This window comes from Rhodamnia argentea, chromosome 4 (assembly GCF_020921035.1).
Source record: "Rhodamnia argentea isolate NSW1041297 chromosome 4, ASM2092103v1, whole genome shotgun sequence".
NCBI classification, from domain to species: Eukaryota; Viridiplantae; Streptophyta; class Magnoliopsida; order Myrtales; family Myrtaceae; genus Rhodamnia; species Rhodamnia argentea.
The window spans coordinates 10526191-10595082 of NC_063153.1; the positions used below are offsets into that span (position 1 = coordinate 10526191).

Genomic DNA, 68892 nt, shown 5'->3' on the forward strand with positions numbered 1-68892 from the left:
GTTGATGCGAGATTTGGTGATCGATCGTCGACTATGCTTTGATGCTATTACGGACCCATCTTTGTGGAATGAGCAAGTCTCTACAGGCTATACCAAGTTGATTTATCTTTCAGATTTATGTATTTTGTTTCATTTGTATCTTTAACATACTTGAAATTATGTACCTCTATTTCAAGTTAAATGAAAATTTTCCTTCCCATAAAAAAAATTAAGGACTGAATTGACATAACTGAAAGGTTTATGACTAAATTGATAAGTCATCAAAAGGTTTAGAAATAATTTGGCACAATTGAAAGGTTTATGATTGAATTGACTATCATATAATAGATTTAGAACTTTTTGAACAATTATCTCAAGGGTTAAGAGTAGAAACGAGATGTGGCTAGAATTAATCGATTAGGAGAAATAAATAACCCCTAATTGTCCAAGTTTGGTAAATAGAGGAGCATGAATATATATTTTTTTGGTCAGAGGCATGAATATTTTTCAATATTTATAATTTGTACTTTTAACAATCTATGTTTTACCGGTTTAGGCCATGAGGTTTTCTCTTCTTCTTTTTTTCCTTTTCTTGGGCGATGATTTCTATGGAAGGGACGATTTTATTGTTCTGTTTCAGGAAAACCTAGTCCTCTGTTGGTAAATTTCTGAAAGAGTTGATAAGCATAAACAAATTGTTAGTGAAAGAAAAGCTACATGATTTTCAACCAAATTTGGGTCACCAACTCTAATTTGAGTTGCTTGCCAACATTTTTTTTACTTCCGAGCTTTTTATTAAGTTGCTTTGTTTTTTTTGCTTTCAAGCGCCTTTGAACGATCAATTACCATATGACTTTGCATTATCATCTATTATTTGAGTAAGTTATCAATGTTTGTCTGTCTTCTTTTATATAACCAACTTCTTTTTATCTCTAATATAAAAAAAAAATTCTTATAATTTACGGATTTTGTTATACTTTCTTTCCGAACACCTTGAAGTACCATCTACTATATAAAATTGTCAACTTTTATTTGGTGACCGCCGATTAAGTAACCCAATAGAAAATTTTGGTAATTAAAAAGAATAAATAAATTTCGATAACTAACTTAAATGAGAGTTAGTAATCCATAATTAGCTAATAACTTGTTTGGAGAAAAGTTGATAAATCACTTATAATTAAAGCAAGTAATACGGTATAAAAATTAGTAAAATTAAGGCGTAATCAAGAAATTTGAATAAGTTGGTAAAAAAAAAAAAGTTTGCCAGTAAAGAAAAATGAACTTGGTAAGTAACTCAAATGATTGTTGGTAACCTAAAACTAGTACATCAATTAATAAAAAAATTACCCACAAAGTGCTAAACATGTTGTATGATTGTCAGTTCAATCCTAAACTTTTCATTCTAGTCAATTTAATCCTAAACATTTTAACAATTTACCAATGTAGTCATTCTAATCAATTTTGATTTAAAATCGCTATCGTGGTGATTTAGTCAACGTTCATTACTTACATAGCACGACCAAGACTGAAATAGACGATTTACATAAATTTTTATAAGTTTTTTTAATATTTTCTTCTTTTTTTTTTTTTATCATTTTCCGATCCTTTTCTCCCCGTGGCTGATCTTGATGATGGCTAGGGCGTTGCAGCCATCACCGAGACTGGCCATAGAAGAAAAGGAAAAGGGAAAAACTAGAAAGTTTAAACAAAAAAGTTGCAAAAATTTTGGGTATTTCTTCCTAAATGCTAGTAAGATAAAAAAAAAAGAATTATTTAATATCAATAAGTAACTCACATAAAATTTGGTAACCCAAAATTAATTGATAATTTAGTTCAATAAAGATCGATAAATCACTCTAAGTATAGTTGGTAATTCCATTAAGGAGATATTGATTTGAAGCGAGTGTTGTCGGCGCTCGCCGGACTTTGAAGAAAAAGAAAAGAAAAGAAAAGATAACATAATATTTTTTTAGATTATAAAAATTTTCCATGATGTTTTAGCAATATAAAATTTTAAAAAACTTATAAGAAATAAGTTTTCCTTGTTTGGATTAAATATGATAGTATTTTAGCAATATAAGTCGGATCGCATATAGATCGAGAAATTTGCATTACAATAAATAGGTCATGAACAGATTATATAAGTCAATTTAGATTAACTCATTTATGATCCGACCTACCCGTTCGACATGTCTACTATGGATACAGTGGTGGGAGCCCTCCTGCATTCCCGTGGGGTAGCTTACCCACCGCAACCGGCCCCATTGAGGACGGTGCGAGTTGCTGCTCAGTTACATTGATGAAAGAGTGAGTTGTTCAGAGTTTGGAACCCTAGTTAGAAGCTTCTCAATAGTAGGCATCCAAACGAGGAAGCCAAGATTATCACCATGAAATGTACACGAGCGGCCCGCTCGAAGCACTGCTTCTTCGGATACCCTATCTTTTGTCGTCACTTCCTAGCTGGCAGCTGGAGAGCTAGCAGCATTTGGGGTGGACAAAGAAACGACATCAAATTACACATCAAATGACCTTAGTCTGTTCTCTAAGGAAAGATTTAATGAGGAAATCAGTTGGGTTAGCAACGAAAAGTCTGCCGCCTCCTCCTTGTGTTTTATCAACACAATATGTGAAGCACACGTGTTATGCTTTCTGGTCTCTGCAATCCCTGTCAATTTTCTTGCTACTAATCCTAGCGCACGCTCAAGCCAGGCTCTGATGTTAGTTTCAAAACTTTCAATTTCAATCGCAATCATTCTTCCTCTGTTCGGGTGTCGGAGATGAAGTCGCATTTTCCATAGCTTACTAGAAAATGTTATCGTCATTGCACCAACGATCGCATAGCAACAAACGACAGCGAATGAACACCACTCACATTCTGAGAGACGAAATCTCTCCCACATGCCACATCCGCCTCGTCTAGTAACTTCGGTTCTGATCCGTATGGACGAGACATAAATTCCTCAACGCGCTTATAATCTACGGAAAGATTGATACGGCCCCACCACCACCCGAAAACGAGACCACCTATGCGTTGTCAAGTTATCAGCAAAGCTAGGTTTTCTTCGTGGGGACTCTACGTGCAGGTCCAGAACCTATGAAGCTGAAAGCAGTCGTACAGAGACAAATTCCGGCCATTACTGTCAGTCGGCCACCCGAAAATCGAGACCACCCACGTGTTGTCGAATTCTGTTTCACCAAAACAGGAAGTTTCGTAGCTCCAATCACGACGCATGGGGGGTGAATGGAAGTCAATCAATGTTGGCGCTGTTCACATTGATTATCAAAAAGAACTGACGATCGATTTATAATTGTGAATGAAAATTTTATTTTTTAAATTAACTTTTAGAATGAAAATAGCTCAAGATCGCCGAATGCTGATATCAGAATCTCATTTGAAACATGAGCTATTGTTATTGGACCACTATTTTTCATTTTCCGGATTGAGGAAACATACTAACATTGTATCTTAAGCCAGGTTCTTGCATTCAGACCGAAACCCTATTCTTGGTGTGGTCAAAGGTGAGTCGTTCACGTAAAGATTATAAGGGTAAGTTTCAGTGGTGGTCAATAACTTTAGTGAAATTTGCAATCGGGATAGCAATTTTTTATTTCGATCGACCAATGCACTTAATTTTCCTAACTTTTGCAACTGATGCACTTCAATCGGAGTTCGGGCAACCCGCATGGGAGATTGTGGCGCGTGGAATATCGGTCACATGTACGTCAATTGTTTAGAAAAAAAAAATTGGTTGGATATTAGTCAAAGGATGTCAAGTTCAAATATAAAAAATAAACTGAAAATTTAGTGCTTTTGGTGTTTGAAATTAAGGTACAATACAATGTTCGATTGCCCAATTTTACTAAAGTTCAATCACCACAAATGGCATTTTCCTAGAGAAATAGATTCATAAAAGGATTGCTTCCACTTTAGCTCTAAGGGATTATGGAAAACATATACGAGTCCTCAAAAAGTTCATAGATCACATTGCAGATCATAAATTATTTGTGTCGCTATCCCAAATTAGAAAGGTGAACATATTGCACCATATCCAGGCAAATAAATAATTATTTTTAATAGGTCCAATGCCGATGTAAGAAATGATTTACACTCACAATTAGATCAACAATCAGCTTGGAGGAAGAAGAAGAAGAAGAAAAGAAAAAGAAACAGAAAGAAAAGGAAAAGAAAATTATCAAAAATATTACTAAAAAGTGCCACGTTTACTCGGCAGCATCATGTTAGCGCCGGTCACCCAAAGTTGGTTGAATGGACTGAACCGATATAAATACAAAAAGTTTAGGGCTAAATTTTTCCCACATATCTTCTAGAGGACCTCATTGCAGGACCGGATTATCTCCGCAATTCACAAAAATTTGAAGAGCCACCGTCAATCTATCACGCTATGCTAGGCTGGGGAAAGCCCGTACTGAAATTTCCAATCTTAGATCTTTCTCTAATTTTGTTCGGTCCGACCCACCGAAGAAGAAAATAAAACAAAGCCCATAGTGATTTTCTTGTAACCTAAGGTTTATATTGGTGCAGCCTCAATATAATTGCCAAACTCGCAACTGGCCCAACGGTTATAGGGTCAATATATTAGTACTAGACGTAACCCATGCTTTGCATGGATTATTCCATAAATTAACGAAAAAACGATATATTAGGGTAAAGTCAACTCGATATTGACTTATTATTAAATCATAGCAATTATGAGATGAACTTAAGCACTTGGAGGAAGTTAAACAAATAAATTAGTAGACATAGCATCGAGAGCGAGATTTTGGCAAAAGAATGCTAGAAGTGCTAAAATTTATGTATGACGCTCACTTTAGTGTCAAATTTTTTTGCTGGCTCGCTTAAGTGCCAAATTGAAGAAATTCCGGCCAAACCGATTACATGACATTTATTTTTAAAATTTTAATTTTATGTAGCATTTTAAAAAAAAAAAATCAATCCATGTAGCACATTTTTTAGAAAATTCAAGTCTACGTGGACTTCTAAATTTAAAATTAAGCTAATTTTTTTGAAAAAATTAAATCAAATTTATAGATTAGCAAAAAAAAAATGAAAAACTATTTAAAAAATAATTAGGGCTTGCAGTGGAGCCGGCGATGGTGGGGCGGCAGCTACGAGGGCTATGCCAGCCCTCGTTTTTTTGTTTAAAAATAAAATTTAAATTTTTTAGCTTATTTTTTAATTTTTTAACTTTTTTTATTGCCGATTGGATCCCTCGACGAGCGATGTAGGCTTAATTTATTAATAAAAAAATGATATGTAGGATTTCCAGCCAATCGAATCAGAGTTGACATTTAAGTGATCATTTCTCAAAAGAGTTGGCACTTAAATGAGTAAAAAAAAAAAATACTTTGATACTAAAATGAGCGCTATACATAAATTTTGGCACTCTAATGTTCTTTTGCCCTGAGATTTTATTACAATTTGCAAACATGTTTACAGTAAAGATAACATTACTTTTATGAGCACTTTTATAGTCAGTATTATTATGGTGGGAGAGAGAAAAACTCTAATATTGATAACTAAGTAAAATGACATAAAAAGTATAGAAAAGCTGTAGAATTCCCGAACCCTCTAATTGAGAATGCGATGCTTTTTATAAGTTCATTTCTCATCCGCATGAGGTCCTTATCCACAACCTTTTACGTACCATGTCATGAATAAAACCTATCCAAAGAATCCAATATACACTAATCAACAATTGTATACAGGGAAAATCAGTTTTAATGTTATTTAACATCATTCTACAGAAAAGCATATAAGAACTAATTTATTGCCCCTCATCCTTCTCATCTCTCTTAATTATTTTACTATTTAAAATGTAACTCATTTGTATTTAAGAAATATTTTTTTATTGTATGAAATAATTTTAAATTAATCCTATATTAGGCAGTAGACAAAAGCTTTTACTTAATTTTTGTATGCATACATCAACTAGTATGATATTTATGACACATGATATTCGATATTATGTTTTGAATCTCTATTTTATACTAATTAATTCCTTGATAATTTGATAATATAGTTTTATGATTACCTTTTACAAATAATGATATGTTAAAATAATACCTTACTTATGCCAAAAAAGGCCTATGCTCCATTTTTAATTATATTTTCACGTGACAATTCACGCAATGCCCGGCTAAACTTCTAATACGGTTAGTAAAATCCAACAAAAAGGTTGGACAATTTAGAAAGTACGGTAAAGGATGCGAATTTAATAGAAACATCATCGGCGGAACAAAAAATGACCTGAAAAAGGCATTGCTAAATTAAGAGCAAATAAGACATTTAAAGAAAGGTTAAAGGTGTCCAATTGTGCATGTCTGTTCTATGCGGACATTCAATAACCTTCGTCATATCAAGACAAAACAATAGCAAACAAGGTTAATTGATCTCCAGAAAATTCAAAAATTAAAAAACAACGCTCTTAAGTGTGATAAATGACAAAAGGGGTCAATAAATTTGACTCACCTTCAATTATTTATTAAGTGATGGTTTTCATATCATAGTACGCAAAAATAATTTTAAACCCTGGCTTTTACTTATTGATAATTTGTCTATGAGACAACGACTGCCTAGTCTCAAATGTTTGGACTGCCCTTGCTTCGAGAAAATTGTCTAAGAAGTCTTGAATCTGTTGCACTTTTATCAATTTAGTCCTAAACTTTTAAATTTACAAATTAAATCTTAAACCTTTTCACAATTTGCTAATTGTAGCCGAAAATCACCGATGTGGACGCTACTCATCCTATGTGGCACAACCGACGCCGATGTGGGTAATGTTTAATAATATTTCAATATTTTTTCGATTTTCTTTTTTTTTTTTTTACTTTTTTTTTCCTTTTCTTTTTTCTTTCTACCTTTTCCCCTCCGCTGAGCATCGACAAGCCCCAACAGAGGAAAAAATGAAAAAAATAAAGAAGGAAAACAAAAAAAGAAATAAAGAAATAAAAAAATTTGAAAAATATTAACATGTTACTAAATTATTCACGTCGTTGTTGACCATATCACATAGAATGGCTAGTGTCAACGTTAGTAATTTTCCGGTCAAAATCGGTTGGATGGACTCAATTGGCAAATGTGAAAATGTTTATGACTCAATCGATAAAATTAAAAGATTTGAGACTGAATTGGCAAAATTACAATAAGTTTTAAGTCTTTTTGGACAATTTTCCCCCTACTCAGAGGCCGAATCAATGAAAAGACACCAAGCAAAGAACACAACAAAGTCTAAACACACTTCGTTTATGAAGCATCGTATCTAAATACAATATGATAAATATGTGTTCGATTTAGCTCTAAAATGTTTTGATACTTTGAATGACTTGATAAGCAACAAAATCAAAAAAGAAAACATTAAATTTCCACTATTAAGTGATGGTTATCATACCATAGAACAAAATCATCTAGAACCCTAGCTATCACTTATTTGGTTCATTTGTCTCCGAGAGTCCGACACAATGACTGCCTAATCTCAAATGTTTAGACGACTCCTACTCCAAGTAGCGGAATCAAGCAAAAAAGACACCAAGAAAAGAACGCTACGATGTATAAACACACTTCGTTTTTAAGCAATCGAATCTGAATACAATCGGTTGCATATGCCTTCGATTCAGCTTTGAAATGCTTTGATACTCTGAATGACTTGCTAAGCAACAAAACAGAAAATATTACAATTTTCAATGCATAATATGTACAATCAATACTTTGAAGATTGAATAATCGCTTATTTAGTAGAAGCACTTCAAGATACTCGTTAATATTACTGATTAATTTGTGAAACTCAAGTTATGACCCCTTAGGGTCACACATCATGACATCAACATTACGCTTGTGACTTTATTGCCCGCAGCTGTCCAAATTTTCAAAAACCTACAACATTAATTTTAGCATTTATATAGTCATTCAAACTTTTATTGTGGTGTCTATTTCCTGTTTGGGTGGCAAATATTCATAAAGCCAACACTGCATTTCTTAAAAAGTCGATCACAACTGAGAGATAAAAAGAAAGTGAAGGGATAATTGCACATAAATGGTCCTTGAACTTCGATCCAATATGCAATGTCGTCATTCAATCTTTAATTTGTTCAATATGATCCCCAAACTTTAACTCAATGTGCAAAGTGGTTCATGCACTTTTAATTATTCAATGTAGTCCATAAACTTTTGGTAAAAATTCAATCTAGTCTCCAATCAATATCAAAATGTCCAATGCCATCATTCCACTCTTTTAAGTTCACAGACAATAATGAACATGACTAAATGGAATAATTACAAAAAATTTAGGGACCACATTGAATATATTAAAAGTTTAGGGACAACATTGCATATTGGATTAAAGTCCATGAATTACACTGAATAGATTAAAAGTTCACGAACTACATTATACGTTGGGTCAAAGTTCGGAGACTATTTGTGTCAGAAAAAAGCTACATTTAAATCGAAAAAAGACATCACAAAAAAAGAGAATAGAAGAACCCTAGAAGCCCTAAAAAAAGGTTTCAAATCATTCCATACTGATTTTACTTATGTTAGAATGCTACTTAGGTGGTGAATGTTCTATGCTTGAATAATAAATCTTGTACAGAATATTTTGAATGCCCCTTGAGACGTTTTCCTGCATTCTCGATGTCTTATTATTAATGCATCTGGTGCCCTCTGGCTCTCGTACGGAGCCTATTCTGTTTTCTTCCGCCTTCTTTTTCTTTTTTCCAGGTTTCTGGGCCAAACCCTTTCTGCTAACAGCATATGTGCCACTTTAAAAAATGACAAAAGGAAGATGTTTATGTGAAGAGTTTAGTAGATGGAAGATTTATCATATATATATAATAGGAATAGAATCGAGTCCCAAAATAGCATTACCACAGCAGACGTGATTAATCACCACGCAGCAATAATGCTGCAATATATAACTCTTCTGCACGATTCATCAGCACCAAACATAACCGAATCGATCCAACAGTCTAGACAAGGGAAAGCAGCTTCAGTTTGGTTCTTTCCATCCCATTTGATCATCAGGAAGGGGACGATCCATCATCCTGTTCCATTTTACTGCAAAAAGCTACCTGGGATTAGCATCTGGTCTGAACTAGTTCAGACAAAATGCCCTGTACGAATAAGTCCAAGGATCTCAAACAATTAAGAGACAAAATGACTAGATAGACTTCATTTCAACTCCAGCAAACGCTCTCGAAACACTATGTTCAACGGGCATATTGTGTTGCAGATATTCTCCATGTAATAGGACGTGGGAGTCGACTTTGTAGCCTTTGTCCGCTTCGTGAAGGTCGAGAAAACTTACGCAATTTCCTAAGCTGAAAAATCTTTCCACGACAATTGCGTGTTGATTAGGATATCGATTGGGTGAAGTTGGCCATTCGTGGTTCTCATTTGAGACGGTTGAAAGCGATGTTTGCCTCTGGAATGTCCAATGATGATCGTTTTGACTTTCAATAACGGGACAAATGTTGCCTCGTACGTTGTTTAAGTTCACGATGGGTTCACGTTTTGTTCTTGCTTCTACTAACGACGTCGATGTTCCGCCTATTGGTGCCCGCGGGGGAAACCCTAGCTTCGTCCTCATCTCCTTTTTCTTTCTTCTTTACGAATAGGGAATGTGACTTGTGTAATTATGATGTGGTTACATTTTGGGTTGTTCTGCAAACCCAGATTCAAGCTTCAACTATATATGAATAGGGATTCAAGCTTCCTAACCAGCATGATATTTTAAAAAAAAAATGGATTCGGATTTCTTTTATATGCAATGTTAAATGCATATGAAAAGTTTTCTTTGTGTGCGTGTGTATGTTTTTTTTTTTTTTTCTCTCCGCATAATATGGAATGGAGAGGCAGTGGTTTACTCTATGGCGTGATGCTAATGATTCGAGTCCGCTTGTCTCCAACTTGTGAGCTTAGGACGGACAACATGGCCCCCATGAAGATGCGCTAATTACATCTGATAACTTTTTTTTATACAAATAATATAGGGTCACTGGTGTAGTGGGTTTGTTGCTTGGTAGCTCTGGAAACACCTTGAAAACCCCACAAATCGGATAGGATCAAGCTTTTTCCCTATGTAGGTAGTCTTGATTTGGAGCATTTTACAATTTGCGTTATTATGCATGATTCTATATTTCAATGCTTTTAGATTTTAGAATATCTCAAGTGTGCATTCAAATGGTAAACATCATTTTCTAAGCATAGTAAGATTTGAAGAGATGAAAGAAGTAAAATTGTCCAAAAAGTCCTAAACAAATATCATGGTAGTTAATTTAGTTCTAAAGTTTTCATTTGGCCAATTTAGTCATAAACATTTTAATGACTTGCCAATTTAATCCTTCTAGCTAATTTTGAGAGAAAATCATTGATGTGATGGTTTGGTCAAGCTATCCGTCCTATATGATGTGGCTAGCGTTGACATAGAAAATTTTTATAATTTTGCAAATTTTCATTTTTCCTTTCTTTTCTTTCCTTTTCCTTTTTATTTTTCCCTATTTCCCTCTTCTGGCCATTGGCAAGGCCCGCGGAGGGAAATAGGAAAAGGTAAAAAAAGGAAAGGAAAAAATAGAAAAAAATAAAAAAAAACAATTGAAAAAATACGAAAAATTATTTGGCTTCCACGTATGTGATTTCTAATTAAAATTTTCCAAGAAGACTACATTGGATAATGGTCAAAATGCTGAGGATTAAATGCCAAATTAAAATGTTTAGGATTGAATTCTTTGTTGCACAATAGTTATAGGACTTTTTTTTTATGACAATTTTGCAAAAAGTACAGGTAGGATTAGTACTACGCCATATAAGGGCCCTAGTTCCCCAGAAACTCGAAACTTCTGATACTTGTTATGGAAGGAATAGAACATGATTTCAAAGAATGAACATGGTTACCACCTCCTCCCCATTATCAATACTTTTTGTACAAGTTAGTTTTGTTTCACGTAATAAAATTCATCCCATTGAATCTAGGAATCAATCCACTCCGTTATAATGCTAATTAACTGCGAGTCACTCGCCAACTCCTCCACCCAATGACTTGAATAAAAAAAGAGCATTAGGGTCTCATCATTGAGTCAGCAAGGTTAAACATTAGCCACATAATTCAAACCCATCATCATAATCATCCGAATTTGATTAATCTCAGCTAGGGCAAAAGCTCGAAAGAGTCCAACGAGAGTTCGAGAAGTGAATAGGAAATGAGTCCTAAGAGCATCATTTAGTGGGTGGACAATTCTCCAAAAAACCATGAGCTATTTTGTATTCTTCTAGGATTTTAAGTTTTAAAGAACCCTTCTGAATTTAAAAAAAGGAAATGAAATCGAATTAATCAGTGATCTGGGTCTTGTAGGAAACATCCCCTCGAATTTCTTCGCCATCTCCATCACGTTGAAACTAAGCAAATTGCGGCATGTACGTCCCAATGACGAATTGCCCAAGTGGTAAAAGTTACACGTGAGGAGCATATCAGCGTTTCCCATCACAATCCACATTCTGAATCATGGGATCGGACAAATGATTAAACTAAGGAAAGTGTCGCCTTGTTGTGGGAAACCCTAATTTTGTCCGCCATATGCGAACCATTAGGTTTTGTATTTTGTGGGTGTTAACCAAGGCATGAAGAGACCGGAGCAACTCCGAGGGGTGTGATTTCTTTGGACAAATGTCTAGGCAGTCGTCGTCACCGACCTTGACCACTCAGAGATCAATGGGACGAATTTAATGTTTGCTTATGGACAAATTTTTCATCGTGGAAGTTGGGTTTTCATGATATCGCTTCCCTCATTTTTGAGAATCTTTGTTTAGAATAAACAACGTTGCTTGCCACTCGCACGATAATATATAGTCAATAGAATACTCCATCACGCTTCGTGCTTTCTCCTTACGGTTTTGTTTTCTTTCGACCGGGTGACATTTCTAAATTAGCTCTTGGGGATCGGATTAGTGCTAGCTCTCTACGCTCCATCCGATCAAAGGGCAGCCCATTTGATGCCGTTGGTAGAAGACTCGTGATCTAACCCTAGAAGCGTACGTGCATCGAACAAGAATCGACGTTGAGAAGCCAAGACTTCATATCTCTTTAGTCAGAATTGTCTTATAGATTATATTGACTTTCTAGGGATTTGATAATCGAATAATATTTGCTGCCCTTCTTTTTTACATTGCTTTCGTGGTTGACTGAAATTTAGAAATTTAGGGAAAATTCAATTTGTATTACTAGAAAGAGAAATGATTATGTAATTATCCTTCATTTATTGTGAGTATTTTTTTTTTTTTTGGTCTATTGTGAGATTAACCATTTATTTTAAGAATTTGTATCCCACAACATGAGGTTAGTCGCACAGTTGTTTGAAAATTGTTATGCTAGTAAAGGCTTATTAGAAAAGGCAAGGGCAAAAATCATCTGAAAAACTTGTGATTTTGAGTGGAGAAAATTGTAATAAGGCCAATAACTTTGGTTCAATATGTGGGGGCACAAATTAAATCGACAAAATCAATTTGAAAAGAAAGGTAGCGCTATATATGGCAAACAAGGTGGACCCAAAAGGGTACTATAAGTTATTTAGTGGCCCTAAAAAATCACAAATAAACAAATAAAATATTTTAAAGTGGGGAATTCAGAATCAATTAGAGGCTCCCACTTTCCCAAAGGGGTATGGGACTAAGAACTTGGGTGGACTAAATAAAGCTCATCATGAAAAGCATTCGCTCGATGGAAAACGTCATTATTGCCTTGGAATAGCCATGGACGAACCCAGGACGCTTTGTGTCTCCTCCACTTTGGACGGCTAATTTTGCCATGCCAATGTAACCTTTTTTTTTTTAATGTTCTCAGGTATGCTTTCTGACCTTTGCTTTGATCAAAATTTTTTTTTTTTTTTTTTTGTGATCTAGATTGCTTTGATCATTTTAGTCGAGGATGTATGTACATACGAAAAAAAAAAACAAAAGTGTTTTGTACTGTATTTCATGTAGAGTAGCGTTATTACCCGTCTAAGAATATGATTTGATGGAAATTCAGAACTCTTTGCAGAATGGCTAATATGAATTATCATGCAAATAACATAAGCCTAAAAGAAGATGTAGTATTGTTCGCTTGTTTTGTGACAAGGAATATCTTTCACCAAAATTCGTTCTTCGATTTTTATTAAGAAGGATCCTGTGGCTCAAATGTCAAGGAGAATTTAGGCAAAAAGTGAATGGATGAGTATCAAGTTTCTACAACTTACATTACTCCTAAGGAAAGCAATAGATTGCACGAAAGTAAACTTAGTTATTGGGGATGTAAAGGTATGGAAATGTAAAGTGTGAGGAAAGCCAAACCGCAATGAAGGTAAGTGTTCTTTTTGGTCAACCGAGCGGGGGCTTTCTCCTTCATCCTCACTGCATATTTGTAACTCTTTGTGCTTTGCAACCGCTCAGTCAGTTACTTCAAAGTTTTCAAATCTTGAATTTTGGCACTTTTAGTAACTCTCCTCTCACTCACGATCTTCAAAACTTGTCGGCCAAAATTCAAATGACTTCTTTTTGATTTGTAACTTCCACCATCAGTTCAAATTCTTCTGAATAATCTCCCATGATCTGCTTGTGCCCATTATTTGCGTTCTTGACTCGTAACTCCTTTGCTGACATGACAAATCTTAGGGTTCAGTAGCCTTGCCCTCAACTTACCGAAACCCAGGGTCTAGCAGCTCTGCAATCCTTTCAGTACATTGCTCTCAACTTACCGAACTTCGGGACAAAATAGCCATGTGACTTGTTCAGTATGTTGTCTTTTACTCACCGAACTTGGGGACGCAACGGCCTTACCTCCCACTTAGTATTTTTCTGTCCCTTTTACGGAACTTCGGTACACAGTGATTCTATCGTCTGTTCGGTATTTGTACTGGTTACTTTTGGATGTCAACAAGTACATAGTATGTAGCAATCGAGTTTCAAATCCACAAAGACATGTGTGTAGGTGTCCTTAGGCATTATTAGCATAACCATCGTTTGAAATACTTCATCAATCTTTTTTAGACTTTGAGTGATTGTATCTTGGAATATCTAGTACTTCTTAAGATAGTAAAAAGTTGATTTTGGTTTTAGGCTTCTCCTTTGGTCTATCCAAAATTTTGCTAATCTAGGATGGGACACTGCTAAGGTATTCCGGTTGTACCATGCAGTATTACGGTGTGTAGTCATAATTAAGCACAAAACCAAGCATCGCAACACATTTTGATATTATTTTACCACACAACGACGACGCACTGTTACCAATTGCAAAAGAGTTGTCAAGAATGAGGTTAATATGACACGTTAGTTTACCTTAGAAACTTGGGATAATGATACAAATAGTCCCTGAATTTTGATCCAATATGCAATGCAGTCCCTAAACTTTTAATTAGACTAATATAGTCCGTGAACTCGAACCCAATATACAATGCAGTTCATGAACTTTTAATTTGACCAATATAGTTCCTGAACTTTTGGAACATGTTCAACTTAGTTCCCGAAATATAGGAAGATGTTCAATGTAGTTCTTCCATTGATTCAAATTTAGGGACTAAGTTAAACACGTTCAAAAAATTCATGGACCATATTGGTCAAATTAAAATTTCAGGGACCATATTAGTCAAATTGAAAATTTATGGACTATATTGCACATTGGGTCAAAATTTAAGGATTATTTATGTCATTTTGCCTAGAAATTTCCATCTAGGGTTTGATTTCTGTGTGGTTTGCCTGCAAAACAGTCCATTACAAATATGGCCACCAAATTAGTTCTCGTTTTTCTAGCAACCATAGTTCAAGTAGAAACAGAAAACTTTGGAGTACTTCTAAATCAAGAGTTCACAAGGACATGCTCATATTAAGGCTTTTTTCGTTTCGTGAAAAATGATATGATTCTAGAAAAAAAAATTTCGGGAAGTCATTTTGCATAAAAATGACAATGTTTTCCGTTGTTTGACTGAAACTTGAAAAAAAATAGAAAATATTTTCTACCGTTCGGCATGAAATAACGGATTTGATTCTCCTCCGTGCACTCCTTTTAATTATTCTTTATATTTATTTTATTTTTTAAAAATATTTCTTAGAAGATTTCAAAATTTTTAATTTTTAATTTTTAATTACTCTCTTTTCTTTTTTCTTTTTCTTTTTCCCTTCTTCTTTGGCCGGTAGCCAACCATGGTGACTGACCGAAGGTGAGGCTCGTCTCACTTTCGTGTGGCATGGCCTCGCCAAATCTAATGAGGTAAGGCAAAGCCTCACTCGCTTGTAGTTGGCTGGCTATAGGCTGGCTAGCTCCAGCCTCACTTGCATATGGATGATTGTTGGCCGTCACTGTGGCCGACGACCAACAAAAGAAAAAGGGAAAAAAATAAAGAAAAATAAAAGAGAAAAGGGAAAATTAAAAAAATTAAAATAAGAAATAAGAAAAATTAAAATAAAATAATTAAAAAGTAAAGGAATGCGAAGGAGTGGAGGAAAGAAAGATGATGAAATTTTTTTTTCTCTTATCAAAAAGAAGAAACTATTTTATCGACTTTTGAAGGTATTCTTTCCATTAGTGGAGAACAACGGTTCGTTTCGCGGAAAACAACTTCCCGAAAAATGTTCTCCGAAAAATAACTTTCAAGAAAATATTTTTCGGATGTTCTGGCGCTCAGTTCATGGAAAATAAATGAGTCAAGGAAAACATATTTCATCCAAGAAAAAAACACATTCAAAAGTGGGGAAAATGATTTCCACTTTTTGAGAAGAGGAAAATATTTTCTCTCATCTTCCTTTCCTCAACTCTTTCACATTCTTTTCTTTTTCATTTTTTTATTTCATTTTCTTGTTTCTTTTTTCATTATTTTTTTTAAAAATTCAAAATTTTTATTTTTATTTTTTCTCTTTTATTTTTTTCCTTCTTCTTTGGCTGGTCGGCGGCCACTACTACGGCTGGCAATTAGTCGCATGCAAGCGAAACCAACTAGGCTCGAACTTGACGGCATGTGGCAAGGCCTGGCTGACCGAAGAAGAAGGGAAAAGGAAACAATAAAATTAAAAAAAGAAAAAGAAAAGAGAGAAATTTTAAAAAAAACTATGAATTTTTTAAAAAGATAAAAATAAAAGTAAATAAAAAATAATTAAAAGGAGTGCACGGTGGAAAAGTAAATCCGATTTTCCATACCTAACGGTAAAAAGTATTTTCCAATTCATTTTCAGATTTCAGCTGAGCACTGGAAAATATTAGTGACACTTCATTTTCGCAAAACGAATGGAGCGCATGATTCACAATGTTTACTGAGAATTCATGGGTGGATTCCCTACTAGTGAAGGCTGCTAGTATTTCACTTTTACCCCTTCGATTCAATGTGGCACTTGCTGGGATTGTTGAGAAATGCAGATGAAAGGATCATCCCAACTCAGTTAAGACACCTTTTAGGTAAAGGGTTACTACCACGAAAAATCTCAAACCGGTACACATGCTACAAATTTACTAGAGCTTCAAATAGATGGATTGGATCGAGTTGAAAACGGTCTGACCTATATTGACCTATTTAATCCATTTTAACTCATTTCCATGCTCTACAAATTTAGCAACTTGTACCTGACCCGACTCATATTGTTAAAACACTTTAATATTAAAATCCAGCTTAGAGAAAGCTGTTTCTTATATATTTTTAAAGATATATAAATTGATAAAACAAATTCTTATAGTTTTTAAAAAAAATTATGACTTACGTAGAATAGTTATCTTAGCTAACCCATTTATGACATATTTAAAATTCATTTATGACCCACTTAGCTAGTTTTAACAATCCATTTATGACCCACCACCAATAAATATGGGTTCTAGGCCCATTTTTTCATCTCTAAAATTTATCACAAAATACCTCAAATTGGTATACCAGTGACAAATTTACCCCAAACTAATTTTATAACCACCAAAAAACTTAAACTAATACACATGTGACAAATTTATCCTCCATTAGTTTCTGTTAAATTGATTAATAGCACGAGAACCCCAAATGGATGCACATGTCACATACAAAGGGTATATAAATCCCAAACTGGTACACCCGTTAAGCGCCATGTGTAATCTAACTCAATAATTTGATAGTAAAATTTAACGAAAACTAACAGAGGGTAAATTTATCACAAGTGTACCAATTTGAGGTTTTAATAGTCAAAAACTTAATTTGAGGTAAATATGTCACCGGTATACCAGTTTGAAGTTTTTTATGGTAAAAAAAAATAGTTTGGAGTAAAATTGTCACATGTGTACCAATTTGAGTTATTGGTGATATTAATCTTTAGCTAAATGACCCTTATCCTGCCTTGTCGGATGGGAATATTTAGGCCATTATTGCTGAGTTTTTACGAACTTACTCAAGCAAGCGTGTCGAAAAGATTCTTTGCATGTTCTAATCTATAGTTTTGTTGTTGTTGTTGTTGAAGATATAAGTATTATAAAGCATATGAAGTACATTAGCTTAGCGGCATCCCTTGCCTTGCAAATAGAGCTAATCATTAAAAAAAAAAAAATTGGAGGTAAGAAGTCTCCACATAGTAGCCAATACTATATTTTTTTGGGAAGGTTTAATTTTTTGGTAAAGTGAAGCTCTACCTCTTATATTTTTAATATGAATATCAGTTGACTTGTTTTGAAATTGTCTATTGTTGCGCTTCATCCAAATATAATATATGGTTGCGAGGAAAGATACTTTGAGAAGTCTCGCCGCCAATTTCATGTGATCTCTAATCGGTGAAAAAAACTTTATACTAAAGACTAGTGCCTTTTTAAGGTTTCTCTTTTTTGCAATCACAAAATGCTTCAATGACCATTTTTTGTGCGAAGTCGGTCATCGATTTAGTCATTTATTGATAAACCCTATTAACAAAAATGTCAAGCGGAGGTTGTTGAATTGGCTGCAGGCGGTTCAAATATGAAAGCTTCAAAATTTAGGTTCCATTTATTTCGTAAAAAATGAGTGATTCAAAAAATATTTCTTAAAAGATAATTGCTTATATTGGTTACATAAATGAATAAATGGAAAATATTTTCATCGTCTATGAAAATATTTGGATACAAATTATTGTCGGCAATAATAATATTTTTCATTGATAAATTATTTCAAGCGATACACGTGATCATTTTTGAAAAAATATTTTTTGGATCACTAATTTTTCGCGAAACAAATAGAGGCTTGGGTTCTTTATGGTAGTATTTCAAAATTTATGAGCTCCAGCGTCACGTGTCAAGTTGACCGAACCGTTCTAAGTAGACATGGCCAAATGGAACCGTGGGCCCGAAACCGGCCCGTTGATCGAGCCCACGGTTCCAACCCGGAATCAGCCCTTGGTTCCGACTCGCTTTTTTTTTTAAATAAAAAAAGTAGGAGGCCCGGAAAAAAGAGCCATTGGGCCTAGGAACCGGCGGTTCCGAACCGGAACTGGAACCGGCGGTTGCACGGAACCGGCCACGTCTAGTTCTAAGTAACTAAAACAATTAAAATAAACAATGGCATTGTCCGAGGTCATATTTTCCATCTGACTTCATGGATGGCCCTTCTAACACTTCATTTAGGAGAGTTTTGGAAAATCAGTCAAATACCAAAAAAAAAAAAAAAAAGGTACGTCTATCGGACCCAATTTTAGATGGCCTTCCATTAAATATGTGGCACTGGACAACATCTGATATGTTCATGTATATTTTTATTTTTTTTATTTTTTATTTTTTTGGTAAGGTAAGTGTGTATTGAGCTTTTCAAAAGGCTAGGTACAAGTAGGAAAAACCGGACACAAAAAACCATGAACCATGGGTGGCACCATGAGTGCCAGAGATGGTTCAACGATGAACCGGTTGCAAAATACATAGGAGCAACCAGGGCGCATCAGCCCATAGCAACAACAACCAAAAGAGTGAAAAGTGGCTAAACATGTAGCCCTAGCAAAGGGAAGATAGTACAAAGCAATGAAAACTAGGAGCATAGAAATGCTGAAATACAATAGGAGTTCATGCACATAAGAACCTGAAACTACAGCACCGGTACCAGCAGCATCGAAGGAGGCCGGGATCGGGCGTCGGTGGAGGGTGAATCGTGGAACAGCAAAAGAGAAGCCTCCATAGAATTGGTGTAACAGCAGTCATGGTCAACAAGTAGAAGTGAGCTTCAATATTACTGGAAGGTGGAGGCGTCCAACGGGTAGATAGGAGGACAGCAGGGGAAGGAACCTCCGGAGTAGTTCCAAGAGAAAGCAGTAGCAGCAACAGGAGACATCATCTGAGAAGGTTGGGGAGCAAGACAACAGCCGGAGGATCCAAATGAGACAGTATTAGGGGTAGAGGAGGGCAGCAGCGAAAGGGCCTCCCGGGATGTAGCACCAGTAGAATCAGCACGTCAACTCCGGGAGCAGCGGAAGAACCGGTTGTTAACAGCACCATAGTACGGACGCAGTATCCAAGGAGATCAAACTATGTATGAGTAAACCCGAGCAACAGTGGAGGTCATTGGTTGAAGTCATCCTTCTAGTACCAATGGGATGATTACATAGAAGCATAAAGGGTCTATAGTACCAACATCACCCGAGATCCCACCGAGAATAGAAAGCCAACTCCAGCCGGATGTAATTGGAGAGAGTAATACGGTATGTTGGTGAGAGGGCTATGTAACAAAGTGCGCATCGCAGCCAGCAAGCTAGCAAAACAGAACTGGGACAGCAATGACTTCCAGTGATTGGCTACAGGATATATTTTTATTTCTTAAGCATTGTAAAAGGAGGTAAAACAAACATCTTCTCACGGGTTAAATATAGAAGGATTAATATTAGGAAAAATCTCAAACTGGTACATCCGTGACAAATTTACTTAATGTTAGTGTCTTTTAAATTTTACCATCAAATTACTGAGTTAGATAATACATAACAGTTGAGTGATGTACTGATTTGGGGTTTTTAACCTCCGTTTGTCACAGTTTTATCAATTTGAGATTTCTGGTATTAACTCAATTTAAGAGAAACAGACGGAGGGTAAACTCATCACGGGTGTATAGTTTAGGTTTTTTTGTGATAAAAAAATTAGTTTGAGATAAAATTATCACGTATGTGTCAATTTAATGTTTTTGGTGGCATTAACCCAACATAGGAATGAGGAAAACCAATTTCCTAGATTGACCTCCTAGTGAAGGTAGCAGTTGGCTGTGGCTAGCTAGTTTATGAAAAGAAGGGAAATGGCACAAAACTAGACGTACTGAAGCAATATGTATATAAAATATATGAATTATATCAATGATATATTTACATATATTTTCCAAAAAAAATCATACCTGGGTAAGTCCATGTCCTCTAGTGGAATGGTATTCCGCTTATCTAGATACCACATCAATATGTGCATGCACAGTCCCTCACTCCAAGTATAAATGTCTCAGTACTCACTTCTCTTCGATGAGCCATTCCATAATCTCTCTCTATTTCTATCTCCATCCTTCAACTCCTTTTGCTCTCTGTTTGTTCTGCTGCTATGGCTTCGATCAACTTTTTGGCGAGTCCAAACTACGTTGCCCGCTCCATCAAAGCATCTTCCAAGAGCTCTGATCATCTGAAAGATGGGTTTCCTCTCGGAAACAAGAACTTGCCCGGGAGGAAGTCGCGAGGCGACCGTCGAGAACTCACCGTCGCGAACGTCGCCACCCAGGCCCCGGTCGTCTCTCGGCCTTCGCCGGGGAAAGGGCCCGCCGGCGGAGGCAGGGACCACGTCGCGTGGACGAGCGTCCGGCAGCACCGATGGGAGGGCGAGTTGGCCGTCGAAGGAGAGATACCTCTCTGGCTGGTGAGCCTGGGCTTGAATTTTCCCTGGCGATCTCTCTCGATCGTGTTCTCGCATGCATGGGATCAGAGTCACATTCGGTTGCTCATCTTGCCATATTTGTTTTTTTAAAGTCCAGCTAAAGATGAGGGCAGCTTTATTCAAATTCCTTTTGTTTCAACCCTACAAAAATAAAAACTAAATAATGGAACGCCCCCCATCATAATTTCACTTAGTTAAGTCAGACATATAATACTAAAGTTATCTTGTTACTGTGGTTGTGCGTGCATAGCTCGAGGCCATTTATCTCCACCACGCTTTTTCTGTTCATGCTGCACTAATCTAAATTACTGCGATTCTACACTTTTTGTTACTAAACTTCGCTGCTCAATTAATCGGAGAGCACTAGAAGAGAGAGATTTGTCGGAGCGTAAAGGATTTGTATTTCTCAGACTTAGAAGATTAAACACGATAATAATGTTGAAAATTCGCGAACTTACAAATTTTCGGGGTTTTATCTCGACGTCCCCTAGATACCTTCCAAACATAATTACCAAAGAGTGCGATATATTAAAGTTTAGATCCGACGGAGGATATCCCTTGTAGTGTTACCGACAGATGAAGATTTTGTATGATGTTACATCTATGGAAATTCTTCTTCTCTCAGCTGTTCCACCCTACAAGATAACTTGGACCGTACGTAGTTTACAAATTCATTGGCATTATAGTATCATGCGTCTCTATCATACCCGACAAAATACATTGGAATTAGCTCCGGTGTTTTGTATTGGTTACGGAATGTGATTGATTGATTTTAATGATAACGCAGAGCGGGATTTATCTGAGGAATGGTCCCGGCCTATGGCACGTCGGAGACTACGACTTCCGGCACCTCTTCGACGGGTACGCCACGCTGGTGAAGCTGCAGTTCCAGAACGGGCGGTTGATCGCCGGCCACCGCCAGATCGAGTCGGAGGCGTACAAGGCCGCGATGAAGAACGATAAGCTGTGTTACCGGGAGTTCTCCGAGGTACCCAAGGCGGACAATTTCCTGTCCTACATTGGCGAGCTCGCTAGCTTGTTCTCCGGGGCGTCGCTGACCGATAACGCCAACACTGGCGTCATCAGGCTTCGGGACGGACGGGTGGTTTGCCTCACCGAGACGCAGAAGGGGTCGATCATGATCAACCCAGACACGCTTGAGACCTTAGGGAAGTTCGAGTATACCGACTCCCTAGGGGGTCTGATACACTCGGCCCACCCAATCGTGACGGAGACCGAGTTCCTGACGTTGCTGCCCGACCTGATCAACCCGGGCTACTTGGTGGTGAGGATGGAGCCGGGGTCGAACGAGAGGAAGGTGATCGGGAGGGTGGACTGCCGGGGCGGCCCAGCGCCTGGTTGGGTCCACTCGTTCCCCATAACTGAGCACTACGTCGTCGTGCCGGAGATGCCCCTGAGGTACTGCGCGCGGAACCTCCTCAGGGCCGAGCCCACTCCGCTGTACAAGTTCGAGTGGCACCCAGACTCCAAAGGGTTCATGCACATCATGTGTAAAGCCAGTGGCAAAATCGTAAGACATCTATCTCTCTAAAAAATTCATTTTGTCTAGGAAAATTTCAAAGAGTGCTCCTATGGCACTAACTGAGCCATCCGAAGATGACATATGATCTACTTTCTCTACTATTATCCCTTTAAGTTAAGAGAAAATATTTTCCATCCCGGAGTTCGGACGAAATAATATGAGGACTCTACTCTGGTCTATTACTTGAAATATGCAACTTTTTAAAAAGCGTTTTTTTTGCTACTTAGCATCAACATGCATTTTTACTAATTTTGCCACTAACAGGCCTTTTTTTGTATATAATTTCCAATATAGATAAGTTCATGAAAACCGATGAATATGACAAGTTTTTTTTTTTTTTCCCTCTTCCGTTGCTTGAAAAAAGGTGGCAAGTGTGGAGGTTCCTTTGTACGTGACGTTTCACTTCATCAATGCGTACGAAGAGACCGACGAGGACGGGCGAGTCGTGGCCGTCATTGCCGATTGCTGCGAGCATAACGCAGACCCGACCATCCTCGAGAAGCTCCGGCTCCAAAACCTCCGCTCCTTCATCGGCCGAGACGTACTTCCTAATGCTAGGTGCGTTTTTCCGTATATTCCTATTGAATCCTCACATGCACAAATTCGCATGAATCCGCACATGCTTATCTTCGCCCAATCTGTCGAAATAAAGATGATCGCATAGAGATCGAACGTGCTAGAGAAATAGAGGGTGAGAAACAGAAATCAACAAGTTGATTAGATATGTGATCACGCGAATTTTCCAGGCCAATTCTTCCATCTTCGTAACACTTGTTCATGCACATATAATACGTTCCGATGCATAAGAAAATAGTATAGTAGTTCTTTAGTAGAAGGAACTCTCTTTCCTTTAGAACGTACACGGATCGTGAATTCACCAACGCAATGAAGGCACTTATTATGTAAAAGAAAGCAATTCATGTGCAGCAATTTTTTATTAACTGCACTTGAAAAATCGTACGTGTTCCAATTAAATGATTTCTCACACTGTTTTAGGGTTTGCCGACTTGGCTAGCATCATGTACGAAGTCCGACGAAACCCGACACGAGTTCCGACTTTTTGTCTTCTTCTTCCATTAATTAATTACCCTTAATTTGAGGTCATCTAAAAATAATTGAGTCTTTGTTAGCGTAATTTAACGTCTATTGTTTCCAAAATAATATATTCTTTTTTGTCCCTCTTTTTTAGACTTGGGCTTCTTCTTAGCGGTCATTTACGTCCCCTCTTGAAACTCTTGCGGTCATACCTTCATAAAAAGACCGGCGTTGTTCCTCAAACTTTCTGATTACTACATAGATGAAAAAAGGAGGAAATAATAACTAATAAGATCGATAGTAATCTTAATAGACAATAGCAGATAAATATTAGAAACTTGTATTATTTTTTGATGGCAGACAAATCCTTAAGCAATAAGGAAAATAGTAGAATGGCATCATGATGAGTGTCTTTGCTGATTAAATTCTCTTGTTCGCCTTTCTGGTTTCGATATGATGAGTTTCAATGATGGCCCTTTTGTTCGTTCTTGTTTGGCGCTGGCTTTACCCCTCCTTTTTCTGTAGCATAATAAGTTTAACTTTCATTTAACATGAAATTTTTTTCCGAAACAAACAATACTGAAATGTAGATTCATACATATAGTTATAACAATAGAAATTAGAACCTGATATTTATTGTTTTTGCTTTTGAAATTTCTGAAGGGAAAGTAATGAGTATTGTCTAAGTTGAACTAGATATTAGAGTTGCAAAAATGGTAGCTATATCAATCAAAATGTTGTAAAAGCCTTCCCAATGCAGGAAAGAGCATATAATTATTGCTCCCAAAAAGAACAAATCTCCATTTGTGCCATCACCTTCAAAATCGTTCTCCTGCTGAAACTAAGTGTTTTTTTTTTCTCGAACTCCCAATTTGCAAAGTCTCGCTAATTAACAAAGGAAGAAAGGTAAACTCATGGCCCAGATCCTTAAGTACATGAGAATATTTATTTTCATTCTCAAGTAAGCCTTAACGATGACGACGGTAAATTCGGGCAGGGTCGGGAGGTTCATAATACCATTAGATGGGAGTCCATATGGAAATTTGGAGGCAGCATTGAACCCAGATGAACATGGGAGAGGCATGGACATGTGCAGCATCAACCCTGCCTTTTTGGGAAAAAAATACAGATTTGCCTATGCTTGCGGGGCCCAACGCCCTTGCAATTTCCCCAACACCCTCACCAAGGTAGAGTATTCATGTCCCTCATAGCATAATCGTTTACTTAATAAGTAGAAGCTTTATCAGTGATTTTGTTGATGAGAAGTTGATGAAGTAAGAGGCTTTGGCAGATTGATCTAGTGGAGAAGAAGGCGAAGAATTGGCACGAGGAAGGTGCCGTGCCCTCAGAACCCTTCTTCGTTCCTAGGCCAGGGGCCACTGAGGAAGATGATGGTAAGAATATAGGAAATCTAAATCACAACATATGCTCATTACGCCTTACTTGATTAAAAAAAAACATACAACACAACACGATCGTTTGTATCATATGATGTGACATGATTATCTTTCCCGTTCAAAGTATTTACGTGTACATTATTTTCTTGAATAATTGCCTTTCTAGTCCCTCACAGTTTTTGCTGGCTCTCCCATTTTGCAAACTTTTGCCATAAAAAAGGATCTTTCCACTTCTCTTGTTTTCCCAATTCTCTTTTGTGAAGAATTGTGTGGTGGGGTTGCGCTTGCAGGTGTGGTGGTCTCAATGATCAGTGAGAAAAATGGAGATGGGTATGCATTGCTGCTTGATGGCTCCACTTTTGAGGAGATTGCCAGAGCAAAGTTCCCCTATGGCCTCCCTTATGGCCTCCATGGTTGCTGGGTCCCTAAGAAATAAACATCTTCCATGAAGGTTATTGGTACAAAAAAAAAAATTGATCCACCTATTAGTTTCACTGTTTCATTAGAGTTGATAATTTGAAGTTTACCCTCTGCGTGTACAATGTTGGAGGATATGCCTCATAAAAATATAGTGAAGACCATGGATGAAGTGGTGGTCAGTGTTCTTATATGTTTGTGTAGAATTTTGCTTAGAGGTGAAAGAAGTTGAAATTCATTCTATGCATGTAAAGCTTGAGATCTTTGAAATGATTCTTGCTAGTGCTATGATGGTTTTCATAGCTTCGATGTTGCAAATCCTGATTATATCAGATGTGAAGTTGTGGATTCATGTAGATAATTTTACTATAAATAAATAAAAAGACCTTATTTGTGGTTGTTCTTCCTTTCGGGACTAAACGAAAATTTCAATGATTTGGTGAAGTGACGAAATCTTTTTTCCCGGTTCAAGCTTGAATATTTCACCATATTCTCTTTCTACGACGAGGATGTCCTCCTTAAATAAATTATTCTCGAATTATAGAACCCTAGACTAACACGCAAACTAAAACCATTCGGTGGACCTAAACAAACCATATGGAAACCTGGTGCGAAGTTTTTAACGTATTCTTCGATCACTTGACTCATATTCTTTTCCTGAAAGATTCGATTCTCGGGAAAATAAGAAGGGAATGTGACGAATATTCAAAGATTACTTCCCAAGATCCTCCACAACCCACGGCCATGTGGCGCCAACTCCTGGAATGTTGTCTGTAGCAAGCGTCGCCTACAAGATCTCCTCGCGTAAGCATGTTATAGTAGAAGGATTAAGAAAGAACCCACACTGTATTTTCTGTCCTTTTCCTTCGTCAACCAGGTCGCAACTTGGTTGGTATCGAAGATTTGACTCGCTTCGAGGATCAAGCACGACGCACGACGCATCTTCGTTGAAGCAGAAACGGATCATCTCCAAATGGAAGCATACAAGATTGCAGGAATTGCTGTCATTACTGTTGCTAATGGCCGATCGGATGCTTCCTCTAGAGCTTCTTCCCCTCTTTACCATGCTACTGTAAGAACGGCGACGACTTTGCCCTGAGTTCCACTCTTGGACTTTAGCCTCCGTTCACAAGAGCGGTGGTGAAATCGGCATGGGTGGCTTGACGATGATACGGGTACGTGAGAAATAGTTCTACATCCGGCAAAGCCTCCATTTTAATGCTAAGAACCTTGAGGAGGTGACGAGAAAATGCAGATTTCATCTCTTCTAATGGGTTAATACAATTAGAAAAAAAAAAAAGCCTAAATTATGTCCTATTATGACACAAATACCATAATTGTTTTTCGTGTGACTAAAAACCCCAAATTCTTTCGTATCATGAAAAACCCTAAACTTATAACCAGTGTGACAAAGATATGCTAGATGAGACTCTAAAAGAGGGCATGTCACACGTGTAAATTTTTTTTTTTTAAGTTACTTGTGTCAATTGCACAAGTTCACGGTTTCTCGTGACACAAAAGAAAAAGTTTGAGTTATTTGTGTCGCATTGGGCAAGTTCAGGGTTTCTTGTGGCACAAAAATAAGTTTGAGATCCTTGTGTCACAATGGACATAACTTGGGATTTCTTATGGTATTTTCCCCTCTCCTGCTCTGTGGACACAAAAAATAAAAAAATAAAAAAGTGGCATAGTCTCGTTCAAGGCAAATCGGACATGAGTTCGATGTCATTGACCAAATTGTCTACCTGCAACAAAACCCAGCAACAGGCAAGTCGTGATATTTGACTCAAACTGGTGCAACATAATCAAAGCAACAAAGTAATTGACAGAATAACTCAAAACAAACCGAGGAACTGTTTCATTTGGAAAAGTTTCGTGCTTTTAAGAGGACCCTAAGAGGTCGGTTTAGTGGTCAGGGACGGGAGGATGGAGTGCTAGATTTAGGAAGAGCTGATTTGACCATGCTTAAGATTTATCAATCCAGAGACCTCTTAATTTTTAATAATCCTGCCATGTAGATAGGATTAATTAGTGATCGTATCTTAGCATTATTCGTATCGCATATTATGTCAAAAAATATAAAAAGAGTTAGTATTGCATCTTTATGTCGATAGTCATTAGGTCAATTTAGGGTCATAGGATATAATTTGCCGTTTTCCTAAGCATAAAAAAATAAAAAAAATTACCATTTCGCATAACTTGCATCGTAGTATTAGTTAATGATTAAATTCTATATCGTGTCATAGCATTCACGAATATCATGTCATTAGCTTTAGAAATTAATTCCATAGCATTGCATGTAGTTAATTCGTTATAGCGTAGCATGCATTTCATTTAGGACTTTATGTTAGCTCATCGATGAATATTAAATTAGATGCACTAATTGAGTCATGTCCACGTAGCATTTAAGGAGTTCATTTCATAAACAACAAACACGAAAAGAATCAATTGACATTGCATCTTAGTTATCGCAAATAGCTTAGATCATGCATTAGTCATATTCATCGACATTTTCATGAATAAAACGAATTCGCCATCGCCTGTTTGTTTCCTAAGCTTGCATAACCCCTGTGTCAATGGACGTTTGCTCGTGCACTCAAATTTCTTTAATCTTTACTGTAATATGTTTACTGTTTTGATTATTGAATGTTTCGGTATTAATTGCCCACCCGCAAGACTATTATTTGCATGTTAGTGGCATATGATAAAAATTGACTAAGACTACATGCAAAGGCATTTATGAAATAAAGAGAAAATGCACCAAAAGGACATTAGATAAATCTGGTGTAATCAAGTCCTCAAATCCATAAATCTCTAGTTCGTAAAAGTAAATGTACTCCCACATTTTATTTTGGTGTCTAATCGACCCTTAGTCCATTAGTGGTGGCTCCAAAAGGTAAATTTAAGTACACATTGAATTGAGTACCAAGTTGCAATTGGTAAGACTTTGAAGAGTCTTTGCTAAACGCGAGGGATTGCCTCACAAGAGGAACCTTCGTTCCCGTTTAGTAATCCATTGGCTTTCCCCTAATGATTGACCTTCGAAAAGGTCGTGATAGTGCCTCAGTACAAATACATTGTCCTCCTCGAGGAGTCATACTATTGGGGCTAAAAAGAAAATTTGAATGATCTTGTGAAGTGAACAATTTTATTTGTCTTGGTTCAAGCTTCAATATTTTACCATGTTATATTTTTCTCCGTGAGAGTGTCCTACCTAGATTGATCTCGAATTACTATAGCTCCAAAAATATGTAACAAGCAAGCTAAAATCTAATCAGATGATATAATTTATTGAGAATATGTTTTTTTTTTTTGTAAGGTAAGTATGTATAGACTTTTCAAACGACTTAGTTACAAGAAAGGGCCGAAACACAAAAACCTTAACCCGACTAGGACACAAGAGATTGTCCTAGAAGGGTCAAAGGTGATGCGGCGCAAAAGATCAAGAGGGATCAAGAGAAAGTCCCCAAAAGGCCAAACAAGAGGCCGAAAGAGAACTAGACCGGCCAAAACAGGAACCGAGGAACCAAAAAGAAACACGGCCAAAACAGTGGCCAAAATCTAAGGAATACACGGCCAAAGCAACGGCACTAGCGGAGAAGAAGCTGCAAAAAGTCCTAAGGACGAACCTCAAAGATGGATGTAGAGAGACCCCAGCTTCTTTGTAAGCGACGGTTCCGAGGAGTGTCGTTGATGCTACCAAGGGAAAGGGCTTTATCCTTGACTCCCTTGATGAGGTGTTTGACCATACCCGGTACGAAAAGAGGCTTGTCTCGAAAAAGGATATTGTTCCTCTCGGTCCATATGAGGTGACAGAGCGCCGCAAGTGAGAATCTGGAGATCTGGTGAGAGAAGGACCGTCCACCAATGTGTTTAATGGCCCACCGAATGTGAACTTGCCACGACCTGTTCCTCCAGAGCAGGTGGCACTTAGCCGCCCAAAAGTTGGCCAAGCTGCTAGTAACCGAGCACCCGAAGAAGAGGTGGTCTACCGAATCCCATCTCCGCCGACAAAAGGCGTATGTTCGTGATTGAGCTCGTAAAGAAAACTTGATGCAAGTAGGTTTGCAAATTTGAGTAGGTTTCAAAGTATGCATGGCTCAACAGGTATAGTCTTTGTCTTCTTAGTTGCGAAAAGTGATAAACTAACGCAAATAGCTCATGTTATATAGGTGAAAATTGGTCACAGGTCTCAAGATGATATTTTCTTGGTATTTCGAATTTAGCTTAACAGTGGAAATATTTGATATTTCTAAGAAGGATTCGACTATGTCATCTTCCTAGCACTTGGGTTTGGTTGAAGACTAAGAATCAGAGTCTGACGAGATGACCTCATCTAAGTTTACTTTTATTTGGAGCGAGAGAAAGACGCCGGGGGGGTGGGGGCGTGGGGGGTGGAACGCACGATCATGATAATTGGCACGAAACATATATCGTGGATGAAACTTCACGAGAAAACTAGAGATTGTCTAGTAGTTATAAGAAAAGAGCTCGCGAGTTTTCCTTTTGAAGAAAAAGGGTAAGCGCATAAATCACCCCGACTGCTATACTCGTGACACTAACCCGACTTAAAGGAAGGAACAAGGAGGATCCAAAGGTCAACATCATACATAGAATTTACAATGTGCGAGTTGATCAGCATCAACGCAGCAAGACAATTGGCCAATATGGCGTCTCATCAAATGTTTTAAAACACAAAAATCTCTGTTAAAATCTATCTTTAGTTTGAACCGGTGAATGAAACCGACCTAAGATGAATTGTTATTTATGTGGATGTTCAATTATTGAGAAAAGAAAGATGGCACGTAATCTTTCTTTGCTACTGGAATTGTCAGATGTTAAAGAAAAAGGGAAAGTCCAATCTTTGACTCTTTGACCGAATTACATGGGGTATTTGTTCATGATGGACTCTTCTTGAAGATAATAACAGGCAAAAAATAAAGAAGAAAAGAAAAGAGAAGATTCAATTTCCTATTTCATGCTGAAGTTACATGCAAGAAAGGAAGTCCATGTTGGATTTTTCATTGACCGGCTCACACTAATATTCTGATGTTGGCCTATATGTCCTTTTGTGTGATATATATATATTCTTCACTGTTGAGAGAAGTCTTGAAGTAGCAGGGAGTTTCATTGGTCTTCCTTCGTGAATTACTTCCATCAGAAATTAGTATTCAAGCCAAGAAATTCTTGTGGTAAGAATTTGTGTATAATTTTTTTGTGAGATTAAAAGATTATTTTGCGAGGAATTGTAAGGGCTAAATACTGTGTGCGTTATTGGATGTAATTGGGGTTGGAAAACATTGAGAGTGTATGAGTGACTCGAGTGTGGTTTGTAATCTCCAAATTGGATCGTTTATTCTATAGTGGAATTCGTTATTACTCTTCCCCGTGAACGTAAATCTCTATGACCAAAACATGTATGTCTAGTGCAGATTTATTTTCTTGTTCTGTCTATTTATTATTCAATCGTTTGTTCCGTGCAATAATTGGTATTAGAGCCAGGCTTGCTCGAGTTTAAGCGAATCAATGGTGACGAATAAGTTAAAATGAAAATGGAAAAATTTGATGAGAAGGATTTTGATTTCTGGAAGATGTAGATTGAGGATTATTTATATCAAATGAAATTGTATTTACCCATGTCTAGGGAGAAACCAGAGACGATGAAATAAGCTGATTGAAAATTACTGGATAGATGAGTGATGGGTGTTATTCGGCTAACGTTGGCTCGTAACGCCGCGTTTAATACAGTCAAAGAGAAAACCACTACGAGTTTGATGAAAGACTTGTCGGATATATATGAGAAGCCCTTTGCGATTAACAAGGTCTATTTGATAGGACGTCTATTTAACTTAAAGATAGTGAAGGTGCTTCAATTGCTAATCATATTAATAAATTTAATATGATCGTTAGTTAATTGAGTTCAGTTGTTATTGACTTTGAAGATGATGTATGTGCTTTGATTCTATTATCCTCATTGCCTAATAGTTGGAATACTATTGTTACTAGTATTATTAATTCCTCTGGGTCAACAAGCTTGACTTTTGATGGGATTCGAGATTTAATCCTGAGTGAGGACATTCGTAGTAGAGAATTTGGTGAATCTATGTCTATTGCTTTAGTAGGTGAAAATAGAGGAAGAATTAGTATTCGAATTAGCAGAAGCGGTATAAATATGAACAGATGTAATCGGTTTAGAACTGGTGGTGTTGTTTACTAAAATTGTAGCAAGAAAGGGCATGTTAGAAGAGATTGCTTAAAGTTGAAGAACGAGAAGGGTAAGAGAACTATAGTTAAATCTACAGATAATGTCACGGCTGTAGCTAACGATAATTCGGATAATGCTGATTTTATCTTGTCTATCACTAAAGATTCATCCTTTGGTGAATGGATTATGAATTATGATTGTTCTTTTCATGCTACGCCGAATAGGAACTGATTTATTACTTATCAATACATGGATAGTAGTAAAGTGCGGTTGGGGACAACACTGAATGCAATATTGTAGGTGTTAGCGATTTTAGAATTATAATACATGATGGTACTTTAAGGACATTGACTGGAATGAGGCATGTTCTAGAGTTGAAGAAAAATCTAATTTACTTAAGTGTCCTAGATTCATTTGGATGTCGGTATTCATCAGAATGTGGTATTCTGAAAATTGTTCAAGATGCCTTGGTAATAATAAAAAGAATCAAGCATAATGGCCTGTATGAGCTACAAGATGAGACAGTGTCGAATTTCGCTGTGGAGACGTTAGATGCATCTATTCAAGAGTCAAAATTGTGGCATATGGTTTTGGGGCACATTAATGAGAGAAGCTTGGAGGTTCCGAGTGAAAGAAAACTCTTATGTGGTTATATTGCTAACGAATCGAATGAATGCAAGTGATGAGATTTAGATCAATAGCGAAAAGTGCAATTTAGTGCGACTGTAAAAAAAACTACGGAAATTACAGAATTACTTCATTTAGATGTTCCCAAGTTGTAGCGGTTTCCTTCAAGGAAGAGTGCCCGATTTATGCTTACGGTTGTTGATGATTTCTTGAGGAAGACCTGGGTGTTTGTGTTTAGGCACAAGTTTGATACTATTATCGGGATCATGCATTTGAGAGCTTTGATAAAAAAGGAGACTAATAAAAAGATCAAGTAGGTGCGGACCGACAAAAATATGGAGTTTTGCTCGGAGCTGTTAAATAAATTCTGCATTAAGGAAGACATAGTGAGACACCGTATTAGTGCCAATGAATCATAACATGTTCCAGAGTTGATGAGTAGAATATTACTGGAGACGACCCATAAAATGCTCTCTAGTGCTCGTATGGCTAAGAGATTCCTAGCAAATACGCTTAGTATGGCTAGCTATATGAGTAATAGATCCCCATCGACTGCAATTGGATGTCGGATTCCCGGAGAAGTGTGGCCAGGTAACTTTGCTGATTATTCTATGCTTAAAATATTTGGTTGCCCGTGTTATCTTCGAGTTGGTGATGGTAAGCTCGATGGGAGGGCAATAAAGTGCATATTCTTAGGCTATGCACAAAGTGAGTGGGATTATTGGTTGTGGTGCTTGGAATTAAATTCGCCTATTATCAGCAAAGAAGTTACATTTGACGAGTCTCCAATACTTCTGGCTAGAAGTGATTATAGCAGTATTCGTACAGATATGAATGGTGTTCAGCTTGAGGTAGAATTGCAATCAGAAACTCTTGAGGTAACGAGTACTAGTGAAGTAATTGACACAGATAATGCTTGTGGCGACGTGAAGCGTGTAGAGCCAACATTTGCTGTAACTGTTGATAGTTATAAGATATGTATTTGGTCTCCGAACAGATATATATGTAATGATAGTTTTGCTTTATCTGTGATTGAGGACTTTGTGTCGAAAAGTCTTTGTAGAGCAGTTAAATATGTATGTGCAGTTGGTATTTTGATGAGGTCCTTGGTTATAGCGAAGCTCAATCGTGGCTTGGACTTGAAAGATGTCCGTGGCGGTTGAGACCATTGAAGCTGTGGGAGAGTAGTAGCATTGATGTTCAAATTCTAGTGAAGCAATTGTTACTTGGCTCAAATGTTGAGCCAAGGTAGAGATTGTTAAAATATGTTTCGAGTTTGAACCGGTGAATGAAACCGACCTAAGAAGTATTGTTATTTACGTGGACGTTCAAGTATTGAGCAAAGAAAGATGGCAGGTAATCTTTCTTTGCTACTGGAATTGTCAGATGTAAAAGAAAATGGGAAAGTCCAATCTTTGACTCTTTGACCGAATCACATGAGATATTTGTTCACGGTGGACTCTTCTTGAAGAAAACAGCAAGAAAGAAATAAAGGAGAAAAGAAAAGAGCAGATTCACTTTCCTGTTTTATGCCGAAGTTACGTATAAGAAAGGAATTCTATGTTGAACTTTTGATTGGCCGACTCACATTAATATTCTCATGCCGGCCTACTCGTCCTTTTGTGCGATATATATATATATATATATATATATATATATATATATATATATCTTCATTGTTGAGAGAAGTCTTGAAGCACCGTTCATAGAGTGCTTGGCAGGGGCTTTCGTTGGTCTTCCTTCATGAATTACTTCCTGTTGACACCTAAATTTTGACGTTCCATTAGGTGCATATTGCATAGAAAAATTAGGAGCCAACTTCAATTCCTGAAATACATATTATTAGTTAATCGCATATAGTTATTAGGGGCATTTGCATTAGGATCATACAATTGGATATTAATTGGACGACGGCGGATGAGCTTAGATGAACATGATGAATTAAACTCGCATTGGGATACTCCCATTGGAAACTTCAAATTGCTGAAATTTGCACGAACAAGGAAACTTCGTTGATGAGCATTTATAACACTAGAATGGTGGTCACGTTGCAAATATGAAGCAATCGGCACAATCCCACGATATTTGTGCATAATCCATTAATTTGGGAAGCAAGCATTAAAAGGGGAGCGAATCAGGAAAATGAAGAGGGTTGAGAGAAATACTGGACTGTTTCATCGCCCAAATCACGCGAAAGAGGAGGAGAGGTTCTGTCCTTTCCTTGAGTGGATTATGTCTTACGTCTTTCACGTTGAAAAATGGGGATCGGCCACTGATGGGGAGGGCTTATGGAAAGAAAGAAAGATTGAAAGGAAGGAAGCCCATGAAATCATTATTGGCATCATCTTGTGAGCAAATTAGCGAGACTATCAAGCATTATATTGCAAATCAGTGAGATCATGAAGGGGATCAATGATTCATCGACTGTTCTGTGATATTCTCTTGCCTTTTAAGGTCAAAATTAACGCATATACAAGGAGCATTCACGGTGGGGAGAGGAAGAGAGGGTGGTGATTCTGGAAGCACGTACAATTCATTCTCGCTTCAACGCCTTGCCGGCATCACCAACCAATCGAGGCTAGCCACCGTCACGAGATTTTCTCGCCCTGCCAATGCCATTTTCTCGAGCATTACTGTGATTGCCCTTGTCCGAGAGGCATCCATACTGCACCTTGAGGCCTTGGTGCAAGTCATTGAGTCTCATCAGACAATCCCTCATCGTTGTCGCTCTGTTCGTCAAACGATCAACACGCTTTGTCCACCAAGTCTACTCACCGTCCCACGCGTTGGATCAATGAACTGTTGACTTGTTGCTCACGTACTCCTGAAGTTCTTTTTGTTTCTGCAGATTATTTGGTTAAAGGCAAAAGTCCAAGCGGTGGTCAAAGAAAAAAGAAAAATTGTTGCAGGTCCATAAGAGTCAAAAGCGTAAGTCATCGCCACGAGTCCGTCCGCACGATCCGCAAACCGAATCTGTCTCGAGCTGTTCGTGATACACCATGAAGGGATTCCTCTTCATCCTTTTCCAGTAGATTTACCAGCCTCGAGTTTTCATTGTGAACTGCGAATCACCACGAAGCATCACGCGATCCATTGGAAGTGCAGTAGTCGTCATTCGATTCCGTCATTCACAGATTCGAATTTGAAAATAATGTCCACGAAATAGGTAGCGATTGTTGTCCGATTCAGTTTTGATATTTGGTTGCCATGTTTCGGATAAATCGATATCTAACTAGAGAAAAGTCAATTTAATTACTAATTTGATCCATAAGACTTTGGATCATTTTTTTAATTATTTTGACTTTATATCGAATACTTATGTTGCCTAATGTTGCGATAATTTTTAGTGAGACGATGGTTATTTTTTTAGGTTGCCATATTCTTTGATTTGAAATTTTCATGCACTGCACATGTGGATTAGGTAAGATTTAAACTCTAGCATAGATAATATTCACATTAAAAAAAACATCAAAAAATAAAAAAATCATGCATGCATATCATACGTTTCAATTTGCACACTTGCCATGTCATTCACATTTACCCTTTTTGACAAGTCATTAGGGTCATTCATTAAAAAGTGCATGTTATAATGTAGTTGCATTATCTTGCCAGCCATTAGAATTAGGTCACGTGATCAGCCATTAAAAAGAATCCAAACTGTCAGCCAAACATTTAAAAAAAAGGGTACCGAAAGGGTGTTAGGATAATCTAGCGTAATCAAGTCCCCGAACTTGTAATCTCTGGTTTGTAGGAATAAAGTATTTCTCCCGATACTTTATTTAGGTATCTAATCAGCCTACCATAAAATGATTAGTGGCGACTCCAATTTGAAATTCTTTTTTTTAATTAATTATTTGAACCATAAGTTGCGAGTTGGTAGAGTTCGGGAGGGCTCGAGCTAGGTGAGTTAATTTAATTAACCTAGTAATCCATTAACCTAGGAAAATTCCGATTTTTAGGTCGCGACACTTCCATTAGTAATTAGTATTCAAGCCAAGAAATTATTGTGCAAGAATTTGTGTATAATTTTTTTTGTGAGATTGAGCGATTATTTCACGAGGAATTATAAGGGCCAAACACTGTGTTCATTATTGAATGGAATTGGGGTTAAAAAATGCCGAGAGTATTTGCGTGACTCGAGGGTGGTTAGTAATCTCCGAATTGGATCGATTGTTCTATAGTGGAATTCATTGCTACCCTTCCCATGAACAGAGGTCTTTACGACCGAATTATGTATGTCCGGTGTCCAATTTATTTTCTTGTTATATCTATTTATTGTTCGATCGCTTGTTCCGCACAACAATCTCCACTTTGAACCCTTATTTGTTCCATTTCAGGGTATTCTTAGTTTTTGCAAAAGGATGCAACATTGATGTAAGCCCTGTGAAATCTATGCCGTCATCTCGTATTCCTCCTAAATTTTGTGTTTAAACAATTGCATAATCTGCTCATGTGTCATGGCTTGTCAGGGCAAAAACTGAAACCTCAACTATTACTTGAAATAAAAATGGGATCTTTAGTTGAGCTAACCTAGAGAATTAGACGGGAAAATAGGTACACAAGTACTAGAAAGTGAAATCTTTCAGGAAAAGGGACTTAATAGGAACAAGAATCAAAGAGGAAGCATTAAAGGAAGAACCCACCGAAGAAATAGAAGCAAGATCATCATATCATCACTATTAGGATGCACGTGCGAGTTGTGTTAAGAAATCCCACATTGGAGAATATATCTTAGTTGGCCAATAACTCATTAACTTAAGCTTTTGAGTAAAGATGGATTCAATTGGATACATATTAACGGGCTCGGATTTGAGCTCCTTATTGGCAATCTCCCGGGTGAAGGTATTGGATTTTTGTTGTGCACTCCCCATAATCACAAACTCGTGCATCTATATTAATTATACACAAACCCAGAAAGAAAAAAAAAAACAAGAAGGAAGAAGGAAGAGAGTAAAGAGAAGGAGAAGAACAGGAAATTGGCCTGTAATTTTTGACTTGTTTATTTGTTTTTCTTGGAAAAGTAAGAAGAACATCAAGTGGGAAGGGAATGTTCAAGGGAAATGTTCTTTTGACATGATTTTTTGAGTGAAATCGTTCCCATCTTGCTTATGACCTCCTATTGAATTAGGTATCTTGATTGATTGCAGGAAGGCACGGGCTTCATGGGCTCTTCTTATTGAATTGTCTCTCAAACACGCCCCTCAGGTGAAATCAAATCTTCTTTCTGTTTTCTCTTCGGACCATTTTCATTCTTGATCAGTGAAATGTTGATTTGGAGAGTTTTAAAGCGTTCAATAATGACAATTGTATGAACTTTGGGGGATTTTGCAGCTGATTTTTCCCTTTGTTTTTGCTCTGTTTTTACCATGGAGCTAGAGATCGGGCAAAGCCCTTACAAATATTTGTAGATAGCATGAATTGTTCACTTTGTGCATTTGGCATCTTGAACCTTTCGAGTTTCATCATTTCCACTTTGATGCATAATTCATCTAAATATTTTTCTACGGGGTGGTGAAAATTTGAGAAATGAATGTGGCAATGGCTGATTTCCTTTTCTGTCTATGGCAAACATTAATACTTTCTAGTGGGCTTTAAAACAATGTGATGCAGAAAGGACTAAGTAGGCAAAGCCTTTAAGCATATTTTCGGTGTCTCACAATGCCCAATTTGTATTATTGCGGTCCAGGAGTGGTTTATGATGGCCTTCAACACACCTCATTTTTGTTTCATCCTTTGAATATGAACATCATCTTCGGTTTTTTGTGATGCACTTGTTAGTGAAGGGATTTATCGCAAACCAATTCAGAACGTTCACACAGATACTAGAAGAAAAATAGGCGACGCACATCTTTACCCAGGTTCTCCCCAAAATATGGTTACGTCATGCAAAGAGATTTCACTATGATTTAGGTTTACAACCCACAACTCGTTACAATGATCTCTCATACGAGCACAATATGTACAACCTAAGTTGGGTCCAAAACCTAAGCCTATCGTAATCCTTTTGATCCCCTAACAAATGGACCAACTTAAACACAAGTTCAAACCCGTTGTTGTTTCGGGGGCGCTGCTCTCGAACCCCTGCCCACTCACCGACAAGCGGGTCGGTCGTCCGCTCAACAGGGAGCGAAACCCCCCCAGCTGACCGGTCAGCGGGACCCTCGTTTAGGGGGCGCTGCCTCCAAAACCCCTCATTCCGTGCGCAGAGGTTACATATCGTCGGATCATACTTCAGTTCCCCTAAGTTCATGTGGGCGTGCTCAATATGAGAAACAAGGGTCATCGAAATATTCGTCAACTTCAACGGATGGAACTTGACTTTATTAGACATGATCTGTTATGTGGCCCATGGCATGGCCGAATATTGCAAGAATTACATTTGATTGCGGTGACAATGGCGATGATATATCGAGAAAAAAAATCAAAAAGATTTCGAATTCTTCAAATGATGATTATAAACATTAAAAGGAAAAAAATGACATAATGGACAAAAATGTATCAGGAAGAAGAAAAGGAATGACATTAGATGACAAAATTCCCAAAAAAAAAAAAGTAAGGGAAAAATGTCATAACTATGAATAGGAATTGGAAAGAGAAACATAAAAGCCATTAAGTTGAAAAAGGAAATAACTTCATGAAAGATTTGATCGATAATCAACGGTCAAATTATGTATGCAAACCATAAAGTAAATAACTTTGGTAGGCGAATAAGTTGAAGAGGCGCATTTGAACTACACGAGTTTTATCATGAACTTTAGTCCTCCTCACATTGGTAAGCAAATCTACACTTTAAAAACTCGTGTGTTTCTCTCGAAAGAAAATTTGGAGCCTTGAGCACGAGAGAAGCCACGCGAAGATCAGTAGTTGACCGCAAGAAAAAAAAAAGATGGAAAGATCTCTTCGTTAATGCACACACATCAAATTAATCGGGAATTACACAGACCTTAACTCAACCCAATTAGATAAACTCGAGCATGGGAAAAATCCACGATATTGTCATCCCATGATACTAAGAGGTAGTGCAGCCGATTTCACTTCAATGAAAAAAATTCATGCTAAAAGAAAAATGCTTTTTGAGAAATCATATTCCAGAAAAATTACTTATTTTCTTTTGTTTGGTATTAGATGATATTTCTAGGCTCCATTCAATAACCACAGTTATGTGTTGGATTAAGACATTTTTCAAATCTGTTTTGCAATCTCTTCTGGTTCACGCTACGCGGGAGGACAATTCATATTTAATAAACCAAATAGGACAGAAATGTAAAAGAACCAAAAAGGCCATTAGATTACAGGAAATGATGTAGACAACACAAAATCAAGAAAAGAAATTAAAAAAGATATCGGATTCTTCAAACGGATCCTTATAAACATACAAAAGAGAACAAAATGACATAATGGACAGAAATGTATCAGAAAAGAAAAGGAATGACAATAGATAACAAAATTCAAAAAAAGTAAGGGGAAAAAAAGTTATAACTATGAATAGGAATTGGAAAGAGAAACATAAAAGCCACTAAGTTGAAAGAGGAAATGACTTCATGGAAGATTTGACGAAGATAAACCGTGGAGTTACGTACACAAAGAATGAAGTAATAACTCTGATGGGAAAATTAAATCAAGAGGCACGTTCCAACTACATGAGTTTTACCACAAACTTTAGTCCCCCTCACATTGGTAAGCAAATATACACTCTAAACACCGGTGTGTTTCTCTCGAAAGAAAATTTGGAGCCTTGAGCAAGAGAGAAGCCACGAGAAGATCAATAATTGGTTGCAAGAAAGAAAAGATGGAAAGATCTCTCTCCGTTAATGCACACACATCAAATTAATCGGGAAGGACAAAGACCTTAACTCAGCCCCATTAGAAAAACTCAAGCATTGGATAAACCCATGACACTGTTGTTCCGTGATGCTTAGAGGGGTAGTGCGGCCAATTTGACTTCAAGGGAAAAAAATCCATGCTAAAGAAAAATGCTTTTCGAGAAATCATTTTTCTGAAAGATGACTTGTTTTTTTTTTTTTTTTCCCGGTAAAGATGATCTTGCTACGCTACATTTAATAACTATAGTTATGTGTTGGATCAACACATTTTTTTAATATGTTTTGCAATCTCTTCTGGTTCATGCTACGTGGGAGGGGAATTCATATTTAATCAATGAAATAGATAGAAATGTAAAGGGACCAAAAAGGCCATTAGATTACAGGAAATAATCTAGACAACACAAAATCAAGAAAAGAAATAAAAAAAAAGATATCGAATTCTTCAAATGATTATTATAAACATAAAAAAGAAAAAAAATGACATAATGAATAGACATGTATTAGAAAAGAAAAGGAATGGCATTGATGACAAAATTCACAAAAAGTAAGGGAGAAAAAAAAGTCCTAACTATGAACAGGAATTGGAAAGAGAAACATAAAAGCCATTAAGTGGAAAAAGGAAATGACTTCATGGAAGATTTGACCGACAAACAACCGTCAAGTTATGTACGCAAAGAATGAAGTAATAACTCCGGTGGGCAAATAAGTTCAAGAGGCATGTTCGAATTACACGAGTTTTTCCGCAAACTTTAATCCTCCTCACATTGGTAAGCAAATCTACACTCTAAACACCTATGTGTTTCTCTCGAAAGAAAATTTGGAGCCTCAGATCAATAGTTGGCCGCAAGGAAGAAAAGATGGAAAGATCTCTTTGTTAGTGCACACACATCAAATTAATTAGTAAGGACATAGACCTTAACTCAGCATGATTAGATAAATTCAAGCATTGGATAAACCCATGATACTGTTATTCTGTGATGCTAAGGGGGTAGTGCAGCCGATTTCACTTCAAGGAAAAAAAAATCCATGCTAAAGAACAATGCTTTTCGAGAAATCATTTTTCTTTAAAATGATTTGTTTTCTTTTGTTTGGTAATAGATGTTTTTTCTACACTCCATTTAGTAACTATAATTATGTGTTGGATTAACTCATTTATCAAATTTGGTCATGCTACGTGGGAGGTGAAGTCATAGTTAATCATCCAAATAGGACAGAAATGTAAAAGGACCAAAAAAGCCATTAGATTGCAAGAAATAATATAGACGACACAAAATCGAGAAAAGACATAAAAAGATATCGAATTCTTCAAACGCTCATTACAAACATAAAAAAGAAAAAAATGACATAATGGACGGAGGTATAAGCAAAGAAAGGGAATTACACTAGATGAAAAAATTCACAAAAAGTAAGGGAAAAAAGTTATAATTATGAATTGGAATTGGAAAGAGAAACATAAAAGCCATTAAGTTGAAAAAAGAAATGACTTCATGGAAGATTTGACAGATAATCAACCGTCGAGTCATTTGCGCAAAGAATGAAGTAATAACTCTAGTGGGCGAATAAGTTCAAGAGGTACGTTTGAACTACACGAGTTTTGCCATAAACTTTAATCCACCTCACATTGGTAAGCAAATCTACACTCTAAATACCCGTGTGTTTCTCTCGAAAGAAAATTTGGAGCCTTGAGCATGAGAGGAGCCACAGGAAGATCAATAGTTGGCCGCAAGAAATAAAAGATGGAAAGATCTCTATCCGTTAATGCGCACACATCAAATTAATTTGGAAGGACGTAGACCTTGACGCGGCCTCATTAGATAAACTCGACATTGGATAAAACCATGATATTGTTATCTTGTGAACTGGATTTCGTATATAAACATTTTTAACTTTGACACAAAATCCTTTTTTGTACTTTTCCTTTAGGTTTTGTCATTTTCTTCTGAACTATCGGTTGTATAATAATTTTTCCGTCATACAGTATGTATATTAGCTGCTGGCAGCATATATTTTCTAGACTCATTAGTTTATTTCTTGTTATAACTAGTACATATAAGAAACTTTCGGCTTAGCTAAATCTACCAATTTTTTAGGTGTATTGAATAAAGCTTCACTTATATAGATTGGTGGGTGGAGCCTCTCGGGAATTATCAATATGCTGTGATTGTTACACAACATCTGTTGTATCCAAATTAGACGTTTAATTACTCATTCAACTTTTCACATATTAAAATGTTGTATTAGATTATCAATTTATCGGTGGCAGCAACTCTTCGGATGGCAAAAGCAGAATATTAAGGGTTTTAAGGTGTGATAAAAGGAAAAAGATCCTGACCCATAACCCTCTGGTGTCTTTTTATGCCACAGTTTGACACTGACACCAAAATAATCCCTTGAATGAAGACGGTGACTTCTTTTTGTTTTTTGTTTTTTTTTAACGACCTTTTTCCTCCGTCTCGTGTAGATCCAAAACCCCACTACACACAAAAGTGCCCCATGACTGAGGTCGTCATCGAAAACAAGAAGAAATGAATAATAATCATGGAAAACAAAGAAATCTTGTTTTACTTTTGACAATTGAGGGAATGTTTGTTGAAAGATGAAATCAAGTCTCGAAAGAAATGAGTCTCTCGACATGCAAATTTTTTTTTTTTTTGGTAAGGCTCGACATGCAAAATTTATCCTCGTTATCTTGGAGAATTTCAACACTAGGCCTAATCACGAACCTTAATTTTTTATTGCCAATAATTTTTTATACTTATTGATCTCTTTTTAAAATTTCTACCGGCACCAAAAAATAAAATTTGTTTATTGGAAACATGTTACAACTTTAGTGCTCGATGCATAAGGTGTATCTAATAACAAATGGATTATTAGACACTCACTTTATGAATAATATGGTGGATAAAATTAATGATAGTGCAGAAATTGTATAAGAATGTGTCTTCTTCGGGTTCGTTTGTTTTTGTGAGAGTGTTTTTCGTGAATCAATTTTCCAGACTTTCACTCATTTAGTTCACTGAAAATAACGGTTTCGAAATTGCTCATCTAGATTTTTTAAAGATTTTTTTTATTATGTCTTATTTTTATATTTAATTTTTTTGGTAAATTTTATATTTAATTTTTTTTGTATCTTCTAAATTGTAAATTATGTAAAATATAATTTTATAACTTTTATTTTTGTATTTTCTTATTTTTTATATTATAGTATTTTTAATTATTTCTTTTCTTCCTGGGAGAAAGAAAAAGAAAAAGAAAGAAAGAAAATTAAAAATTAATTAAAGATACTGCAATAACAAAATTTTAAATTTTTTTGGCCTAGATAGATTGAAATCATTTTCTAAATGAGAAACAAACACAAAATATTTTCGTAAACATATCACCAAACAAATGAAAACAAATAGTTTTTTTGAAAAATGATCTCTAGGGAAATCAGTTTCCTTTTTCATGGAGTTTTCCCATGAAAAGAATTAGTACCCATTTGAAAAATGATTTCTCATGACTTTATCTTTGGCAAAAAAGTTCAAAATTTTAAATTATTTTTAAAATTTTGAATTTCATATTCCATTTTTCATTTTTTTTATGATGTTTGATTATCATTTGGAGATGATTTCAACTCGTGATGCTTCCTCTGATACTCATTAATCACCTATGGATTGACATCTTGCTCACGCAATACAAAATTGCGATGATTTCATAATATTAAGTCCAGTCATGCATACATGAGGGTACGGCTTACACACATAATACAAGTGTTAAGTAATTTGTTATAAATCTAATGTCGTATTTTTGTTGATCATCCGTGTAAGTTTTTGGGAAAGCCACCATTAAGTTAACACCTTATTCTTCCTTGTGATGTTTAAAAGAAATAGATGGGAAGGAGTTTAAACCATAAGAAAACATTATTCAAATACTTGTTCATAAAATTTTTTCTTTATTACCAAGAACCGAGAGTCATGCCATTATCTTTTGACGTAGAATTAATCATACCGTTTTTTGATACATTAATTAATCAACTCAAGGGTATGCTAACAAGAGTTTAGATTATTTTCCGTAACACAGGGAAATGACATGACGCTGAGCTATTAATTTTGAAGAACATTTTAGAAAGACTGCGTTAGATTGTTATAAAAAAACCAAGCTGAAAAAGAACAAGAAGAGGGTTAACATGAGAAGAAGAAGAAGGACAAAGAGATTGCTAAGTGAAGTGAAGAAGCGTAACATCAAAATAGGATGTTTGTTGCTAATTCTAATTCTAATCAATCAGTAGAGTAAAGTATAATGACTTCACTCCGGACCATTGAATTGGTGACACCAACATCCCACCCTAATCCTAATTCTAATCCTAACCAATCAGATATAAGTGATCATCTCTAAATAAGTTCTTTAATGCATTCTAGCATTGTGATGACGAGGAGTCGAGAAAACAAATTTCAGGAAGGTATATAATTCTTTAATGGGTTCTAGCATTGTGATGACAAGGAGGAGTCGATAAATAAATTCTGTAACATCAAAATAGGATATTATTATTATTATTATTATGGTTGATGTACATATCCTATGTTGTTTTTCCCTCATCTTTACTTTAACAACTTAAAGTCAAGATCACAGCTCGTCTATTTAATTGTGATCATGTTGAAATAACATAGACATATTTGGACACAATTTAAATTGTGATGTGGGTTAGCTTTATCTACATGTAGACTATAATCATAATCTAATATCTATACAAAGAGGATGAAAGGAGGGTCGTTTGAAGCCTCCTTGGAAAGAAATGTGAGAGGATAGAATGGATGAGAGCAGGGATAACATAAAATTGGTAATCGTCTATCTTATACATTATAAGTTTATCCAAACATATAATAATATAATACGAAATTTCTTCAGAGCTTGTTTATAGCTTGTCACCAATTAAATGGCTCTAGAACTATCCTTTTCAGTAGTATGCCCCTTAGCTCTAAGCCCAACATGTGTTCTACATAAACATCGACTAACTAGGGTTAATCGACAATTGAGTTTGGAATCAAATTTCGGGTATAAAAAATCATGGTAGGCCCATCAATGGATGGGATCATTCATCACAGTCTCTCGCCAATTGCCCAATGGGCTTACACTAAGGATGTGATCATCTTTCCAGCGGAGGCCATTGTATTTCCATAATTCCACTGGCCATCCGTATCATTTCATCTGAAAAAAAAAAAAAAAAAAAAGGGAACAACAAAATGTGGCAGATTCACGGAGAATTCGAGTTAGTCAGTGTCACGTTGCGTCGATATTTTGACTCCTCTTCTAAGTAAGTCTGTGTCATAATTGAGTTCGGTCCTAAAACTTTCAATTTTGTCAATTTAGTTCCAAACTTTTCAATTTTCCCATAAAACTCTTTTGAATTTGTGTGTCCAATTTATTTTCTTGTTATGTCTATTTTATTGTACGATTCGCTTGCTTCCGCAACACAACACACACTGCGAAAATTATTCTATGAACCGACTCATTGTACTATATTTGGATTTTGAGCTGATCTTATATATTTGGATTTTGTACTATATATATATGCACAACTCATGAGAATGAGGAGATATACGGACTGAGCAGAGACTTTTTCATACTATTGAGCAACTGAGCTCAAGGACAATGTAGTGGGCATTTCTTTTATTTGTTTTCTTTATGTTTCTTACTTTTGCCATGTTGCACCGGCGACATTGGCAACTTCAAAGGCAATCTGATTCCGGAAGCAACAAGAGCGATAAAACTGAGAAATTTCAAGCAAAAATAGGATAAAAGTTCATTCCGTCTTCCATTATTCCCCTACATTACTAAAGAGAAAGCTCCGGGGAGTGGCGAAGTTGTAATAACGGGGATTGATGGTGAGCAACCTTTCCTCGTGGTAGGAGTGTCTGATATCTGATAATATTTTTTCTCTTCTTAATCTCTTCGAAGTGATAAAACAGTTGGAGTCAGCTGTCTGTTTGAGGAAGTTTCATATGATTCCACTGATTTATTTTGCAGTGCATGAACGACATTTCAATTAGCATTAAGGGCAACAAGTGATGCAAATCTACTGCCCAAGTGGGTGATGCTTCAAAAACCAAAATTTGAACAGGATTTTCATTCTTCTATACTATTTGTGAGCCCAAAGTACGATCTCTTTTTGTGTGCTTGTAAATGGTAAGGAATGTTGGCTATGTCAAAAAAAAAAAAAAATAGGGGAAACGTATCAAAAAATTCTTAAATTGCATTGGTACAATTTAGTCATGAACCTTTTAATTGGTCCAATTTAATTCTAAATCTTTTCACATGAACCAATTAAGCTCATCTGGACATTTTTGCCAAAAATTTCTAATGTGGACGCCAACTATCATACTTGGTATGATTGATGCTTACATGGATATTATTTAATATTTTTACTATATTTTCAATTTCTATTTAAGTTTTCCTTTTTTTCTTTGCCTTTTTTGTTTGCCGGTGGTCGAAGAGGGTCGGACACGCCCGGGCTAGGGCGAGCTTCCACGAGGCTCCCTTCACCAAATCTGGTGATACCGACCCTCACCCAGGTCGGCGCGGCCTCGCCCGGGCAAGGGTGAGGGTCGGCATTGCGTTGCCAAACCTCATCTACGCTAGGGGGGTGGTCGACCTCGTAAGATTTAGTGAGGGGGACCTCGCCGACTCCAGGCGTACCTCGGCGAGGCCGACTCTCGCCTTTGGCCAATAAGGTGACCCTTGCCCGGGCGAGGTCGACCCCTAGCCCAAGCAAGGCCAGTCTCATCAACCACCGACAATTAGAAAAAAAAAGAAAAAAAGAAGAGAAGGCAAATAGAAAAGGAAAACAAAAAAAGGAAAGAAAATCATATTTTGAAGTATTTAAAAATGTCCATGTCGGTGCTAGCCATGTCTTGAAAGACAACCAGCGCCCACGTCGGTGATTTCTGGCTAAAATTGATCGGATAGATTGAATTGGTACCAATGTAATAGATTTATGACTTTGTTCGTATTTTTCCCTATAAAAATGGTAACAAAAGAAAAGACTGGTGAATTATGATATTAAAAAAGTAAGCAAGTTTTTCTTTTGTAATTTGCAAATTACTAACTTTTATTTAAATAACTTACTATCCTTGTGAATATACTATCTCTCACATGAAATCACTAGCCTAAATTAGAGCAGCCTACTAACTTTTGTCAAATTAAATTACCAACTAGTTTAGGATTGCCAGTCAACTCCCATTTAAGTCAGGGTTAGTTACTCTTTTTTAAGAAATTACTCGCCTTAGTTAAAAGTCGATGGATCCCTACTATAGTTGGTCAACCTAAGACGTTGATAAGAAAAGGCTAAAAAAATTTGGTCACAGATAAGAAAAGCTAGTAGATAAAAAAACAAATAAACGTAACTAGGGACCTCAAAAGAAACTCCGTAACCAGAGACTAATGGGTAATTTAGTCATGAAAAAAGCAAGTACGTCGTCAGATAATCGTCGATAATTTTATATACTACTTGGTAAACAGTAGGCGCTGGTAAGAGTAAAGGTAAGTGGTAAAAGATAAGAAAAATTTAATTATGTTCAAACATAAGAGAAGTAAATAAGTGTTGATGACTAACTGAAATAAGAGTTCGTTGCATAAAAGAAGTTGGTAACTTAATTGGAGAAAACTTGGTAAGTGAAGAAAAGATCAGTACTATCATATAATAGTTTGTAAATTTAAGTAGTTGGTAAGATGTCAAAGAGAAAGAAAGTTCTTAATTTTTCAAAAGACAAACAACATAAGTTTTGGTACTTAACTCAAATAAGAGTTGGCAATGCACAAGTAGGTGATAACTATTAAACAAAAAATGGCGGTCACTCTAGTTGAGATTGCCAATTCCTAAAAATAATAAGTAAATGTAACCGGTTAAAAATTGGTAAACAACTCAAAGGAGCCTTGCGAGCCCAAAACCATTTGATAACTTAAAATGAGAAAGGTTCGCAAGTGAAATAAACAATGTTTTGACAGTTCCACATGATAGTTGGTAAATGTACCAAATTGAATAGAAATTGAAATAAAAGCTGTAAACTTCGAATTGGCTTTGCTTACGATCAGAGAAGTTGGTAAATTACATGAGACCAAAAAATTGTTGGTTATAACTCAAATAAAAGCTGGTAACTTATCATAGAAAAGCTGATAAGCCGCTCAAATAAGTGTTAGTATTTTCATACAATAGTAAGTAACATTAAGGTTTTGATAAGAAGGGAAACATTGGTAAAAGATACGACAACTTTTTTTTGACAAAGATAAATGAAGTTAGTAATTTAATAAGAAAATCAAACAAACATTGATAGCTAACTCAAGTAAGAGTTATCTAATACACTAGGGAAAATTTTCAAAAAAATCATAAACCTATGGCACTTTTGCCAAATTGAGTTCTTAAGCTTTCATTTATTGCCAATTGAGTACATCTGGCTAATTTTGACTAGAAATCATTAACATAGACATCGATCGTCCTTTGTGGCACAGTTAGCGCTGATGTGGATAATATTTTTAATTTTTCAAATTTTTTTTTATTTTTTTTAGTCATTTATTTATTTTTTATTTTTTATTTTTTTCTTTTTTGACTATGACCGGTGAGGCTCGTCAGGCCCTCGCCGGACACTAGGTGAGGCAGCGAATCCCTCGCCTATCCTCACCCAAACCATCACACTCGCTAAACAAGACTGCCTTGCCCCGATTTGGGCGAAGCCGGCCTCACTCACGCCCGTAATGGCCTTGCCTACGATCTACCAGGGCATCTCGACCCTCACTTGCGATCGGTCGGTGCTCGACGACCCTTGCCCAGTGGCTGGCAAGGGCCAAGCAAAGCTCGCCAGGCATAATAACAAAAATAGTATACAAGGAAAAGAGAAGAAAAGGAAAAATAAAATTAAAAAACTAGAAAAAAATGCTAAAATACTATTGAAAGTTCTCCACTTCGGCGTCAATCGTGCCAAGTAGGACGACCGTCATCCATGTCGGCTACTTCGAGCCAAGATTGGCCGGATGAACCTAACTGACAAAACATGAAAAGATTTATGACTCAATTATCATTATCAAAAGGTTTATGACTAAAGTGACATAAATACAATAGGTTTTTTTATTTTTTTTCTAATTTTTTCCAATAAACTAGCTACATCTGATTTTTTATTGTAAATTAGTAGCTTCTATTGGATCCTAATTTGATCTGTTTTCAGCTGATGGGAAAGGAGCTTCATCATAAGATGGATGTCAAATTAGACAAAAGGGTCCTCAGCCATGAGATGGGGTGGGCAGAAAGGTTGTAGCATTTTTTTTACCAGCCTTGTTAAAAGAACTACATAAATGCATGTCCGATAAGTATGTATTTTCCGGATCTGTTTTTTTCTCTCTACTCATTGCAACGAGAAAAATAGTTTATAGGCAAATTTCTGTCACAATTGACATCGTGAAGCATCAAATGAAACTATTTTCTTCCTGTTTTCTTCTGCATAATCCTTCCCACATAATTATTTTTTCCTGTCGTGCAAATTTGAGATCAAAACTTGCTTTCCTCATTCAGGTACAATATCATAGTGGATCATTCCCTTTGGACGGAGTGTCAAGACTAACAAAGGAAGCCGGTGGGTATACATCTCATTCATAGATAATGCTCACAAACAATTAATCATTAATACTACGATCTAATTTCTAAAATTGTGCTCTCACTCCTCGGATTGGCGATGACAGGGCGGACCTGCAGTGGATCGGCCGCTGCTACACAATCGTGTTGACGAGGGCCATCTTTTTCTCCGATCCCTCCTCATGGGCTTTGCCCCCAACTATGACTCCTTCCTGTTGGGCCGCGTCGCTAGTGTCGCTGTCAGCTATATCGTCATGACCACCATCTACATTGCCGAGGTGTCCCCTGCCTTCTCTCGCGGTTTCCCCACCTCCTTCCTTGAGGTACACATTCATTTTATTTTCTTTTTCCTAATTTTGTAGCATCTTCCATTTTTTTATTTGTCGTCAATTTTTGTCTTTTTTCATGTTGAATGGGCATTCCTCTTGTTACGAAAAAAATTTAAGGTTAGAACGGTGATTGATTTTTTATACGTTTATGTAAAAAACCAACCATCATTCTAATTTTAAATTTTTTTTCAATTACAAGAAGAATGGACGTTTAACATGAAAAAGACAAAAATATGGTGACAACTAAAAAATGAAAAAAAAGGCTACAAAATTAGGAAAAGAAAAGAACAGAAAATGACTGAGCACCTCAAGGAAGGAGGTGAGGAATCCACACGAGAAAGCAGGGAAGACTTTAGCTGTGTAGACGACGATCATTAGGGTATAGCTGACACCAACACCGATGAAACGATCCAACAGGAAGGAATCGTATTTGGGGACAACGCCCACGCCCATGAGGAGGGGCCCGATGAAGAAGATGGCCCCTGGTTGTAAGATAAGAATGGTGAAAAATAACAGTGCAATGAACTTTATCCGAAATTAAACTGTTTTAGCATAAAAAAAATGAAAAATGTTTATGATATCATCCAAAAATAAGTATTCTTTTTTTACTTACTTTTTTGTTCTTATACATTAAAAAAAATGATCATAGGTGATATATTTATCATTTCATGAGTAATAAAGAGAGACAAAAAAAAGGTGCAGTGACTTAGATATAAGCTAACTATTATTTTTTTGCAACAGAATTAAGTCACAGAAGATTCACTCATTGTATGAAAAATGTATTCGCAAAGATATGTGTGCTTTAAATCCGGGGACTTGGTTACACTAATTGTATAACTAGTGCCCTATCGATACCATAGCTCGATTGATTACAAACTAAGCATCACATGCGGTCCTTTTATCCAATGATGAGTCTTGAAAGTTCTTTTCTGCTAAGCATCCATGCAATGTGTTTATGTATATTATGACCCTTGTGTATGACCCAACTACCCAATTAACGAATCGACATAATCGAATCACAGTCAAGGAAGCAACATAAAATAATCGAAACCAACAAATCAAAGGCGGTGATAAAAGGTAAGAAATCATAAAAACCTAGGAGATACATCCTGAACTATATGAGATCCTAAATAAAAGAGAAGACATTTACACCCAGAACACATGTAAACAGAGAACGCTTGTATTCACAGATACTGAATCATTTCAGGATCATCTAATCGAATATACTCACTGTCATTGCGATCATAAATCGCGGCCACCGTTCCAACTCTTCGACAAAGGCACTCCAAAAACAGGGTCGAGCTGGAACTCTCTGCAAAATCAAATAAACCAGTGAGAACTTTCTAGGAAATTCCCTGGAACACCAAAACCCAAAACAGATGCTCTGTTTACTGTTCTTGCCAGTGGCGGCCAGAGATTGTTGGTATGGCGATAGGAGATGGTAAACGGCAGGTGTTTTGTTGGTGCCTGCGATGGAGAGACAAACGATTTCTGAATCGTATCCCCGGACGAATGCGCCCAAAAATCTCCTTTATAGGAGAAGGGCCGGCAGTTAGACATGAGCATATCTCTCGGCCGATTCCTGTACGGACGGCTTCTTCAAACGAGAGAGAGGTGTGGGAGAGAGTCTCATGGGCGTCAGTTAGAGAGCGCTTCTCTCGGTTCTTTTGAGGGGGTTTTGTTTTTGTACTTCTTCTCTTCTATCTGTAAATTTGAAGTGCTCAACGTGGTCAGTACTAGTAGTATTTCCTCTGCTTTTAAAGTTCTTGTTTTCTCTTTTCCTTGAGCAAAACTATTCACAAATACTGTGACTCCAGTAAGAATGAATCTGTTGGCGTGAGCTGTATTTCCTATAAATTAGGGATTTTTCTTTTTCTTTTTCTTTATTACAGTTTTTTCCTAATTTATTGAGATTCTAGGGTTAGCGCCTATATTGTATATAAGAACGATTGTAATGCTGTAAAGATTTATTTTATATAGAGGAAAATATTCTTCTACAGAGTCTACATTTATCAAATCTTCCTTTCGCCCAACGTTTGCTCTGTTAGCAATTATACAGGACAAAAGATAGGTTTTTCATCAACCCAAGTAATCGCAAATTTTTTCAAAATCTCACTCATTTCCCACACTCATTTTCATTCCCCTGTTTTATCTCCTCTGTTCAAACAGAGGCTGTTCACTTGATCAGGACTAATAAATCAACGGTTTCATTTGACGTAGAGAATACTTTTGCTGCCCAAATTGAGCAGTTTCATGAGGATAGAAAAACTCCTGAGAAGAAAAGTATACTAGAAGCATTTCCATTAATTTCACGCAGACAAAGGGAAATTACATAACAATATCTATGCTTTTTGGCTCATCATGGGATCGTGGTAAGATGAAAGTACAGGCCAGCGAGCTAATGTTATCGCTTCATTTCTGCTCACAACTGATTCTTAATTGAACTTAACCGAAATCGGACTCCTAACAAAGTACATCTTGGAATCCCACCCAAATATCCTTCGGTGAACTTGGTGACCTCGTGAGTGGAATTGGCACGGCTGAGTGTGATTGAATATGTTGCCTTCTGTTTCAATTTTGAGAAGTTGAGTTTGTCAGGCTTCACGGTGACATGCACGCCTGGTGGGGGAACGACCGTGACAGCATAAGTCGAATAGTCTGTTCCGACATTAGTCACGGTCCTGGTAAATGTCTGCGGAGGTCCGAGGTTGACCGAAAATGAGGGGTAGTTCAGCTCTCCCTCAGGAATGCTAGATACTCCCGAGCATTTGACTTTTTTGTGAGCAATTGTGCCCACCTGCTTGTCAGTGTATCCCAGACCGCAGAGATAAGGGATGTAGTCATCGGGCTGAATGTTGTAAATGAATCCAGGGTCAATGGCCTTTACAGGATCGACATAGCCTGCTCCGATGGCAAAGACATCTGCAGGTTGAAGCCTTTCGTCCAGGATTGGGTTTTGCTTGATGTTCAGCTGCTTAGCCGAAGTCATGATAGCCGATTTGATCGCTGCTGGAGACCAGTCCAGATGAACGCTCTTTATCAAAGCTACCATGCCGCTGAGGTGAGGGCAAGACATGGAAGTGCCAGAAATTATGTCGAAGGAATACTTAGCTTTTGTGTCATTTCTGATGGGAAACGGCCAAGCTGCTAATATGTTCACACCAGGACCAATAATGTCTGGCTTCAGAATTCCCAAGCTAACCAAGTTCGGGCCTCTCGAAGAGAAAGAAGTAAGCGCGGGAGCTGTCGGATTTCCAAGCACGGTTCCTCTGAACAGGATGGCAGCAGTAGGATTTTTAGTCACATTGATGTAGGCTTTGATTTTCTTACCGGCGAAGTAGCTGACATGAGACGCGGGGAGGACATAAGCATCTGCCAAGGTACTGAATCCATTAATTTCTTGGTTCATCATAATCATAGCAGCCCCACCGGCTCTTTTCACCTCTTCCGCTTTGGAAAATCCGCTTACCAGCCCTTGTTCGCACAAGACAACCTTCCCCTTCACTTGACTGCTTTTTAAATATCCCGGGATGCAGTATATGGACTCTTCTGTACCGTCGATTCCGGGATACTCAAGAGGCAGTAAAGTTGAAGTGAAGGAGGGTTGGTATAATGTCTCACCTTCATATTGCGCTCCATTCCCGAGCTTTACAATGGAGACAATGTTCCTATCGATGGTGCTCGCCCCGACAGTGAGAATCCACGGAGCCACGTTAGATAGTGTGCCCGAGGCAGGGCCGGAATTCCCAGCAGAGCAGCTCACAAAGATCCCTCTCTGAATTGCTGCAAAAGCAGCTACCGCGATGCCATCCATATAAAATGGAGTGGAGGGACCGCCGAGCGACATCGAGATTACATCAACGCCGTCGGCGAGGGCAGCATCAAGTCCAGCAAGTATGTCGCCCAGAGAACAAAGAATTCCAAAGCACACTTTATACATCGCCAGATGAGCATAAGGAGCCATGCCACCTGCCGTGCCTTCGGCCATCCCAAGTGCATTGGCTCCCTGCACAGAATTGCCAGCTGCAGTGCTGGCTGTGTGAGTGCCATGTCCGACATCGTCGATCGGTGGCATGGTCACACTTTTCTTAGCCGAAGCGTCGAAGGCCCTTGCACCTATCAATTTGTTATTACATTGGGAAGGCTTGAAGTCGCACCTCCCTTTCCATTTGGCCGGCGGAGGCGGCATTCCATCTCCACTGAATGAAGGGTGGTCTGGTGTCACACCCGCATCCATAATGCCGATGATTATTCCCTTGCCCATAGTCGAACCATTGGAAATCCCCGACGTAGTGGTAAGCCCAAGAACTGGGGGCTGTGCGTTGTCTGGAGCCTATATATTTGCTCCGGTTGAGCCGCCACAAATCCAGGCTTCTCCTGCATTGCGGTGACTTCATTAGGAGTCAACCTTGCTGCAAAGCCGGTCATCACATTTCGATAGGAGTAAAGCAGTCGCGTCTGGTTCTCCGAGGCTGTAGAATTTGCAGGCAAATATGAGTAATACCAGGATTCGAGATCCTTCAATTCAGAAAGGTGATGGCCGTCAGGGGGAGTGAGGTGAACAATGTAGGTTTTCAAGTCACTGCTCTTTGATTGATTGGGAGATGACTGGCCAATGGCAGGAGAGACCTTGACACTGGAAAACAGAGCAATTAGGCAGAGGACGTGAATGAAAGCCATAGGTGGTCTAGCCTGGAATGTGGATTCAAGTATTGAAAAGGCTGTGGTTTTGTGTTCAGCGACAAGCCGAAGTGTCTATTTATACAAAAGCTCGGATGGAGATACGGCCAGCTTGTGCATATCCAGTCAACTTAATACTACATCATCTCGGTCAGGTCCGTAGAATAACTTGCTGGAAGTGGCTTCTGTATGTAATTCTAGGAGTTGCTTAAGAGCATTACCGTCTGACCATCTAAAAGTAGGAGTTGCGGCAAGAATTGGCTTGAAAGATTTTCTTTTAATAGGATGATTTAATTCTCAGTTTTTTCCTAGTTTGGATATGGTGGAGGCTGTTGCACTGATGAGTATACGGTGAGTTGGACCATCATATTGCTTGTAGCTTTCAGTCTGTTCTTGCGGGTATTGCGCCAGCAGATATGCCTTCTAAATCAGGATTTTAAACAGAATGGCCTGAAAAACCGGCAAAGATTGATCAAAGCGAAGGCTATTACTTCTCGCCTTTTGTTAACCGATCCTTGTACTAGTTAAGGCGCTCACTTGACATCTCTCTAATGAGACCGCAAAACCCCGTTTTCGATACGAGTTTGTAAAATCTGCAGATGGTGCCGAAAAACTACCAAAATAAAGAGTCCCTAATCCAATCGATGAAGGAATGTCAGCCAGATGGGCGTCACCTGTCTCATCAGGTTGGAGCAGTGGATTTTATGTCTTGACGCATTTGAGTTTGTCAAATATGATCCTCGTGTGTCAATTCACTTTAAACTAGTAACAGACAGTTTTGAACAAGTTTGTGTTCAGTTCATAAACATAAGCAGAATCTGAGCTGAATACTACATCATCTCAGTCAGGCCCATGGAATAATTTGCTGGAAGTGGCTTCTATATCTAATTCTAGGAGTTGCTTTAAGAGCATTACCATTTGACCATCTAAACGTAGGAGTTGCAGCAGGAATTAGCTTGAAAGATTTGCCTTTAATAGGATGATTCTCTTGATAATTTGCACATCGTGGAGGTTGTTGCACATGGTGAGCTGGACCATCACATTACTTGCAGCTTTGAACCTGTTCTCGTGGGTATTTCGCCATCAGATGTGACTTCTAAATCAGGACTTTAAACAGAATGGCATGAAAAACCCACACTGCAAATACAAGCTGGGGGACTTTGCGAGCTATGGGCTTCACTCAACGGGAGCACGAGCAGGATAAACTACTCGATCAACGGGTTCTGAAGAGGCCGCTTCTACTTATCGGCAAAGATTGATCAGAGCGAAGGTTATCACTTCTTGCCCATTTTAAACTAATCCTTGTACTAGTTACAGCGCCCACATGGCATTCCTCTAGGCTCTAATGAGACCGCAAAGCACATTTTGGATACGAGTTTGTAAAATCTGCAGATGGTGGAGAAAAACTGCCAAAATAAAGAGTCCCTAGTCTAATCGATGAAAGAACGTCAGCTTGGCTCCGTCATCTGTCTTAGGAGGTTGAAGCAATGACTTTCATGTTTTATGCAGTAAAGTTCGTCAAATATGACCATCGCGTGCCAATTCACTCTAATCTAGTAACAGGCAGTTTTGAAGAAAGCACGTTTTCAGTACATAAACATATGCAGAATCTTAGTTGTTACCAATCAGCATCAAGAGGAAATTTAATTACGAGTCAGGATGACATCGGTAAATTTTTTAAACGCTTAAGCCTAGTCATTGAACATCGTGGTCTTAATTGGGGAAGGACAAATGACTAAAACTCAACCAAAATGTGCGTTTCCCAAAAATCAATGCTTACTCAGTAAGAATACTCGGGAAACGAATGGTGAGAACTGTAACACGTTGAATCAACGTGGCTTCGAAGTGCTCAGAAAGTATTCCAAACCTCGATTCTTTTAATCGGGAAAAATTTCTTAGTGAAGCTGTAGTTTAGGATTGCGTTGGATATTATGTCGCCGGTTTGATTCTAAAGGTTGTGGAGCTATAAAATCATGATGTAAAGAAACTTTATGGTGTTGAACCGAGAACTTTCATAGAAATCGATTTGGCATTTTGTTTAGTCCAAACGAAATTTGGAAGTTTGTTGTGTACCATTGGAATCAGCTTCAAACTATTCTGTTAGGCACCAGTTTTCATCCGTCTTTGACCATCTTTTGAGTTAGAGGCAAGTTCGTGTTTTACGTAAATCAAGTAAGCTTTTCCATGATTTAGGACCCACTTGAAATGGGCATCAGTAGAGTTCAACTGAGCTGCTTCGAATTCGGTGCACTGGCAGTTGCAGTACAGTGGACGGCAATGGTTGTTTTGCTTTGGGCGAGCAATTTTTTAGCGTGACGGGGGCATTTTGTTACCTAATAAATTTATTTTAATTGAGTCTTAGCTAAGGTAGTTTTGTACTTGATTTTGATATTTTTTTTTCACTTAATTAATAGGATTTTGAGTTTTCTGCTAGAAGTAACTTTTATTTTTTGGTTCGTATCGTTAGCCGAGTGATGCTTATCTTTTTTATAATTTAGATACTTATGTCTCAAAAATTATAGGAGTTAAATATCTTATAATTTAGATACTCATGTCTCGATATCTGATATATCTCGAGATTATGATGAGGTGGGACAAAATTAACAACATCGAATAAAGGAAAATTGTTATTAGATATACTAACGAGGACTCAAAGCCTCGTTCATCAAAATCACTAACATCTAATCCGTATAATTACAATTATGAAACTTATGATTAACTTATCCACTGTTAAGAATGAAATAAAACATCATGAGAGAAAAGAAAAACAAGAAAAGTAAACCTCGGCCAGATTACCTTCCTGCTTCTATTCATTTTCCACTTTTTTTAAACTCTTATTGCATCTTTTTCCGCCTTCAATTTTCAGTGCCAAATTTCGACCAAAAAAAAAAAAAATTTGGAGTGCCAACTAAAAGAGATCGGAAAGAGTGGCAAACAATTAAAGATGGCGTTATAATGATTATGTACATCCTTACCACGATTAATCACTTCAATTTATTCGTGTTTTATTTTTTCTACTTATAAGAAAAGCATAATGCTGAGGCTTATCTAAATTTTGGTTAGAGTAATACCATGAAAAATTCCAAACTAGTACACCTGTGATAAATTTATCCTAAATTATTTTTTTTACAATGAAAAACCCCAAACCGATACACATGTGACAAATTTACTCCAAACTATTTTTTTTTTTACCACCAAAAATCCTAAAGTGATACTTTTGTGATAAATTTACCATAAAGTAATTTTTTTGACCAAGAAAAACCCCAAATTGGTGCATCTGTGACAAATTTACCCTCCATTAAATTGGATTAATACCACGAAAAATTTCAATTTGATAAACCTGTGACAAATAGAGAGTACAAATTTCAAATTGGTGTACCCGTGAATCGCCACATGCCATCAAATTTAACAATTTGACTGTTAGATTTAACGAAAACTAACACGGGGTAAATTTGTCACAAATATACCAGTTTGGGATAAATTTATCATAAGTGTATCAGTTTGGGGTTTTCAATGGCCAAAAAAATAATTTCGGATAAATTTGTCACAAGCGTACCAGTTTGGGATTTTCCGTGGTATTAACCCATTATGCTTTGAAGAACCACAAACAAATCTTTCGGGTTTTCTTAATTTTTACTTTATTGTAATGCCAAGAGAGTTGAAAAAAAGTTGATAAATTTCAGGTGTTGTTAACCAAGACAAATGAAACTTGATAACTCAATAGAAAAATAATTGAATTTAAGAAATAAAATAAACTGTGGTAAATAACCCAAATGAAAGGTAGCAACATAAAACTAGTCGGTAAATTAATCAGAGAAAAATTGATAAGCTACTTTGATTTAGGTTGGTAATTCCATATTATGGTTAGTAAAATTGAAATGTTTGTAAAGTATACAAATAAAAGTGCGTAAGTTAGTACAACAATTCGTAATTTGCATATTACACCAAAAAAAAAAATTGTGATTCAATGAAAGTGTTAGTAAGTTACCAAAAATTACTAGGAAAAAGAAGTCACCGCTCCGATTTTTGTTTTAAAAAATAATTACTAGGAGATCTAACTTACATGGAGGATCAAGGATGTGAGGCCCCAGGAATAAGACCACAGAAAAAAAAAAAAAAAAAAGGCCTATTCTCCATATGACATGATAAAAAGTTCAAAGAAATCCTACTTCCTGAAACTAATGTTAATAGGAACCCTAAAATTGCGACAGCCCAAAATCCCATGTGCACCCGTCCAAATGTTTCAAATTCAGAATAATCTATGTTGCGAAGCACATGTATTTTTCGGGCAAGGGTTTGTTTCAATCAATTTCATTTCACGAGCCTAAGCGAACTAAATGAGCCCAAAACCCCACGTGCACCCGTCCAAATGTTTCAATTAAGCTCAAAATATTCCGCCACTGGTCCAATGAAAATGCAATACTTGAATGATGAATTAATTTTTTTATAGGAGCTAAAATTAATTCCTATTTTTGATGCAAATCAATGACTAAAGAATTTAGTCAAAATTTAGGTGTCAACAAGAAGTATACTTGAATTAAGGGGGAGCAAACTTAACACTGGAGCTCAAACGTGAGGGGGAGATTATTAGGATGCACGTGTGAGTTGTGTTAAACAAGTCCCACATTAGAGAATTGATGTGGTGTGGAGCAATTAATATATCTTAGTTATCCCATAACTTATTGGCTTAAGCTTTTGAGTGAAGGCGGGTCCAATTAGATACGTTAACGGGTTCGGAGTTGGGCTCCCTTTTTGACAATCTCCCCGGGTGAAGTATCGGGCCTCTATTGCATGCTCCCAACAAAAGCTATCAAAGTTGATGGTTGATTAGTGGCTCACTCTCAATATGTATCGATGTTTGGTGAATATCTTTAGGAAAGAATTTGGCGGGTTTTCGATCCGGTGAACGATATCCAAGCCGATGGTTGATTGGTGGCCTACTCCCAATATCAGTATTTGGTGAATATCTCAAGGAAGGAATCTAGTGACCAACGCGGTTTTCGGGTCGGTGAGCGTTATATCGCAATGCGGGCCCAGTGGACGTTGATGAAGATTTAATTTGGGAAATGTTGGTACAGAAGGGATACTTGAATTAAGAGATAGCAAACCTAACATTGGAACTCACTCACAATTTATGAGTTGTATTAGAGAAGTCTAACCTCGAATAATTGATATGGTGTGGAGCATTTAATATAAGATTTCTGCTGCGCGTTCTCAACACTCAAGTCCCTCAAATATTTCCAATATTTCTTAGCCCCCAATTATATCAAATATCTCACGCAGTGTTTAACCCCAATAATTTCTCACGAAATAATCTCTCAATCTAATATAGGAATTTTAAACACAAGATTTTCATGACTTGAACACTAACTTCGCGAGATGGAATTCAAGAGTAAGCAATCATGGATATCACACCACTAACATCCGCTTACACGAACTGTTAAGTTTGACTTTCAAATTAAAGATAAGGTTCAAATTAGAGTAAGGTTATTTTGGACCATACACTTTATCTTAGGTTTTTTTTTAGATGGAGCTTAAAAAAAGATATGTTGCACATTACATTGTAACCCTTACTTTGCTTTTGCCTCGAGCTTTTCGCTTCTTCCCTAAAACCCTTTGCTTTTCACTTCTTCTTGTTAGATCTTTGATTGTACGCTTGTACTCGTCTAAGTAGCACCGACAAAGATATGCAACACATGACACGATACACGACACGACACACTGACACGTCATTTAAAAAAAATATAGAGATTTTCAACAAGTTATGACACGTTATATATTAAATATATATTTTTATATATAAGATAATTTATTATTTCTATGACTTTTTATAAAAATGGAGAATTTACAAACAGATATCTTATAATAAAAAAGAAATTTTGACCCCAGCCAATCAAGGGAAGAAAAACAAATAATGAAATAAAAAGAATATTAAATCACTTGACCGAGAGATGCTCTCCAAATGACTTAATGAGACATAAACTAAAAGCTCTCCCTCTTGTCATCTTTCATCTTCCCCACGCTAACGCATCTCTCATCTTTTCATCTTGCCTTCCCAACACTCTCTCTCCTTTCTATGATCTTATGCCGCTCTCTTCTCCCTCTCTCTTTACTTTTTGAAAAAGATCTTGTCCGCCCACCCCTCTTTACTTTTTTGAAAGATGTTGTTCCCCACGCTAACGCTCTCTCTCCTCTCTCTCATCTTACGACCCCCCCGGCCTCTGTCTCGCAAAGCGAGCAGCGGCCGTGACGACCTCCGTGATTTTAGCTGCCTTTGTCTCTCCTCCGACGTTCGCTCTATGCTCGGGTGCACAGGAAGCTCATTCTCCGCTTGATGCTCGATCCGACGGTGGCTCACCTTTAGCTCGTTGCCACCTCTCCTTCTACCTACAACTTTGATGTCTTCTCCCCCGGATCCGCGCTTTCCCCGCTCATCTTCCTTGTCGACTCGCGGTTGCCGGCTCTCTCCCTCATATCTCTGTAGAGGCAAACACCCTCCTCCCCTTCTCCTCTCGATCTCGAGTTCTAGATCCTGTACGTTTCCCACCCTCCACCTTCTCCGATTCGAGTGTTCGAGCATGTCGCTAGCGTTGACCACACGTTAGATCTTCGATACGCATTGACCACGTGTCTAACACATGTCGGAACATATCAAATGCATGTTCGTGTTCAACACGTGTCCGACACCAACATGGTGGCCTTGTCTGCTTGCCCGTGATTTTTCCTTTTTGGGTTTTCTATGTATATCATGTCTCGTGTGTTTTATTTTAATTTCATCCTTTGCTATTTTGGGCTTGAATTTGCGCATCTCTTGGCGTTTATCACAACAATTTGGTATCAGAGTGAAGGAATTTCTGTCTTTTGTTCGAGATGGTGTTTATCAAGTTCAAAGTGGCACCCTTCGATGGCCGGAACAATTTTGGGTTGTGAAGGATCAAGATGAAGGCTTTGTTGCATCGAGAAGGTTCGGTTAGAGCCTTGCATCGGAATTACCTCGAGGACATGACTACTGCAGAGATCGAAGAGACGGAAGAGAAGACATATAGCGCCATCCAATTATCATTATCTGACAAGGTGCTTCGTAAAATTGCTGATGAAGAAATGGCTTCGGGATTGTGGCAAAAGCTAAAGAGTATCTACATGAAGAAATCGCTTACGATGAGATTATTCTTAAAGCAGCATCTTTGCATGCCAAAGATGCAAGAAGGTATTCATATCCAAGAACATCTAGATGAATTTAATAAAATCGTTATGGATATGAAAAATCTAGATTTGAAGTTAGATGATGAGGATCAAGCCTTAAGCGTGTTATGATCACTACCGACCTTGTATGAGAATTTTGTAAATTCTATGTTGTATGGAAGAGAATCCATAACTCTTGAGGATGTAAAAGCCACCGCCGAGATGCATATAAAGTTGAATGCAAATAGTAGTGCAAATAAGGCCGATGGCTTAGTTGTTAAGGGAAGGTCGAATCATTGGGATTAATGCAGTAATAGTAAAAGGTGTTCAAAGTCTAGGTCAGGCCAAGACAAGAGAAAAGTTTATTGTTGCTATTGTCACAAGTTCGGACACTATAAAAATGAGTGTCCTTTACTCAAGGCTAAGGGAAAAAAGTTAATGGAGAGTTTTGATTCGGCTAATCTGGTGAAGGATAATGAGTTTGCTAATGCAGACAATGTTCTTACTGTTTTGTCTTCGGATTATTGTGTAGACGATGAATGGATTTTGGATTCGGCATGTTCATATCATATGTGCCCAAATAGAAATCGGTTCTACACATATCAGAAAGTTAGTGGTAGTTCGGTTTTGATGGGCAATAATGCAGTTTGCATGATTGTGGATATTTGTATTATGCAGATTAAATGTCATGATAATATAGTAAGAACTTTGACATATGTTAGGTACATCCCAAATTTAAAGAAGAACCTTATTTCTTTGAACAGTTTGGATTCCACTAGATACATGTAAACCAGTAGAGGTGGAGTTTCGAAAATTTCAAAGGGCTCATTGATTGTGATGAGAGGTAATAAGAAGAATGGCCTTTACGTTCAACAGGGAAGTACCGTTATGGGTTCTTTAAATATATCATTCTCTTATAATTCTAATAAAGCAAGGTTGTGGCATATGTGGTTGGGTCACATGAGCGAAAGAGGAATGACTATCTTGAGTAAGCGTGGTTTACTCGGTGGTGAGTATACTGTCTCACTTGATTTTTGTGAGCATTGTGTTTACGGGAAATAGCCCAGAGTTAGTTTCAGTACTTGGGTGCACTTGATGAAGGGCATAGTTGACTATATTTACTCTAATTTGTGGGGACCTGCACATGTTACATCTAAAGGTGGTGTAGTTTATCTTCTGACATTTATTGATGACTTTCTAGGATAGTCTAGGTTTATTTCTTGAAGCTTAAAAGTAACGTTTTTCATACATTCAAGAAGTAAAAGATGTTGATTAAAAATCAAACTAGCAAGAAAATAAAGTGTCTTAGAATAGACAATAGTCTTGAGTTTTACAGAGCTGATTTTAACAGTACTTGTGAAGATTCGGGGATTATTCGATGTCGAACAGTCGGGTATACATCTCAACAAAATGGGGTGCCAGATCGCATGAACCGAATACTTTTAGAGAGAGCTAGATGTATGTTCTCTAATACTAGACTTGATAAATATTTCTAAGCTAAAACCGTGAACACGGCATGTTATTTGGTGAATCGTTCACCTTCGACCGCAATTGAATGTAAAACTTCAAACGAGGTATGGTATGGTAAACCTTCTGATTATTCTACTTTGAAAGTATTTGGATGCTTGCTTATTATCATGTAAAAGATGGTAAGCTTGAACCTAAAGCCAAGAAAGGTATTTTCGTTGGTTATGCAGATGGAGTTAAGGGTATAGATTGTAGTGTTCTGACTCTCGGTCACCAAATTTTATAATCAGTAGGGATGTTATTTTTTACGAAAATTCCATGCTTAATCAAAGAAAAGTTGTTGAGTCTACAAATATTTAGGAAGAGAATATAGCGAAAGAGGTGAAGTTTAGTGTAGAGCATCCACGGAAAACCTCTAAAGACATTCCTCTTCAACCAGAAAGTGACAGCGAGCAACAAGACTCTGATTCGATTAAAGATGAAGTGGAAGAAGTTGAACAACCTCAGACTTTGGCTATAGGGAGAGCTAAAAGGCAAATTAAGCCTCCCCAAAGGTATGATTTTACTGATTTGGTAGCATATGCTCTTACGGTTGCTGAAGAGTTTGGTATTGAAGAACTTTCTACATTTTATGAAGCTACTATTTGTTCTAAATTTGAGAAGTGGTTTGTTGCGATGAATGAAAAGATATAGTCTGTTTATAAGAACCAAACTTGTGATCTTGTGAAATTAGCTAAGGGCGGAAGAGTTGTTGGATGTAAGTGGATCTTCAAAAGAAAAAAGGGAATTCCAGGGGTTGAAGATGAAAGATTCAAATCATGTTTGGTAGCGAAAGGTTTTAGTCAGATGGAGGAGATAGACTTCAATGAAGTATTCTCTCCAGTTGTAAAACATAGTTTCATTCATGTATTGCTCGCATTAGTGGCCCTATATGATCTAGAACTTAAGCAACTTGATGTCAAAATCGCTTTTCTATATGGCGAGCTTGAGGAAACAATCTATGTGTGTGACATCCTGAATTCCGACCCACTTTCGAAGCTTTGAATAAATGAAAGGTCTCATTGATGTATTTCAGTCTAATCTCACTCGGAGTTGATCCCTCTCGAGCGGACTAACCGAATGGGAATGGCTAGCTAGGAAGATCAAGTACGTGGACCTAAGAACTTGATCTTGGATTGACTCTTTGGCCATGAAAATTGTCGAGGGAATATTCTGGACCAATATAGGCCGATCCTAGAATGATTAAGGAATGATTTGGATAATACCCTACGCTTGGATCTCGGGTGATTCCGTTTGACCTCGTATGGGTTCCGAACGTCCCTGAATTATTCTCTAACGATCGTGTCCATCGGGACTAGTGATTGACCCTCACAATTGAATGACAACCAAGGTCGCCAAGGCTCGAGTAATTCTTAAACGTGATTTTAATCACGGGTCGATACGCGTAGCTCCTAAAAGCCGCCCGTTAGTTTGAGATACGCTGAAAATTCTATTGATCGAGATTGATTGCGAATCGAGCTTTAGAATTTGACGTCGGACCTTCAGGGGTTTCAATAAATAAAATTTTGGATGTTTCCTCATCCTGTGTGAAATTCCTTCGCGGTTCGCCCCAAAGAGGTTTAGGAAAAGTATATTTGGACTGGATATGGGAAAGGACCCATTTGCCCTCGAAAAATACCCCATTTTTCACTTGAAACTAAGGGTATTTTGGCCATTTTCCCCTTTGGCCGAGATTGACTAGTCAATGAGGGGAGATAATTATTTTTCTCTTGACTTTGGGAGCATAATTAATTATTATTAACCTATATTAATTATTATATTGGCATCTTCTTCTTCTTTATCCAAAGACTCTCTCTCTCTCTCTAGCTCACTTTCTCTCTACCTCACTCTCCCTCTCCCTCACTTGGCCGAACACCCTCTCTCTCACCCTCCGTTGCCGAAAATTCTTCAAGCCTTCTTTGGTGTCGCTTTGGAGCGCTTGGAGTCGCTAGAACGTCGCCGAGTCGCCGGCCGTGCAAGGACCGCCGGAATCGCCGCTCGATTCAAGCTTTTCCTCAACCGTTCAACGGAGGTTTTTGCGAGTTTTTGAGGTAGGATTGTTTCTAAACCTAAATTAGGTGGTTAGGTTGCTAAAAGACCATGAAATTGTGAATTTTTGATGAAGAAAAGTGTTGGATTGGAGCTTGTGGAGGGGTTGGACGAAAATTGCAGAAATGGAGGTGAGATATGCTTGTTCTTGCAATGAATAGTAATTGCAAGAGGATATTTGTTTGGTCAAAGTTTGACCATGGTTACCCTACCAACCCTAGTTACTTTTTGTTCAACTATGGTTGCTTTATGCTATTTATTAATCATGGTTAGGTTAGTATTTGACTCTAGTTAGTTTTTGAACCATGGTTAGTTTAAATATTAACTAGAGTTACTTTTATGTGACATAAAGTCGTTACGCCACGGTGCTAATTAAATGTGACATTATTATAGTATAGTACTATGGTCGTGAATTAATTATATGTTAGAAAATTATTATTGTTCGGCCGTGATATATTTCCACGTTAGTATAATTGTAATGGCACGTGATTTATAAATTGCTACGTTAGCGTAATATGGTCGCACGACGTGGATTGGATACTATGGTAGTATTAATTGACTGGGTAGTCTGAATTAATATTTGGATTAGTGTGAATTAATCGGGTGATCCCGAATTATTAATTCTCTAACGTGAGCGAATCACGTGGTCCCGAACTATTCTGAGAAAATGTGATGGTCGTATTCAATCAAGTCGTCCGAGGCCAAAGTGAGCCGTATTCGCTCGATTGTCCGAGACCGAGGAAATGTGATGGTCGTATTCAATCAAGTCGTCTGAGGCCAAAGTGAGCCGTATTCGTCTGATTGTCCGAGACCGAGAAAATGAGAAGGTCGTATTCAATCAAGTCGTCTGAGGCCAAAGTGAGCCGTATTCGTCTGATTGTCTGAGACCGAGAAAATGTGAGGGTCGTATTCAATCAAGTCGTCCGAGGCCAAAGTGAGCCGTATTCGTCTGATTGTCCGAGACCGAGAAAGTAAGAAAGTCGTGTTCAATTAAGTCGTCCGAGATCAAAGTGAGTCGTGTTCGACTAATTGTCCGAGACTTGATCCGGTCGTGTTCCTATGTGTCCGAGACCGAGATCCGTGGGTCGTATTCCTATGTGTCCGAGACCCGGGTATATGTATAGAGCCATGTTCCATAAAGGTCCGAGGCTCAATGTTATGAACTTATTTGATGGCGGTGGAGTAACGTGGAATATTCTGGAGTAACGTAGAATATTTTGGAGTAACGTGGAATATTCTCAAGTGACGTGGAATATTTCTGGAGTGACGTGGAATATTTCTGGAGTGACGTGGAATATTTTCGGAGTAACGTAACAATTTTCGGAGTAATGTGGATATTTATATTATAGCCTGATGTGGTTAAAACGTGCCCTGGAGCACGTAGAATATTTTATTGTCAGATTGAGGCGTGGAACGCAGAGAGGGGAGTAACGTAGAATATTTGAGAAGGTGTGAGAATTTTCGGAGAAAGAGTGGAATTTTCTGGAATTGAATTGGGGAATTTTTTTGGGTAAGAAAGAAAGAGTTGTTGGAAATTGTTGCTCGCCTAGATTGTGTCCGGAGGCACTAGCGACCTGATCTAGGGTTAGAGATTTTCCTACTGAGATTTTATCTCACCCCGTCGTGGGTTCGTTGTTTATTTCAGACCCTCCGCCGCAAGCATGAATGATCTGCCCAGGAGATTCGGTATTCCCGAGGTCATGGTACCGGGAAAAGATGGGAAGGTTGTAGAGCCATCGGATTCGAAACAGCCACTTGAGCTTGACGAGGATGAGTTGGAGGCGAGAGATGATATAGTACCGGATAGCGAGGACGAGGCCTAGGGTAGTTGGCCTCTTGACTTTTGTTGGTTGTTTTATTTTGGATGTATAATAGGCTTCGACCACGTAATCGTTTTGTTTTAGTGGTCATAGGCTTGTACGGTGGCCTCCGAAGCCGTAGGTTTGGAAAATTGTATAGAACATGTGGATATGTATATAAGTTTGTTTTTTTTTTTTTTACCGTCCCAAGTCATCATGATGTTAATTGTTTCTGTACGGGGATTTGTTTTTGCTTCCGCATGAATTTGTTGGCCTTTGGATCCTGGAGAACTGTACATAATCATGGCCAGGTGGGATGTTAACGAGCTCGCGGGATTCGGGTCGTGACATCCCCGTTTGGAGTGGTATCAGAGCAAGGTCAGCTCGATCAAATGAGATTGAGACTTGGAGTAATAAGGAGTGATGACTTGGGGACGATTAGATACTGGGACTCTTAGGCTAAGGCATTGATTTCTGAATCTTGAGGATTATAGGCTTGAACCTGTATTATATTCTAATGGTTCTAGTATCATTTTGTTTTATTGGTAAACTTGGATGATGATATTATTGAGGTTTATAAGTGAGCAAGCATGAAATTGAAGAGTCCTAAGTATGGATTTTGAGGTTGTATATGTGGTTGAGGCTAATAGAGGATTACTTTTGAATGAAGAGTCGGTTGGGTTATATGACTATGATTATGGTTTGTCAATGATTCAACTTGAAGAATATGCTAGAACATAGGCAATTGATCTATGAGACGTGACAATCATTGGTGGAATTAGATTTCTTTTGTGGATAAGAATTGATCCGGAAGCGACTATGGTACGTCGAGTAACGAGGACAATCATGCAGTGCAGGTGTTTGTGGCATTAAAACGAAAGTCGAGGGATGTGCATGCGTGAGCTTATCACTATCAGACCTAATAAACTGTTGCTTGGTATGGGACAAGTTGACGGGATACCTATAAACCGTAATGAAGCATGGTATGGGACATGTGGAACGGGGCTTCCTCCGTAGATGTATGACTTGGGACAACTTGCAACGACCGGGTCCGATGAGGGCGGGGAGTGATCGCCGGGACAGAGAGGTCCGGACAAGGAGCGGCTCCCGACGGGCTTCTAAAATATCAAGGAGCGAGGAATGACCCAGGCCATAAATTGAAAGGGAAAGTCTAGGTATCAGGTTAAGTTTGATCTTGATTAAGAGACGTGTTGCACTGAGTTGATCCTCAAGGTGAAATTTCAAAATTTGCTTGGCATTTGTGATGGTGCCTGGGATTGGTATGATTAAAGGCTTCGTCTTGGGCAGTGGATGCCGTTATGTAGTTGGCATCATGTGATTGTTATGGCAAAGGTCTAACCGAGAGATTAGACGGCGTGTGGGGTTCATACCCCGTTGAACCGGTATCTTCCGAAAGTGTGATAGTCTATTGTTTTCGTATTAGAGGAACATGTGCCTTTATAGTTAAAGTATGAGCGATTGACTCACTTAAGTAATGTCTTGAATAATTGCTTGATGTTGGCCTAGTTGAGGCATGCTTAGTAATTGGTGGCTAATTGAGAAATTGCCTCGTTGAGGCTAACTTGATAGATAGTCACTGGTAAAGGGTAACTTGGAACCCTTGGATAATTGGCCGATAGTTGAGAGTTACCTAAGAACCACTGGGTGGTTGATTGCTGGTGACAGATAATGAGAGGAGCAGCCTGGAACTGCTAGACTCGAATAGATGACTTAAGTCTTCAATTCCTAGAGGGAATTGTAGTGGTTCAAGTGCCATAAGAACCTAATGAGGTCGAACAACCAGAGTATGGTCACTAGAGGAGCATTTTGCTCAAGTATGAAAAATATGAGAAAATTCAAGAACCGAAAGGAATCATGATAAGTGAGTAAATATG

The 68892-nt window shown here is 37.6% G+C and overlaps 1 protein-coding gene and 1 pseudogene across 1 annotated transcript; one reads left to right on the forward strand and one right to left on the reverse strand.

Annotated features, from left to right (window-relative positions):
• Positions 1-20404: 20404 nt before the first annotated feature.
• Positions 20405-25485, forward strand: LOC115750116 (carotenoid cleavage dioxygenase 8 homolog B, chloroplastic). Its single transcript, XM_030687288.1, has 6 exons — positions 20405-20792; positions 21598-22341; positions 22718-22911; positions 24386-24575; positions 24680-24782; positions 25076-25485. Exons 1-6 carry the CDS (start codon positions 20484-20486, stop codon positions 25219-25221), a joined length of 1686 nt encoding a protein of 561 aa, XP_030543148.1. The 5' UTR covers positions 20405-20483; the 3' UTR covers positions 25222-25485.
• A 26624-nt stretch (positions 25486-52109) lies between these two features.
• Positions 52110-54461, reverse strand: LOC115750058 (annotated as a pseudogene).
• Positions 54462-68892: the final 14431 nt, after the last annotated feature.

Coding starts and splice junctions, on each gene's coding strand:
- LOC115750116 (XM_030687288.1), top strand. CDS start 20,484: ATGGCTTCGATCAACTTTTTGGCGAGTCCAAACTACGTTGCCCGCTCC. Junction 22,342..22,717: donor GTAAAGCCAGTGGCAAAATC/GTAAGACATCTA, acceptor GCTTGAAAAAAG/GTGGCAAGTGTGGAGGTTCC. Junction 24,576..24,679: donor TCCCCAACACCCTCACCAAG/GTAGAGTATTCA, acceptor AGGCTTTGGCAG/ATTGATCTAGTGGAGAAGAA.